The sequence below is a fragment of the Urocampus carinirostris genome, chromosome 3 (genome assembly GCF_059441175.1).
Source record: "Urocampus carinirostris isolate Australia breed hairy pipefish chromosome 3, RoL_Ucar_1.0, whole genome shotgun sequence".
Taxonomy (NCBI): Eukaryota; Metazoa; Chordata; class Actinopteri; order Syngnathiformes; family Syngnathidae; genus Urocampus; species Urocampus carinirostris.
Window position 1 is genome coordinate 55882964 of NC_142351.1, and position 72089 is coordinate 55955052.

The 72089-nt window shown below is 38.6% G+C and overlaps 1 protein-coding gene across 1 annotated transcript; it reads right to left on the reverse strand.

Moving 5' to 3' along the window:
• Positions 1-9772: 9772 nt before the first annotated feature.
• prox1a (prospero homeobox 1a) lies at positions 9773-59981 on the reverse strand. The gene is made up of 7 exons (XM_088332592.1): positions 59606-59981; positions 57770-58159; positions 57013-57576; positions 55708-56934; positions 45421-45528; positions 31188-31382; positions 9773-10928 (listed from the first exon to the last, which is right to left on the reverse strand). The coding sequence occupies exons 2-7, from the start codon at positions 58103-58105 to the stop codon at positions 10743-10745; spliced, it is 2616 nt and encodes an 871-aa protein (XP_088188718.1). The 5' UTR covers positions 58106-58159; positions 59606-59981; the 3' UTR covers positions 9773-10742.
• Positions 59982-72089: the final 12108 nt, after the last annotated feature.

The window sequence follows — 72089 nt, forward strand, 5'->3', positions numbered from 1 at the left end:
AAATCCAGCCATCAGCTTCCCTTGTGCAGGGATTGCATGTTTTTCCCCATGCCCATCTCCCACATTCCAAAGTCATGCACACAGGTTGATGAGTGACTCCAAATTGTCCACAGGTATGGATGAGCGGGTGAATTGTTGTATGTTTCCGTTTTGCCCTGTACTGGCTGGAAAACCAGTTCAGGGTGTCCCATGCCCACTGCCAAAAAATGGCTGTGACGGGCTCCAGCTCCCCTGTGACCCTGAGGATTAGCCATGCAGAAAATGGTTGGATTTCGGAATATGACGAATATCTGGAAAACATTTGTATAAAACACAATAAAATGTATGTGAGAACATCTGGCCTGTACCCTGTCTTGATTGGATTAAAAAAAAAAATCAGGACTTAACCATGTTAAATGTCTTGGCAAGTCATGAAACGATTTGAGCATTTGTGTGTTTGCGTATAATGATGAGGAAGGGCCATTGACGGACAATTACGCCGCTCTTGTTCGCCTGAGAAACGATTGTGAGTGTAAGTGTGTGCGCGTGTTTGCAAGTGTACACGTGCGCAGGGAGCTTTTACTTCCCACCATTAGCTTCAAATCCTGTTTTTGAGCAGGCAGCTGATTCTTCCCTCGATTACTATTCAGGCATCATCTCGTTTATGGAGTGCCATTGTTTTATTACTTTGTTTATGCCTTATGCTTTCTCATTTCCCCCTTTGCTGAAGTAGTATACATTCTTTGACTACAGTTGGTACGAGTTTTTGGGTCCAGCGAGAGTTGGGTTAACTCCTTCTTTTACTAATTTTAGTTTACCTCAAAAGGTGTTTTCTTTTCAAACTACACCACTCAACCCCCGTCTGCGAGGACGTGGCCCTCATCTGCAACGTGGGCCTGGCTGCGGGCGGTAGAAGATTCAACGGGGTTGTTAAAAGTGTTGTTAAGAGAGTGGCTGGCATCTGTTCCCGACAGGTTGGGGATGGAAGGGCAGATGGTGTTTGATTAGCGAGCAGACTGCTGATTGAATGAGAGGAGAAAGAGAGAATGGTTGTGGAGAGGGAGGATACTACGAGGAGGAGGTAAATGGAGAAAAATGCAGGGGGCGATCGGGGAAGAAGAAGGGAAGTTGAACGAAAAAGCAAGTCGGATGTGAAGAGGATGGAGGTGATTGGTTGAGATTCAGGGCCCAAGCTAGAAGAATAAATTGCTTGTATTCCGGTAAATTCCAGACTAAAGAGCACACCTGATTAAAGCCACAAGCTCAAATTGAAGAACAAAACTAAATGTTATCTTTGTACAAGCTGCACCTGATTTTAGATTTAAACGGCCATAAAAAAGAACTAATGCATATCTATTTCTTACCTTTTGAGCCGGGTGTGTCGACGCCTTTGGCTGCAGAAGGCCAACAACGCCATGCCCACACACAAACCTCATGTCAATTTCAGATCATGTGACCATTATGGTGCCAAAAGAAGAGTGCCATGTCGCTTAAAATGTGAGCCTTATATTTTTAGACAGCGCCAATGCAACCATATTGTGGAGAAGAGTGCCGGATTGCAATCAGACTTGTCTTTCTGTGTTGTTGTCATCGGTGGTTGCTGCTGTGATGAACCAAATTGCCTTTCCTTGTTATCCTTCCTTGAAGATAAAAAGAAACATCGGCACCTGACATTGACACATTGTATAAATTGAGGACTAAATTTAAGTAGCTGACAAATACTGACTAAAGTACTGTAAAAAATATTTTGCTCCTGTTATGTAAAATATCAATAATGTTCGCAAAAACATGGGCACATTTATCTCGAAGGGAGTCATAAATGTTTCTGGACGTCACAGAGGAGTTGTATTTAGAGCTTGCTGTTATTGTTGGTTCTGCCATTTAAGTTTTTAACTTTATATATATATATATATATATATATATATATATATATATATATATATATCCATCCATTATTTGCACCTCAGTTATCCTCAGTAGGGTCGCGGGGGAGCCCATCCCAGCTATCTTCGGGCAGTGGGCACGGGACACCCTGAACTGGGTGCCAGCCAGTCGCAGGGCACACAAAGACAGACAATTCGCTCGCTCATACACACCTAGTGACAATTTGGACAGGACAATTACCCTAACATGCATGTTTTTAGAATGTGGGAGGAAAACGGAGTGCCCGGAGGAAACCCACGCAAGCATTGGGAGAACATGCAAACTCCACACAGGAGGTTCGATCTCATGACCTCAGAACTGTGCCGCACACGCGCTAACCACTATATATATATATATATATATATATATATATATATATATATATATATATATATACATATATTTTGTATATTCCAATTATTTTTTTAGATAATGCCATTTTAGGACGGCCTGTCTCGGCTTTGAAATCCGTGACAAAATCCGAGTATCACTGGCACCCTCGTAAGCCAGTCACTATATTGGTTTACGTGCTAATTAGTCAAATGGGTTACGAGTGTTTTAAAACAAGTCAGGGTAGCTTTTGAAGAGAATGCTTAGGTGTCTTAGTTGGGTGCAGCAATGGTACAACAGATGGCGCGCAGCTAAAATAGGGCAATCTGGCAAAAATAACACACAGAGAGCTAAAGGGGGCTTACCCAGCAAGGACACGGCAGGCTAACCAACTCCAGAAGAGGCCTAACCAGGACCAGGTCATGAAAAAATTGGAGGCTGGCCGACCAAAAACATGCAGTGAGCAGCCATGGTACCTGAAAAGCGGATCCAGGAACAAAGATGAACCCAAGCCGGGAGAAAAACAATAAATATGGCAGGCTAGCCAACTAGCCGACTGCTAACAGGGGCTAACCTGGACCAAACAAAACTAGTAGGCTTTGGCAGCCCTGACGCTAACTTGTGCTATCCGGACAATATTATACCAATTGCAAGACACGAGGCAAAAAACACAAGGAATATACACAATTGCCTTCCTAAATAGTAGCAAACGCAAAAAGGAACATACACTGTAGCGGCAGCAGGTGAACTTACCTCACACAGTTTTGGAGATCGAAGCATGCAAAACAGTTACAAGTCTCTCAAAGACACGTAAGCAAAGTTCAAATACCTCCAAGCAGAAATGAGCTGTATGCAATTCCTGTTCATTACAACTGCCCTCAGTTTTGTATGTGTGTCATGTGCTGTTTCAACAAGACGCGTGATTGTTCAGAGTCATGTCCTTGTCCAGTGACATCACAGCTGTAGAGGAAATAACCCAAATCTGTTAATTTTGAGACAAAATTTCTTGAGTCCCCCAGCGCGTGAAACATTTTGAAACATAGCTGCATGATTGTGGAGAGGATCATTACACATTCTATGCCCTATTGAAAGAAAAAGGGTTTTATAATCCATTTAAAGCCAGTTTGTACTTGGGATCTTGTATTGGCATTTGTTGGTGGCTTTGCCCGCTAGCCACTAAAGTTATCTACTTACACCAGCTCTGAGGAACTAGTCTTTCGCCCGTTTCATTATCTCCGGGTGTATCCATTTCACTCTGTGTTTTGTGGTGGCTCGTGGGATTAACACCAGTTTTCATGTCCTGTGACTGGCTGAAATTCATCTTTGCTCACACAAGAAAAATATGAAAAAGGCTTCCGAATTTTGCGAAGTTGCACACACTTCAGCTCCTTTCTGAGACTGAATTACCTGTAGTGTTGAATTCTTACATACTGTCAATTTAAAATTAGCAAAATTACACAAAATTTAGGTGTCATATTTGATCTATCCTTTGAAATGCATGAAAAGAAAATTACTAGAACCGCTTTCTTCCATCTTCATAACATTGCTAAAATCCGTTCAATACTGTCTCAGTCGGATGCGGAAATTATAATTCATGCATTTGTTACCTCCCGTCTCGATTACTGTAATGCACTACTCTCTGGTCTCCCGAAGTCTAGAATCAAGTCTCTTCAGCTGGTACAAAATGCCGCAGCGAGGCTTTTAACTAGGACAAAAAAGTACGATCACATAACACCGATTTTGGCTAACCTGCATTGGTTCCCAGTTAGCCTTAGATGTGATTTCAAGGTTCTCTTAGTATTATACAAAATCATACATGGACTTGCTCCCTCTTATCTTTCAGATCTGATTCGCCCCTATGTCCCGGTCCGAAGCCTACGATCTGAGAGTGCCGGTCTTCTGGTGATCCCAAGAGCAAAGAAGTGTTCTGCTGGTTCGAGAGCGTTCTCCATCCGGGCACCGGTGCTGTGGAATGCTCTTCCCCCTGAGATCCGATCTGCAACCTCAGTGGAAATGTTTAAATCTAAACTTAAAACTCACTTCTACTCCATAGCATATGAATAACCTACTCTTCTCGTTGGCTGAAAAATAGTCTGTGTAATAATCTGTGAAGCCCTTTGAGACTCTTCGTGATTTAGGGCTATACAAATAAAAATGACTTGACTTGACTTGACTGTTGAGCGCCCAGGTGGCCAGAGCTGAAACGACCCCAGTGCCAATGACATTTTGAGAACTGCACCTGCTCATGAATTTAAAAGAAAAACTACGAAACAGATAAACTTCACCTTGCATTAAACTTGCAGCGTCCAATTTGTCTAAAGGGACACTGCTTAACATTTTACCACTAAAAGTCGTTTTATTGTGTAGTGCAGTGATTCTCAATTATTCTCCCCCCACTCCCTTGGAAAAAGAAATACTCTTGCACCCCCCCCAAAAGAAGATCAAAATCAAGTGCTAAAAGACACAAACTATGAAGACTCAAACCTACCAAAAACACTTCACTTAGTTCTTTGCTCAGCCTTTCACAAAGTGTTTAGATTTTGGGAGTAGCTGTAGAAGATGGCATCATTTCAGCTCACTTTTCGACTTATGAGTATTTAAAACAACACATGTCTGTAAGATTTTGAATCTATTTTTCTTCCTCATATTCAAATCAATATCGTTTCATTTATCATTTATTTTACTAACAGGAGGCGATACATAATACACAGTGTCCCTTTCAAGAAGAAATTCGCCATGATTGTTGATAATTGGTATTGTGGGCATTAGTGTATTGAATCATAGTGAATTATAATAAAATGCAGAAAATAATTAGTATATTTTAAAGGGAGGATGAGAGCTTTGCAATAGGTTAAGTCAGGATAGGACAAAATTAGTTAAAATATTCAGATTATAGTGAAAACAAGTGAAGAGGGGATAAAAACAAATGAAAATGATACAAGATAGGATCGAAGAAAGATGCATTAGTTATGTAATGAGAAGTTAAGGAAGCCAGAAGCAGGATTGCTTGAGGTAGTAATAAATAGCAAAGGGTGCGGTAGGGGGTGCTGCTGTGTGTTTTGGGATAGAAAACATCTGTTACAGAGCAACCACTGATGCATTTGGGTGTCATCTTCCAGGATTGAAGCGAATAAACCTGCGGAGCTGGCTGATTGCAGTCTGCTCCACAAGCCGGCGGTCCAGTTTGCGTCACCCCGCTGTTGGACTTGCACATTCTTTAATTCAGATTTTTATTTACGGTACTTATTTTGTCATGATGGTCGTTGGCAACCACTTTCAAATCACAACACTCTGGCCTTTAAAACACAATAACTATTTGCTCTCCCTTATTAAGAGAGGTTCAGACTCTCACACACAGATTAACCTAACAGATCGCTTTTTTACGTTTTGTATGTGTGTGCTACACGGCAGCACAGTGTTTGCATGTGACTATGAGATCAGATCTAGACATAAATAATAATCAGGCCAACGAAAACAGCTGTTTTTTGTAGTTGTGAGAGAGACATGAGAAATATGTGAGCAAGAGGGAAATTTGGAGAGTTAGAGAAATGTAAATTAATGTGAGGAAGGGTTGAAAAGGTGACGAGAGCAAGGAAGGGGGAAATATATAAGATATTGTGCAATCTTGAGAGCCTATCAGTGGACACTTGGCTGATACACTCCATATCCATTTTGTCTTTTGTCTTCAAAACACCCAAAGCTCTGCTCCAAAGCTGGGTACTATTCAAGAAGTTGTATTCTTTTCTCAGACGTCGTCCATTGCTAGAATCATTTAACAAATAAAAAGACAAAATTCAGCACACTTGTACTCTAAATTTCGTGCTCAAACTGGCCAATTAACCTGAAATGCATTTATTTTAAATGTGGGAGGAAACCGGAGTGCCCGGAGGAAACCCACGCAAGCAAGCGGAGAACATGCAAACTCCACACAGGAAGGTTTGATCCCATGACCTCAGAACTGTGCGGACACGCTAACCATTGTATTGTTGTTCCTGTGTAAGCCACGCACCCCTCTCCACGTGCTGCCTGCCATTAGCTACTGGTGACACACAACATAATATAAATATTAGCTGACCTGATTCAGCTTAGATGCGAGTACATACGGTAGGAAAATATCTGCGTGAGAAGAAATTCAGCATCCTCGTACTCTGCGCTTTGCATGAAAATATAACCATGCTCACCCTTCACTTAATGTTGCTGGGAGATTGAGGGTTTAAAAAACCTGATCAACAAACAAACAGAATATCAATTGGACAACCATGAGCACAGAATTTAAGGTTTAAATGTGCTGAATTTGTGTCTTTTTATTCGTAAAATTAATGTTGCAATACAGCATGCCTGGAGAAGAAATTAAAAGGTCTTGGAGAGTACCAAGAAATGGAGAAGGATATTTTTGAGTGGGGACAATATGGATATGGAGTGTCTTCTTCTAAGTGCCTGTTAGCAAACTTTCAAGATTGCAAAAGCCCCCCAAAAGTGCAGAGGGTTCACTGCTTCCATACTTTAATGCACAAGCTTTCTTTTCGATTTATCTTATTATGTGGTGATTTTTAAAACGTTTTAGAGGGTCTGCTTCTATGCCAGTGCATACAATAATTTATACCTAAATAGTTACTTTCGTAGTAAATTGCTACTTTTCAGTGACGCTTATCCGGGGTAACTGAATTACTTTTTAAAGGATGTAATCGTTAACTCATCACTGTTTTTCAGTAATGCTCCCAACACTACATGTGAGTTCTAAAGGTTGTGAGATTTGAGGTTTTTGATATGCAATTGTTTGAGATTGTGTGATAAGAGTGTGTGAGTTAAGAGTGTAGGGCAGTGTTACACTTATTAGAGAAAAATGATAACGTTGGAAATATATGAAAATTAAAAGATATAGTTATGAATTGGGCAACACTGCAGCACAATGGTTAGCGTGTCCGCACAGTTCTGAGGTCATGGGATCAAACCTTCCTGTGTGGAGTTTGCATGTTCTCCGCTTGCTTGCATGGGTTTCCTCCGGGCACTCCGGTTTCCTCCCACATTCAAAATAAATGCATTTCAGGTTAATTGGCCGGTTTAAATTGTCCCGAGGCGTGAATGAGCGAGTGAGTCATCTGTCTCTGTGGGCCCTGCGACTGGCTGGCAACCAGTTCAGGGTGTCCCCTGCTCACTGCTGAGATGGGCTCCAGCACCCCGGCGACCCTACTGAGGATAAGTGGTGCAGATAATGGATGGATGGATGGATGGATGGATGGATGGTTATACATTTCTAGGGACTGTGAGTTGTGAACGTGTGAAAGTTAAGCTATAAGACTTTGTGACAGTAAGAGAAGGGGTGAGATGAGAGTGTATGAGAGTTTGTAAAAAATAAACTACACCCCCTGTATGTCCAAACAAAGCACTGCTTCTCATTTCCCCTCCAAAATACCATTTGACTTGTTACCTTTACTAGATCTTAGGTATGAATAGGGAGCAGGTGTGTTCAATTTGTAGGACACTCTGTCATACTGGTCACTGAAACTCCCAACATGAAACACCATGGCAAGGAACTCTATGGGGACCTTAGAAAAAAAAAATTGTGGCACTACATAAGGCTAAAAGATGATTGCCAACACCCTGAGGCCAAACTGCAGTACAGCCGAGATCATACAGCATTCCAAAAACATTTGAATGCATTTCGGAGCAATTTCAGTGAATTGTTTGCATACCCAGAGACAAAAAGACCCGTGGTGTTTGGAGGATTTAGATTTCAAGGGCAAGGGCCACATCCTTATGCAAATATACATTATTTACCTATGTATTTTTTAGCATTAAATTATGTACAATTTTGTTCATGTTACTCTTAAAAAAAATAACCAAGTATCTACTTGTTTGCTCCAAAAGTTTTTTTTTTTTTGTTGCTGCAGCCCGTCTGTTTACAAATCCTACTTGTATGTGGCTTACCAAAAACATGGTCTTACTCTATGTATGGATGGATACAACAGCTGCATTTTCGCTTTGGGGGCAATAAATGAAATAGCACTGTCACTGAGAAATCAACCAATACACATGCGGATGTTTGAGGAGTAAGTTTGTTTGTACCATTCGTCTCTACTACAAGTCAGCAATTTTTTGAAGCACCAAAGTATATTTTATAAGAGAAACTGGGTTTGCACAAAAACAATCAAATGTCTATACTTGCAGTAGTAATTGAAAAATGAGAGGAGGAACCTAATCATTTTTATATGGATGTTCACAGTTTTTGTATGGAAGTACAGTATCATAATACTCCATCTTCCTTTCACCTCTGCTAGTTTCCTGACTACTTCAGTCAGCTAGGAGTCAAACATCAGCAAAAATAGAAAGTTTTTGAAGACTTATACTGAAAAACACAATTAAACAGTCAGATATAAAGAGCTCCTTAAAAAAAAGGAATATTCGCTGTTGGACTAACACCTTGATTAGATTTCTTTGTACGTTTACATGGCTTTACATATTTGGAATACTGGTAATAGACTGAATCCTAGCGATGAATTTTCTTTTTCCCTCTGGCTTTATGTGTCACATTCATGTCACTCTGCATGTTCCCTCTCCCACTCCCATTTCTCTCTTCTCTTTTGTACTTCTCTTGACTTTAATTGGTCACTTACTTCCGGGTTCAATTTCCCCCCTCACCGCTGTGGTCCCTTATCTTTATTTCCCTCCTAGTACCGCTCCCTGGTCAATATTTCAACACTTGTCTTCTTGGTTCTTTGCTGGTTTGTTGTATTTTATGAAACCTTCTAATAACTCCTGTCTAAGCCTTTTTCTATTTTTTCTTTTTTTTAATTGTTGTTCCAATGTATGAAATTCCTTCCTTCCCTTCTGGATCACAAGTACCGCCTGACAAACTTTTGGACTGTTGCCTTCACTGTTTGGGTTTGCTGGAAGACTGACCCCTCACATGTATCTTGGACCTCACTACCAGACTTCCCATCAGCCGAACCCTGTGCTGTTGAAAACCCACAGTTTTCTGTACTAATATGTCTTTATGAAACTGCGCAGCATCCCGAGTGGGTTATTGACAATGTCAGGTCTAAAAACTGTGTTATGTTTTTCATTCTGGTTTTGTATTTTTACTCGGTGCGGCATAGCAGCAGTTTTTGCTTACCTCCTGCTGGCACTCTGTTGCAATGTTCAAGCTCAGTATGATCATGACCTGTTGGTTTACTGTCGAGTTGGCTCTCAGTGACAGTGGAGGAGATGAAAACGCTTTAATGAAGGAGGTTCGGACACCCCAAAATCGTGAGGCAGTGAAGGATGGTCGGTATCAAGGGCAGATGGGCCGTGTGTATACTGGTGTGTGCGTCTTTGTACTGGCTAATCTAGGCGTCAGCAGCTTTTTGAGGCTTTTGTGCTGACAATAATCACACAGTGCTCCTCGTTTCAATTCATCAGCAACAACAAGGAAGGGATCACATGTCCTGATGGAGAATACAACCGGAGAGGACCTCGCACCTCAAGTGGCCATCGCGTTGCCAGGTGACCGCTTGGTTTTGTAGGCGAATGCCATGAAATACAACAAAGTCCATTTTTTTTCGAGTCAATAATTTATTTCCGACGACTGAACAAGGTGTCCAATAAGAACCGAGCTTCAATTCGAACAATTAGGCCCTAGAAGAATATTAACAACATTTATCCTTATAAATAAAACAGAATCGTCATAACGTCTGAAATTACAGTAGTGTCTTTTTTTTCCTGCTTTTAAGCATTAATGGCCAAAAATAGATTGCAATTGCACATTGTTTTACCATCAGATGGAGTAATGAATTTTTAAATCTGTGCAGATTGTTATTATTACTTTAGGCAGTCCCATCAGGGGGAATAATTGTGAAAAAACAGCAGAATAGGAATGATTGTTGTAGTGAACAATCATCTTAGAGTTTAGTTAACATGTTAATACAGCAAACAAACTTTTCACCTTAAGAAAAAACACATGCCATTCCGGTCTTTTGATTGATCCATTGTTAAATAGAAAATATAAATCCAACATATTTCATCTTCATGTTGCAAAAACATGGCTCTTAACATACTCACAAATTCCACAGGATTTCCACTTGAATCTTACAAGAGATGTTACAGTTTGGGAACAAATGTCGTCACAATGAACGAGAAAAAACAAAATATAAACGTGAAAAGTAAAAAAAAAAAGGGTGGGAATGCTAAAGAGTTTTACTTTTGAGGAAGTGAGTTGTTGGGGGGAGGCATGCGAGTTCATACAAAGGATTAACGTAAAAATACACAAAAATCACTTATTTTTTTCCTCTGGTGAATTTCCGTGACACTTAAAAACATCCACGATAAAAACATCTTTATTCATATATTTATATAACTATACAACTTATCATCCTTCAACCGTATTGGTTCCTCTAAAGAGGGAAGGATGACGATCATACATGGGTGTCCATAAAGAATTTCTTGAAGAGCAACTTTCATAGAAAAACGTTGCCATTGTCTTCTTTGAGTCACCTCACTGAAGACCTTTAAACATCCTTGCCTCCGCCCTGTTAGTCGTGCAGAAGTTCCTGGAGGCAGTTGGGGGACTTAAAAGTATCTGGGACTTCGCTGTCAAGCTTACAGATCACTTTGTAGATGGCCTTTTTCCACGAAGGGTCGGCATCTTTACCAGCCACGATGGCATTGAAGAACTCGCGAAGGGTCACCTGGGCCACTTCCAGGAATCGATCGGGCACCTGCAATAGAACAGAATAAAACAGAATTGGCTTTTTTGTCATTAGGGGAGTCTCAGAGTCTGTTTCTCCTTGTTTTATGGCAGGGTTTCCCAACCTTTTTTCAATGAAAAATCTCAAAGCACACCATCCATCTCGAATGTTAGAACTCCGGGCACCAGTTTTATGTGGATGAAACGATTATGATGCCTAAATTGACAGTACGCTTTACTAATCACTTCTGGCTCAGGAGGTAATAAGTTTTTCTTACTTGGATTTTACTATATTTTGAACCTGTTTCTGTTCCCCCCTAACAAAATCAGCAAATTCCCTGCAGCACACCAGACAAGGTACACTTGTTGAAAAACACGTTTTGAGGGACCTGTAGTGTCCGCCAAAGCAAGTCAAAGGTGGTGGCTGGGGGAAGAGGAGTTCTTTATAGTGTCTGTAAACAGTCTCCTTAGATATTGAATAGCGCTGGGTCGGTGGCTTTTCTTCCTAAAATTAAATAATGACTTTTTCGATTTCATAGTGTTCAGTATGAATTGATTTTTTCCAACACCATGTTGTCAGTGACCAACGCTGTTGGGACCAGCACATTACAAAGGAACTCGTTCCTGGAACGCAATTACGTTTCCTGCTTATGTTTGTGACACGTTATTCATAAAACTTTTTAGCTCAACTGTCATTACCACATGGTGTGCAACTGTGTTATTCTGCTACTTATGCAGATAATATATAGCGATATTTTCTGGTATGCTAATCATATCTTGTCACAATTCTCGATTCCGCAGCAGCATTCTTTGAAGGGTGGGTACGTTTGTATTCACCTAAGAAGTAAAACTGAAGGCAACACTGCAGCGCAGTGGTTAGCACATCCGCGGCACGGTTCTGATGGAGTTTTACATAAAATGAGCGGGTTAAAATCCACTACCCGTCTTCCTATGCAGAGTTTGCATGTTCTCCCCGTGCTTGCGTGGGTTTCCTCCGGTCACTCCAGTTTCCTTCCACATTCCAAAAACATCCATGTCAGGTTAATTAGCCGTTGCTAAGTGTGAATGAGTGAGTTGTCTGTCTCTGCGTGCACTGCGACTAGCTGGCAACCAGTTCAGGGTGTCCCCACCCACTGGCCGAAGATAGCTGGGATGGGCTCCAGCACCCCTGCGATCCTACTAAGGATAAGCGGTGCAGCTGATGGTTTGAAGTACAGCTAAATAGTTATGCTAGAGCACAAAACAAGAGAACGCGAAATATCTCCTCATGGAGATATTCTCCCTATTCTCCCTATACTCGCATCCAACCCAAATTTAAATCTATAAAATTAATTATTTCTGCATATCTTTTGTGTCACCAGTAGGAAATAGTGGGCAGTATGTAGGGAATGGGACGTGGCTTATACAGGAAATCTAACCAACGGGAAATTAATGGGGCAAATGTAAGGACAGAATTTAAGGTAAAAGTGTGCTGAATTCTGGTCTTTTTATTTGTAAAATTATTTACCTGGAGCAAAAAAAAAAAAAAAATCAAATAGCCTGGACAGTACCCCGAAATAGATAGTGATTTCTGCGTGATTTGAATCCCAGAGACAAACTGGATATGGAATGTCTCAGCTATGTGTTTGGTTGCAAGCTCTCAAGATGTAGGAACAGGTTGGTAAACAGGATTTATTCTATTTCTATGCCAGTTGTTACTGTAATTTGTAAATAGATACTTTCAAAGTAAAACCTTATTTTTGAGTGTGAGTGATCTACTTCTTACTTTTTCGTTGATGTATCGGTAACTAATTACTTTTTTTAGTAACGAACCCAACACTGGGGGAAAAAAAGCCCCTCCCCCCACACACAGATGATCAGGCGGAAGTTTTTTTTCCTAAGATTCTCAATTGTCCTTTCCACATGTTTCTCATCTGTGTGTACCTTTCTTAAGAGGAAGAACAATACACACTCTGACACATGAATGTGTTTTTTTGTGCCTTTCCCAGGGGCACTAACGTCCCAAGACACGAATCAATTTGACAAGCTTACGCTCCCTTTTCTGTCTCATTTTTGAACGCTGATACACACTCATGCACATGCTGACTCCTTCAGACAAGGCACATGAACCCGGGCAGGACGCGGCAAGGTTAGATGCCACCAGAACGGATGGATTGCCCCCACCGCACTGACTAAATGATTCTCTGGACTCTTGTTCACTACATCCCACCCTCTCTCTCCTTTTAGCCGGCCCCATGAGATGGCACTTGTTTCAATGGGCGTTCAGTCACTGTCCTGGCACACAAAATAACTCATTAGCAGTGTTGGGTGCGTTACTGAAAAAAAAAAAAGGAATTAGTCATTGTTACTAGTTACTTGAATATTTCCCCCTCCATTGATGCCCGCTGTCCAAGATGTTTTCTTTTCTTTCAGGCATCCAGATTTTTTTTTACAAGTAACAGCCCAAAATTCAGCACTTTGCTGTAAATATCGGTTCATATTTTTCCCTTTGATGTCATTACTTCATACAAGACACACTTCCTACCCACGTGCTGCAACCCTTCGCTATGGGTGACATACAACCAAATATTTACATATAAATTGACCCCCTAATTTCAGTATTATATTTCCTAGTTGTTAATACGGCTTGGGTGTGAGTATATACAGTAGGTAGAATATCAGTTGGAAGAAATGCTTCCACTCAGTGCTTAAGATGGTGACACTGTAAGTGTATTTATTTATACTTTGTAGGGCCATATAAACACGTCCACTCTACTTCGTCGACGTGTTTAGCTGTGTGTTGCGGGCTGATTGAGGGTTAGATGATATATCCCAAGCAAATGAAGAACCGGCACTGATTAGATGATGTTGAAATTCATAATCTATTTTGCTAAGTAGCGGATTAATGCGCCATGCTGTAACGATGTTTTGAATAACATTTGAATGGTGAATGGTATGTTTTGTTTTAACACATTACAGTACTCATTACCAAGAAATGTAAGTGTTACTTTGTGACATGTTACTCCCCAACACCGCTCACTTTTTTATCGTTTTATTATAACCGCCCAAATGCCAAAAATTAGTACACTTCCATCTATTTTTAAATATAAAACTTTCTTTGTTTCAAAAAAAAAACAAACACATATTAACTTAGCTTGAAAAGGAGACACAAAAACATTGTATTTTATTTGTTGAAAATAATTTTACTTATTTTTGTTCTTGTAAGGCACGGGTCTCAATCTCAATTAACTTCTGGATGAAGTTGGGCCAAATTGGGTTTTCCATAAGACAACCTAAAATCATTCCACAGTTCAATAATATGTATTTGTTTTATAATTGTGACACAAAATAAGATCTTAAAAAAAAACAAAAAAAAACATTAAATAAAATCTGAAAATTAAAAAAAATCATAATATGTGAATACATAATTGGCATGAGTTGCACAGAAATTTAAGGAACAGTGTGTATTATTTTACCACTAGATTGCGCTATATTGTGTCGTGCAACTGAAAACGTGTTCTAAAAAACACACAGAATAAACCAAACCACAGAGACTCAAAGTGACCAAACTGCACAATTTTTCTTTGAATTTTTTTGGCCATCCTTTTGAGAGTTTTTACATTACAGCAAGATGGCAGACAATGATGTCAGCTCTGTCTAGGTGAGGCGGGTGTTATGTAAAATAAATGCAAGGTTATCCGCCTACTAGTATTCTAACACATGAACATCCATATCATAGTTCATGTATTTTTACTTATTTATTTTTAATCTGTATTGTTTTTGTAATTATTTTTTTAAAGACCTAAGAGAGATTTATTAATCAAGACTATCCCTTTAAACATTCATATTAAGGCGGGGTCCTCGAACTATTATACCGCTGGCCACCAAGGCCCTAAGTTTGAAACCCCTGCTGTAAGACAACATGCTTGATTGGCCCAATCCTGTCCTCTAGAGGACAAAACAAACTTCACTTGTTGTGAATGGCTCTCTGTACATGTTACTTTTATTTTAAATCTGATTTCCAAAAAATAATTGCTTATCTGCCACAAGCAAATTATGGCTTTCGATGTATTACTATTTTTATTCTCAAATGGATAAAAAATGTATTAAGTTAAGAATGTTCATGAGAATCAATTACGAATTTAGGATCTTATAATGTACAACAAGAATTTGGGTTCAGGTTAAAAAGAACTAAAAGAAATATAATGAAAGGTACTTTTTGTGATTGTGTTAATAGTGGACATGTATTATAGCAGATATTTTTCAAGCTGATACCAATACAATGACCTTAATCTTGATACCTTGAGTTCACGAAATTCCCCCCTTTTCAGCAAAAATGGACTGATATTTTTAAATAAATACCATGAATTCAAAATATAATATTTCTCCTTGATATTGCATGGATTTAATGACACTTCACCATTACTCGAATCCCTGTTTGTTAAGTAGCCACTAGAAGGCCTGTTATAGATACCCACACATTCCTCGTTAATATGGCTGATAACGGGTACTTCACACACGGAAAATTCTCAACCTTTTTCTCATTCTTTTTACGGCGAGTACATGCAGAGCTATGGGACCTCCAATTCACTGTCGAACGACAGCTGAGATCCACTTTGCTATTCGTCATCATCATTTTATCACTGTCTGTGTGTGTGTGGGTCAAAATTCCTGCCAAGAGACAAGCATCTGCTTCCTTTTTCCTCTTTTTCTCCATCTTTGCTATTTGGCCTATTATGGCTTACAGCCTACAAGTATACTTTATAATGATATAGTTATATCTTGAGATGGGATATTTGAGTTTCCACCATAATCAGCAAGATTAAAACACTACACGACTTGCAATATTTCTGCTTGATTTGTAATGCATCCAGAATTTACGATATTTTTGCAATTAATTGCACCACAGAAAAAAACCAAAAACAAAACTATAAGATAGTTAACCTTGTTCGAAAATGGCACGACTGAATTTTCCTTAGATCTTTTGATTTCTGCATGGGAGGCAGTATCAACAAAATGTTATGCGATAGTAGAATTATTACATGTTGGCAAGGCCATTAACACATGAGAAATCTGTAAACAGTAAGGCCACATTCAAACAGTAAACTCTTTTAATGTATTATTCTCTCTATTCACAGTCATAACAATATTCGAATTTTCTGAGAGAGTCCTGTTTCCCCCCAAATTTAAGGTACATTTTACCTAAAGGCCCATGTACATACAGTATATATTTATTTATTTTTCTTCATATTTGGTTGATATATATATATATATATATATATATATATATATATATATATATCATCTCATCTCATTAGCCATGCCGCTTATCCTCATTAGGGTCGCGGGGGTGCTGGAGCCCATCCCAGCCATCTCCAGGTAGTGGGCAGGGGACACCCTGAACTGGTTGCCAGCCAATCGCAGGGCACACAGGGACAGACAAGTCATTTGCTCATTCACACCTAGGGACAATTTGGACCGGCCATTTAACCTGAAATGTATGTTTTTTGGAACGTGGGAGGAAACCGGAGTGCCCGGAGGAAACCCACGCAAGCACGGGGAGAACATACAAACTCCGCAAAGGAAGTCTGGAGCTGGATTTGAACCCACAACAGGTTCCCACGACATGAACTGTGCCGCACAAGCGCTAACCACTGCGCCGCCGTGCTGCCCCCTATATATATATATATATATATATATACATAATTTCTTTTAGTCAAAAATACACAGGAATGGCAGGAGTTCTATGAAAATTAATACTTTGCTTTTTTTTTTTTTTAAAAAAAGAGCAATGACGCTATGGCAAAAGGTCTCATATCAGATAAACTGAGCCCTTGGGCAAACTTTTTGACTCAAGGGCCACAAAGAGTTCTAAAATTTGACAGAGGGGCCTAGGCCATATATTTTTTCTCCCAGGGTCTAGGGAAAAATATTTACATTTCATTTTATTTAAAAGAAAAAGACTAAACTTATTGTACTTTAGGATAAATTTAAATACCTGTAAATCGACAATAAATAAATAAATGAATATCATAATTTAAAAAACATATGGGGTCAAGATTAATTTTAACAGTGTGCAAGACAAACGGAGGACTTGGCCTCTGTGTATAATTCATTTGGAATTAAAAAAAAAAGAAAATAAGTGAATTTAAAATGATGACATAAATGGATAAACAAATGCATGAAGTAAATACTATTACAATTACTAAATAGATCTTTGGAAAATAAATAAATATGTGAAAAATAAATGACAAAAAAACAAAAAATAAATGAGTGAAGATAAATATAAAGAGTGTTTCTTTCATTAGGAAGCAATGTTTGATTTTCTCACTTTATATTTTTAGTGTTGGTTAAAGAAGCTAGACGGATTTTTTTTTTTTACTCGTGGCTGCCATCTCCTGGCTTGCGTCATTTTCGTGCTACACTAACAAATAGAAACAAACTTAAACACCCTGCGGGTACAAGAGAGGCATCGCTGCAGGATCCCCTTCTTTTTCCAGTTCTTCCTACTTAACGTGTTCCACTTTGAAGAGCTTTGCCAATAGTAAGGTAAAAGCAAAGAGGCACTGAGGAAAATAAAGAATAACTTTAAAAAAAAAAAAAAACTAGATAGGCATTGTTAACACATACTTCAGTAGCCTAGATGGTAAGGCGCCCGCTTTGAGACTGGGAGGTTCGGGTTCGCGCCCCGGCCGAGTCATTCCTAAGACTTAAAAAGTGGTCGGCGGCGCCCTCTCTTGGCTGCGGCTGCATCGGGTCAGATGCAATCGACATTTCGTTCTGTGTACATTGTTACACAGAATGACAATACAAGGAAATTATTATTATTATTATTATTATTAATTTAATTTTATCATGGAAGCCTTAAACATCAGATTGCTACTGTTTCATGAAATAATAATAATAATATAATAGTACATATATAAAGGGTGCATAGAGTTTTTGGATCAGCATCACTACAAGGACAGTGATTAAGTTGCTCTTTGTTCTTAGAGGAAGGGTCTGCATTCTGAGATTGCTTATGTGTGTGTCACCAAGGAGTACAATAGACCGGGTCATCTGACCGAGAGGCTGCAGACCACTCGTATCACATGACAACGGCTCAAGGCCACTTCTTTGTTAGCCGGCCCATTGTCAAAGCTGAGGAGACAGCTGCGGAGGGGAATCTCTGTGTATATACACAACAATCACACAAACACACACTTCAACACACAAACCGTCCCCTCGTGACTCCTCATGGCTTAGCGACAAAGACGATGCCTTCTTCTTCTTCTTGGTCCCAACTGGAAGGCACTCGCACATGCGCGCACCCACATACTCCAAAAGCACCGCTATATTTATAGTGACAGAAACTGTCAGGTGGCTTTGTCTGCCGCACCGTCGCCCCTGCAAAATTTCTCCCCTAATCTTCATTAAATCTTAGTCTATTAGCAGCTAATCAATATAGCTTACCGCAATGAAGTGAGTCGAAAGAAAAGTGCAAATTAAATGGTTGCTAACAGTGTGGGTATTACGAGCAATAACGAACAAGAATGGCCTGCTGTGATTGGTGGGAGGGCCTTCCGCCACGTATAGAATGGGAAACAAGGCAATTGAATGGATGAATGAGACGGAAGGGAAGATGAAAGAGAAATGTAACATAGGAAGGTATGACAAGGAGATCGTTTCAAGGGGCATAGTGCTTATGAAATCATATAGTCTTGAAGTCTTGAAATGTGACCAATTGAACCCCCCCTTCCTAACTCCCACCTCCAAAACTAAGGTGTGTATGAGTGTCATAAAGCCAAAGGGCAGAATTTGAGAGGAATTTAGTTTTTTGACCAATCAAAATAAACAGGTTCTGTATGTCACTCACCACAATCACTAAACTAGTACATATATACACACACACAAATGTATATGCGGCACAGTGGTTAGCGCGTGTGCAGCACAGTTCTGAGGTCATGAGATCGAACCACCCGGGGTGGAGTTTGCATGTTCTCCCCATGGGCACTCCGGTTTCCTCCCATATTCCAAAAACATGCATGTCAGGTTAATTGACCGGTCCAAGTTGTCCCTAGGTGTGACTGGCTGGCAACCGGTTCAGGGTGTCCCCTGCCCACTGCCCGAAGATGGCTGGGATGGGCTCCAGCACCCCCGCGACCATACTGAAGATAAGCGGTGCAGATAATGGATGTAGATCAATTACATATTATATATCTTATATATATATATATATATATATATATATATAAATATAAAAACACATACACACACATACACACACACATATATATATATATATATATATATATATATATATATATATACACACATACCGTATTTTCCGCACTATAAGGCGCACCGGGTTATAGGGCGCACCCCGAAAAAATAGTTTTTGGTCCTATTTTTGACATACATAAAATGCACCGGATTATAAGGCGGTACAATGGGAACGTGGACAAAAAAGTCAGATAGTTCAGTCCAACTTATTACCCCCTTAACATTCCGAAAGCTTGCAAAGACGCAAATACGTGTCGAGAACACGTGCGGATGCGGTGTCCGTAAGATGTCACTCAAATGCATCGTTCCATCATTCGGAAGGTTAAAGTCTTGGGATTCAAGAAATGTTAACCATTCCTTAGTATCTATTTTCTTTTTCGCTCGCAACTTTGCTGTGCATATGACAATAAACACTTGGAATTGAGTTTAATTTAAAAATAGACACTCCATTCCATCCATTATCTGCACCGCTTATCACAGAAACATCGAGTTCAGTCTGAAACAAGATACAGGGACAATATAAAACCCGGAGTAGCTCACCGAAGTCGTTGTGTTCATAATAATAATAATAATAATAATAATTTCCTTGTATTGTCATTCTGTGTAACAATGTACACAGAACGAATGTGCAGCCAATGTCCATTTATATCCGTGAGGGTAGTAAATCCAAGAGAATACAATATTTACAAATACAGAATAGAAAACAATGCTTTCTCTATGCCGTCAGCCACATGCTATACGCATTCATCTTTTTCGGCCAATTGCAGGCTTTGTTTGCCGTTCAAGCCAATGCCAGCCTGTAAATGATAAAAAGGATCCGCCCCTTGACCTCCGGATAACTTTAGCCAATAGTGATCGATTCAACTGATGATTGACACATCTTTTTCGGCCAATTGCAGGCTTTGTTTGCCGTTCAAGCCAATGCCAGCCTGTAAATGATAAAAAGGATCCGCCCCTTGATCTCCGAATAACTTTAGCCAATAGTGATCGATTCAACTGATGATTGACACATCTTTTTTGGCCAATTGCAGGCTTTGTTTGCCGTTTAAGCCAATGCCAGCCTGTAAATGATAAAAAGAATCCGCCCCTTGACCTCCGAATAACTTTAGCCAATAGTGATCGATTCAAATGATGATTGACACATTGGTTAGCCAATGAAACGGCGGTAAATAAATCCCAGCATACACCGCGTACTACTTGGCGTTCGGGGGAAAATCTAGTCGGCGGCTGCAAGTTAGTTGGAAAACTTTTCAATTTTAAAATTGATCCAGAAAAAGGCGCACTGTATTATAAGGCGCATGGTCAGCTTTTGAAAAAAATAAAGGCTTTTAGGTGCGCCTAAAATACGATATATATATATATATATATATATATATATATATATATATATATATATATATATATATATATATATATACCGTAGATTCCGGACTATAAGCCACTACTTTTTTCCCAAACTTTCAACCCTGCGGCTTATTCAGTGATGCGGCCAATTTATGTAATTTTTCTAATGGCCGAGAGCGGCGCTCGAGTACAAAAGGTAAGATTTAGACCGGTGGAATATATGCGCCGAGGAAGAATGCAACTTCTTGGCTTGTGCATAAATTAAATTAGCGTAAACATACCCTAATCATGCAAAATGCAAAAAGAAAGGCACATGACGCAGCTTTCAAGCTAAAAGCAATCGAGCAGTCCGATAAAGAAGGAAACAGAGCACAGAATCAGGAGTGGATGAGAGTTCCAGCAACAGTGACGTGGGACGACGTCTATATTTCTTTCCGACACTGAGGAAGACGACTTTGATGGTTTCAGTTCTAAGGAGGAAGATGAGGATAGTTTACCGTGATTTTTACAAGTGCGGGATGTTTTATTACCAGATCCGTTTACTGTGTTGCGAGCGTGTTGCTACCATTAACTGCCCTGTCACAAGCACCGTTTGGGATGAAAGTTATATTATTATTAAAGCTTGGAAAACTCTCTCGGTGTACCGTCTTTCTTTGTAAATATGTGTATGATATGTATTTGCAACTGTATATTTTTGTAATGTATTTATTTGTATTTATTTTAGACACTTAATCTGCTATGCTTTGCACGGGAGAATGAAAAAGGAGGGGCGGAACAAACGCGTGGTGGCGGGAAGTGGGGACCGATAAAGACCTGTTGGTGGACGCGGCGGACAATAATGGATGTATATTTTCCCCACCTTTACCTTTGGAAATATACACTTTTTTTCTTGGATTACTTTCAACGGGACCCGGACTCTGCAGTTCTGCATCAAACCTTAAGTACCGGTATCATTTTCCGTTCATTTTGCCGGCTGTGATTTTTGGACGGTGTACTTTAATGAAGGACATTTAGTTTCAATCGCGGGACTTAAAGTTGGGTTTGGGTTAATTTTGTGTTTATGTGGGCGCATGCGGCTTATATACAGGTGCGGCTTGTGTAAGTACAAAATCGGATTTCCTCTTAAAATGTGGCGGGTGCGGCTTAGAATCAGGTGCGCTCTATAGTCAGGAATTTACGGTGTATATATATATATATATATATATATATATATATATATATATATATATATATATATATATATATATATATATATATAATATGTTATGCAACTGCAATGTTTGTGACTAAGTTTACATTAAGGAGACTGTACATAAAATTTGATTACGTTAAGTTACATTTAATAAGTTAAATCAGGACTTGTGACGGCAGCTTTTACGCTGATGTGGCCCTCTATGAAAATGAGTTTGACACCCCTGCCCTAAAGTTTTGTGTATTACGTTGCCTTTACAGTAGTTAAATTTCATCCGAGAATTTTACAACTTTGAAACTCACATAAGCTTCGCGCAAGTTAAGAATGTCATGCCCAATGATGCTGGCAGAATTTACGAAGACTCGTCAATCTGTTCCCAAAAGAAAGTTACAAAGAAAAAAGCAAATCTCTTCCTATTGGCAGTGGCTCCAAGCTGACACCTTCCCCCGAGTGTCCTGGCAAAGAAAATGCCTCTGTTTCTTTTTGTTTTTTTGAAGATGAGACTATTTTTCCATTACCTTTCGCTTTCTCCTGCCACCCCCTCCTCCTGCCTCCCTCATTAGCCGGCGGCCGAGCTGTAATTAGGACAAAATACTTCCAGGGAAGGGGCGGTGGGCAACGCTTGGGGGTGGGGGACGTTTGAGAAGGTTGGACGACGGAGGGAGGTTGTGTATGTATGAAGAGAGGTACAGTAGATGTAAAAGGAAAAAGAGTGCGGCTGGAGAAAATACAAGGCAATTAATGGCAAGTTGCAATAATTGTGCCAACAAATACCAACGGTTGGTAATTATGTTGAATGCAGACTCTGCGCAGATGATGTTAAAAGTTATACAGTATTCCCTCTATCTTTGTGGTTAAATCATTTAATACCCACCCACATTAAGTGAGTTTCTGAAAAGTAAGAATCATTCACACACAGTATATTTACTAGATAATTATACATTGTCTAAGTGTTTTAAGTACTCGGGTCTTCAAACAATGGACAGAGTTAAAGGGAACATTATTACATCCAGTCTGAAAAGGAATAGAGTTCACATTGGTTTTACACTGTCACTCTTTTCATACTTATTTTGGAATTAATGCAACAGTTGTAGGAGTAAAATACCAATACATTCCAAAAAAGAATTGTCTCCAGGGAGCAATTCTCACTTTCTTTCTGGTTCCCTTGTAAGTGAGAGCAATTACGACTGCCAGTGTCCTAGACTTTGCACCAAAAGTTTTAGGCAGTGATGGTCTGTTAACTCTGCTGGCTTTGTATTAGGGTTGCCACCAACCCATTTTGAATTTTAAATGCATACATAAACCACATACATGTGTTCATTGCATCAAGGCTTCTTGACTTTTTTAGGATTGTCTGATTCAACAAAATAAAGTAGGAAAAGGTTTTTCACTATGATATAAAACACTCTAAATACAATTCTTACATTTGTAGTGTTACAGTCGGTTTCAACCCAGATATAGAATCAAAATTATAAAACACTAACTACTACCAAAACTGAAATCATAAGTAGACTGCCAGTCAACACAATGACAGCCAGCCCCTCTCACACTCTTGTGAGCAATAAGGAATTCCCATTTTGTAATATTGCCAGTATATCTTAACAAAAAAAAAACCAAAGACTTGTCAAGACATGTAAGGTAAATTTAGTAAAGAGATTGTAAATTGCTGGGTATTTTCTGGGTAACAATTTAACTTCAGACCTTTCAGTTAATCAAATCTGAAGACTCTGAAAGTCTTCAGATTTGACAAAGTAGAAAACAGAGCCAGGTCTGACAAGCTTGCCCCATCAGGTATGTTTGGGATAGATGGGTGGGGGTCCCTCTACTGATGTTCAACCCAGGGCAAGAAGTGACAGTTGATTAACATCTCATTCCTTTCCATGACAATTGCCCCTTCCGCCAATACATTCAAAGTAAGCCAGGGGAGTCTAGCATTACAACTTGACATCATGTAAGGCCAAAACCATTTATATCTAGAATTTAAAGATTTAAATAAGAAAAGCTGCAAGTGGCATGACTGAGGAAAAAACGTTTACATCACCCTACTGGACTGCAGGGCCACAATATCTCTTGTGAGAATTTTACCAGCTAATAATTTGAATAAGAAGGAGGAAACTTACCGTATTGCTAACAGTGAAGAAAAATGAACGCGACTAAACTGCTGAGATGTTGCAGATTAGGGGCAGTCCAAAAATGATCATCGACTATAACATAAACAAAGGGCAACCTGGACAAGCTGACTGCCACCTATACTTGTCAGTAAATGACCAATGGTTGTGTTTTACAACACACTTGATGTTTGCTTATGATACATTTGTTTTGTGGACCCACATACACTAAATGTGGACCTCAACTGAAAAAAAAACAAGCAGAGGAGCAAAGAAATTCCCTTGTCAAGCCACACATTGAGCGAAGGGAACGGGAGCTCAAAGATTCTGATGCTGCAGTCTTGATCAGACAGCCTCATAGCCCACCTAGAACTCTGCCAATGCCATCAGCAACACAATGAGTTTGAACATCAGCATCCTCCGCAGCTAACATTTCCTCAACCACAACCCCGCACAAGTGATGTCAGGTCTGCCCGAGCAATAAGGACAGAATGATTAACATATTGTGGTTCAGCTGCAAGAAATATCTGACCAAAGACCACACTCAAAGTGTCGCTTTTCTGCCACACATGCATCCAAACATACTTGCATACACATGCAAATTCTTGCACACAGAGACTTTTACTGTGGTTTTGTCATTTGTTTCAGAACAGGTCATTGATCGTGATCTTTCTTGGGTGATGTTTTGATATTTTTGTGTTTTACTTGATTAATTTAGTCTTTTTCTTGAAGGAAATATGTATGGGTCAAAACCAACCCTGCTACCATTTACATCGTTGCAGTTCTTAATATTAAAATGTAAAAAAAGAAAAAGAAATTATATTTAGCAGATTTGTCATAATGACCCTCTGTAACAGTCAGGTAACAGAAAATGACAAAATAACTTTTATTTATGTATATATTTCTTCTCAGGTTCATTAAAAAAAAATCAAAATTAAGAGAATGCTTCTGCAAAAAAGGCCCAGAGACCCACAACAAAAGTAGACAAAACAATATTTTCAAAGACAAGGTAACAAGATATGAGAAACAAATTGAATGATGTATAATGTTTTAGTGTATTTTTCAGCTGATTTAAGACATGGGTTGTCACCAACCCGCTGACACTTGTGAGGATTCGTGAGGATTGCTTCCTCCCAGGTTGCGCTGTGCCCAAATGTGTGCTTTCGTATTAAATATTTAATATTTGACCACTAGACGGCACTGTATACGGACAAAAAACAGTGCCAAATGAATACAGTGTAGCATCAAGATGGAAGAGAAACATGGTGACTACTAGGTATGTATTCTGCTATGTTTTTTTTACCTTGGGGAGAGGGTTTGGCTTTGACAGGAACAACAAACCAATATGAATTAGGCAAACATGATCCTAGAATACAGTATATGCTAAAATTGTGCTGAATTGTTGTCTCTTTATTCTTAAAAGTAATTTTGCAATACACTATGCGCCTAGATGAAAAAAGTAAGTCACTACTTTTTGGTGTCAGTTATTCAGGGATATATGAATTACTTTTTAAAGAACTAGTAAGTGTAACTTTTCAGTAACATGCTCAACAATGCCTGTAAGGTGGTGAGATTTGAAATTTTGAAATATGAGTGTTTGAGAGTATGTAATAAGAGAGTGTGTGATACGAGAGTGTCTGAGATGAGAGTGCGGGAAAGTCAGTGTCAGACTTATAGAGAAAAATGAGACATTTGGAAATATATAAAGATATGCTGTATAAAAAGGCAGATATGAGTTTTGGGGGCAATATTCCCCCAAAGCTGGGCGCACCCGCCCAGACCATCACAGTGCACAAGAAAAGCTATCCTCCGCATAAAAATCAGGGCTTGAAATTTTAAAATAATTCACAGGCAGATTCGGCCAGAATTACAGCAAATGCATGGAAAAACATTGCCGTTTTTTTTTTCTGCTGTGTTTAAGGGGCCGGTCACACAGACATTTGAGGCTGAATCACGGCCAGAAATTTCTGCCTGTGAGGCGAACGCTATTGGACGCTTTGAGATCGCCATACAGACGAGATACAGCGGTGCTTAGCACGCAGTCGGAAATTCGCGCGCGGGTGGCAGCGCGAAAAAGATTTGCTCAATTCTTCAGAGCGCGGGTACACAGCCTTTCACGAGCGTATCGAGGCTGAACCACGGCCAGAAATTTCTGGCCGTGAAGCAGACACTGTTGGGCGCTGTTGGACGTTTTGAGACCGCCATATAGACGAGATACAGCAGTGCTTTACTCGCGGTTGGATATTCACACGCGGTTGGCCGCGCGAAAAAGTTTTGAGCTGCTCAAAAGTTTGAGCACGTGTTAAACCGCGTGCCGCACACGTAGTCAACACGAGGTAATGACGCGGAAATGACGCGGAACGACGTGCTCTGGCCGCGGCCAGGGCGTGGTTACACATGGGTAGGACTAGAAATTTCAGCGGGTAATCGTGGGTGGAGCATGGTAATATCATGTTCTGCGCCTGTATCGCGGTGTTATTACGTGAAATTAGCGTGTTACGCGTGTGACAGTCAAATGCCTTTCTCCGCGTATAAACAGCGCGAATGCTGAGCACACGTCAGTTGTGCTCGAGACGTCAAGGGGGTAAACATGGATCCCCGTCAGCGTAGTGACCTCGTCTTAATCCATTTTTATTTCTTGACATTTCTTTTCAAGATAATAAAATAAAAATGATGCCATAGGTTGAAATCTTGATCTTCACGGGACTGTGTCTTGAGTGGTTATGATTTCTACAGCCCGGTGTTATCCGAGAAATGCATCCCTGCCGAGATTTGCATCCCCTCGCTACTACAACCACTTTTACCTCGTTTTATCTCACTTTTAGGGAATGTAATGGCGAACATATAACCAAAACCACTTCGTCTTGCATTTGTTGGGAATGTAATACAACTTAAACCATTCCGTCTTTGTTTTTGTTGTGAACGTAATCGAACGGTAAATCCTCCCCCCCTCGCGTGAACGCGCATTCTGCTGCGCTTCCAACAAAAGCGATCGTATTCTATATAAAACGCTTATTAAAACAATAAAGCGAGCTAATTATAACAATTGGGAGATCCTAGTCTATATAACGCGTTTATTTAAACAATAAAGTGCGATCGTATTCTACAAAATGCGTTTGTTAACGCGGATGAAAAAGTCAAAAGCGATCGCAGCAGAATGCGCGTTCACGCGAGGGGGTGGGGGGTGGGGGTGTTGCGTAGAAGTCGGATTTGGGCACAACACCGGCTCGGGAGCTTTTATACCCGTGGTCCACACGAGAAAATGACGCAGAAATGACGCGATGAGGAACAGTCGCCGGCGTCTGTTTTGCGGGCATACCACCGATGAACAGCGGGTTGGCCAATTTTGCGCATTTTCCATCGCGGGCAACCACGGGCAAAAAAAAAACGCAAATTTTTAGCCGTGATTCAGCCGCAAACGGCTGTGTGACCGGCCCCTTAGGCGCGGTCTTTTGAAGTAAATGTCAGTACGACATTGAGAAAAATAAAGCAAATGTCGATTTAAGATGGAGTAAGTGCGAGAAAGAAGCACTGAGACATTATAAAGAGAAATAGCCAAATCGTTTAAATGTGAAACAATAATATAGCAATGCTGGAAACTCAGCAAAATGTAAGTTGATCTTGTACATGTTTAATCATGATTTGGTTGCCACACGTCGGATTAATGTTGCTCACCCTTGATCCAAACGACGCTCACAGACTTTGAGTGATTCCTCAGACCCGTGGAAGCTTACGGGGAACATTGTTTGAGGGCCTGTGAGTTGTGAGCATGTGAGAATTAAACTATGATAGTTTGCAACAATCAGAAAAGGTTTAAGATGAGAATGTGTGACAGTCAGTCACACATGTAAGAGAGAGATGAGAAAAGTGAGAGGTATGAGAGAGATGTTATGAGAGACTGTAAGATGACCGAGACAGTGAGGTTGAGCGTGTGTGTGAGAAATACGAGATTCAATCATTTTCGGTCCAAGAAAAGCGCGACAATTGGGCAAAAGTGAGCAATGAATCTTTAGAAAAAGCTTTTTAAATTTTGTTTATTTTATTTGTAAAATGTGTAAAACTCTGCAAAATACGTATTTAGCCATGCAACCTATAATTACGAAACCACAAATTAGAGGGGGAAAACTGTACTGGAAGTCTGACGCTAACTCAAAATAGTCTGTGGACAGGTAAGCCAGCTAAAGATGAACAGCATTGATAACCGGTGAAGAGGACAGAGACTGAAGGACGAGGAGGGAAGGGGTTGGGGGGGCTGACGAGGGACAAATGAAGGTGGAACGCAATGCTAAATTTGGCTAAAAGGAGAAGACGGAGACTTGCTGAATCGGCCGTGGTTCCGGTTTCACGCCTCCAAGCTTGACAAAGAGAAAGAGTCCCCGGTCGCTAATGTTCCCTCGGGGCGGACAAAAGAAAGAGGCAGGTGAAGGTGGATACAGGCGGAGAATTTTAGAACACAGCCTCATCAGCGTCTTCTTCGGGCTTTATGTAGGATTTCACAAACCGCCGTGTCGATTGCTCGCTTATTTTGAATAAACTCGACAGAATAAACCTAAGCTTTACTTTACTTGTATAACCCTTAATCACAAAATGCCTCAAAGGACTGCAAGATCAAGATCAGCAGGAAAAAAAAACCTGGCATAAATGCTTACTGCGTGTGGCCTTGGTCATACAAAGTACTAACAGTGCAGTGTTGTCTCTAAAGCTCCCACTCACTAAGATTAAAAAAAAACCCCTGTTTACGTGTCCGTGCAAGACGATAATGGACGTCTAAATGCTGCTGATGTTGTGTCAGAGTTTAAAGGCCCTCAGGTCCCCTTGGACTTATATTGGGAAAGGAGAAGCCAGGGAGGAATGTGACTTGTGCAAATTGTTTTGACAAGGACACCCGCGCCTTGAGCGGCGTCCTTTTTCCACACACACAAAAACACCAAACGCACAATCGCACGTGTGCCGCAAAGTCCGCACCTCAGCAAAAAATCGGGAGGTGACTGTTAACAGCTGACTTGGAGGGCGATTGCGGTTCAAAATGGTGGCCTAAACGGTTTTCAGCATTTTGCACAGGATTTATGATATATGATTTTCCACTTACAAAATATTTAGATTGTATTTCATTGTTTTTGGGGGGAAGTCGAGTTATAGTAGTTTTTCTTGTGTAATTTTTGGTTTAAAATCCGTACAAAATTGTATTCTACTTATTCTCAGGTCAAACAAAGAATTGTTAGTGACAATCGTTGTTTAGTATGTGTGGTCATAATTAAAATAATTTGTTGACAACATGAATTATGCACACTATCCCAACATAAAATGTGTAATATACATGTATTCAATGTTGTTCAAAGTCTGATTCATCTTCAAATAGATCTAAAAATGTTTTTTCTTGTACTGTGACTAAAAATTGGCTGATAATGAGATAAAATCCAAAGAATTTTTATGTGTCATCTATATCACCGGTGCTCCAGTGTTAAGAATTCGTCGGTCTCATCACCGTGATCCGACTTCGATACCAATTCCTTCCATTGTTTTACGATTGTGGTCTGCAATATTTTTCGACCAATCGATCATTGCACAAATATGGTAATATACTACTGTAAATCTTTGTGTATTGTGCCCATCCAAACATTTGAGTTCTTTTTTTAGGTAAAAAAGAATGCGCGTTATACACAAATAAATACAGAATATTTTATTTCACCGTTTTGGGGGGAAGTGGAGTTCGATATTTCCTGTGTCCTGGGCATGGGATGTAATTTGAGGTAGTAAATGAAACTAAAGTGATTGTTTGTTCCTATCAACAAGATGATTTTTTTTATTTTAAGTATATTTGTATCTCTTTTTTCATTTTAAAAATAAACACCAACATTATTTAAGTAAGCAAAATTGTCGTATCCAGAAGATGGTAGACCGTTATGTGTATCTTCAAGGTAGAGTGTATTATCTAACTCATCCCAGTGGTCAAATATAACAGCAAAGGGCATTATCTGGCATTTCACTTTTCTTTTTTTTTTAAAGAAAAAATAAATACAAAAACAATACATTACCGGAAAAAGCTAGTTAAAATACAATAGGGTTATACTTTCATGGAGCAAAATTATGTGTTGGAATTATTTTCCTTATTTTACCAGAAAAAAAACTATTAAAATCCAAAAGGAGTTAATTATTTGCCAGTGGAAAAATAAATGTATATATTATTTATTTTTGCATTTATTTAGCTCATTAATGCCTTCACATATTTAAAGGGACATTTTGCGCCTCCTCATGGTAAAAAAAACCTTATCTCACAAAAAATATTGATTTGACTAAAAAGCTAAATACTGGAATTAAAAAAAGAAAATTAAAAATTAAAAAAACGGGAAGAAAATGATGCTTTTCCGATCAATTTGAGTTACCGGAGTTGGTATTCTTTTCTTTGACTTTTTAGCACATGCCTTTGGTTGCACTATAGAATAAAACACCATCTAGTGGTCAAATACCAAACAGTGTCCCTTTAAGATAACCAAAATTGTCCTATCTATTAGATCATAGATAATTTTGCCATTGTTAAGAGCTGTTTACTTTCTAGATTAGAAAAATTAAAGATGTATGGAAACAATTAACCAACTGCTAGATAATAGGTTTTAGCAATGATGCATTTAGAGATTATCTCGGAGCAGATCCATGAGCTACCAGGAAAAGAGCAAAAAAACAGAAATTATTTTTATTTAAAATATACAGTACACTTACTTATTTTACAAAGAAAATGTTTAAAAAGATCTTAAAACTATAAAATTCCCATTGAATATAAGCAACATTATCTAGCAATAGGGTAACATGTCATTTTGAGCCATGCTCCTGCCATTGTATTAAAAAGAAGTAAATTAAAATGTTTTGTTTTACTCGCAGTTAATGTCACCGCCTTTGCCGACAAGTTTGCCCGTTTAAGAAAACATGTTTTTATTATTTACAAGACAATCCACACGTAGTAAATGGAATGCTCATTTCTCATGTAAAATATTTGTTTTACCAGTAAAAGAATATATGGATAATTTTTCACATGAGTGAAAATATCTTGCTTAAAACTTGTTTTTTTTTCTAAATTTTTTTTTTTTTTAAAAAAGGGTAGTTAGATAGTGCAATTAATTGGTAATCTTGAGTATTATTTGTCTTATTTTAGGAAAAATACACTTTAAATTAATCATAAAATAAAAAGAAAAATGATCTGCTTCTAGAACTGTTACGTTTATTGTTATATTAATACTTTTACTACCCTTTCTATAATTTTACTTTTTTCAGTACGAAATACATATAAATGGGTGTATGGTGCTACCTCTCCAATACCTTAAATGTGAAACTAAGCAGCAAGCCGCTTTTTGCCCCCAACCTTAAAAGAATAGCATAAAATTGTAAAATATGTACACGTTTCTTGGCCTACCTCAAAGTCATTGGCTTTGTTGTAGTGCATGTTGAGCGCCCGAAAGAGTTCAGCATCACGGCCCACCACCAGCTCCTCGATGGCAGTCACGCCCTCGTTGATGGCCTGCCGGGCGTACTTTTCCATCTGGATGTAGTAGAACTCTCTGAAGTTGCTAAACCACTTGATCAGCTGCGAGGTGATGCAGCGGTTGAACTGAAAATGTAAAGAACAAGTTTGGGAGGATTACTTTAAGAATGTCATCCGATACAGTTTCTAAATACCTGTTGAAAGATTTAATCAGGAACATAATCCGAGTACTATAATATTGTAGTAATGTAACTGGGTTACTTTCGATTACAGTAGGATTAAACTAATACTAAATATGCTATAAATAAAATAACAAAATTTTGTTTAACACAAATGAACAATGCAACCTTGAAAAAATGGAGGAAAAAAGGTTTGGTACTGTAGTTGCTATCAGTCCTTAAAAATGCTCAATTTTAACCCAATTGTATAGTTTGTTGAGCAAAAATAAAACATCCTCTTTGACTTAGCAGACACCATGTGCAATGTTTTAGTTTACAATAGAAGGACATTAAGAACCCACTCTTGTTTTATATATGCTGTAAGTGTTTACTTTCTGAATTTCCAACAAACTCCCGGATGTCCTGTGTCCACGATCAAGTTTTACTTTTGAAGTGAGTGGATGCCAAACCTCTTAAAGATATTCATATTTACTAGGCTAAGTGAAACATTCTCACAATAAAACAATACAGTGATCAAATAGTGGAATTTGAACAACAATAAACAGCAATATGGAAAAAAAAAATCATGAATAGAATTCACTAAATGTCTCTGAATCAGCACTGCCCATTGCTGGATACGCACAAACTGCAGGCTTAAGCCAATTCAACAAAATGAATGCTACTACGAAGGAGAAATTAAAAAAAAAGTGATTTTACCTGCGACACAGCCTGCAAACATAAAGCGGTGGTTAAGTTGTTTGTTTGTACAATCCACGCAACTGTTACACGTCACGCAAGTCTTGTGAAAGCCTCATCTTTGTGTCTCTGATGTCAGTAATTTATATGATGATAGACAGAATCCGTCTATTGGTGCAATACGTATATGAAATCCATCCATTTTCTGTGCCGCTTTTCTCATTATGGTCACGGGGATAAAATATAATTATAAATCAAATCATAATCCTGCAAAGTAATCCTTATTTTAACTAAATGTGCTCGTTTTTTTTTTTTATCAGGATTACATAACGCCATTCTCCTACGCCCCAAAGCTGGTGTAGACCAAGTAAGAGTGAAATTTATAAAAAAGGATTTGAGGCATAAAGGAAGCATGCCAAAACGGTACCGTGATCCATTTTCAGAAGGTGTATTTCGTGTGTATAAATCTGACGGTTGTCCCAGTATTGAGGCATCTGTTCTTGTATGTTTTGTCTCATAAAAAATGCAATAGCTGAGTAAGATACATTACCTCTAAAGTACTATTTTACTATGTACTCTGCCACTGCGATACAGAGGTAACATGTATGCAAGTTTTAAGTGGAATGTAATTTGTCACCCGGTTTATAACTCATGAAACATGTCTTTCAAACCACAAAGCCAAGATAACATTCAAATCTGAGTTAAGGCTTAAAAGGTTTTTATAACCCTTCAGTTAAAGCTGCCTTGACTAAATCTAGAATGGGTAAAAATGTTTGACTGAGTAAAAGCATAAATGCTGCTTTAACACCGGCAAGACAAAACTTATTTAGTTGAGGCAGATTAAGAAGTTTGGTTGAGAGTTAAATCTTTAAAGCTGGCCTAAAACTTGAGTTACAGTTAACACTTATACTAAAGCTTGTTCGGTTCAGAAAGGTTAAGAGATTTGACTGGGAGTTAAACCTTTAAAGCTGATCTTACGACTTGGTTAAGCCTTTCAGTTTGCTCTATCTCTTAAGTTAAAGTTGCTTTAACTCTTAAGACTGGTTAAAGGTTTGATTATGACTTCAAGCTATAAAGCTGCTCTTACTCGAGTAAAGCTTAACTCTGCCTTTACTCTCAAATTAGGGCAGCTTGAAATAATTGACTGAGAGTTAAAGCTTTTTAAGCTGCTCTCATAATTAGGTTAAGTCTTTAAAGTAGCTCTATCTCTCGTATTACAGCTGCTTTAACTCTTAAGTTAGGGAAGGTTAAAATAATTAACTGGGAGTTAAAGCTTTGAAGCTGCTATAAAACTTCAGTTAGGTCTTTAAAAGTGCTTTAACTTTACAGTTTAGGCTGCTTTAACACTTTAACGCTGGTTAAAGGGTTTGACTGAGAGTTAAAGCTATAAAGCTGTTCTAACTCCAGATAAACTGTTTTAACGCTTGAATTAGGGCAAGTTTAAATAATTGGCTGGAAGTTAAAGGTTTTACGCTGCTTTAATAATTCAGTTAAGTCTTTAAAATTCCTCTAACTCTCGAATTACAGCTGCTTTAACTCTTAAATTGAGGTTGGTTTAAGGGTTTGACTAAGTTAAAGCTATAAAGCTGCTCTAAAACGTAAGTTAAAGCTTAAAAGCTGTTTTAACACTTACGTTAAAGGGATTTAACACTTAAGTTAAGGCAGCTTGACAGATTTGAGGGACAGTTAAAATTTTAAAGCTGCTCCAACGAAATAGTTAGTTCTTTAAAGCTGCTCTAACACTTGAGTTGAATTGTTGAAGCTGCTTTAATTCTTTAGTTAAGACAGGTTAAACAATTTAACTGAGATTCAAAGCTTTTACTTTTGACAGTATGACATTTTTCTAACATTTTGACCCATTATTGCGAGTTAAAGGTGTTTTCTTTTCTGTTTTGTTTTTACCCCCAGTGTAGGATATTTGTAAAAAAAGTAAAATCCTTGTTTGAATAGTTTGACTTTATTTGTACTTATATAATTAGATTTGTCAGGCAAACCAAAACCCTCTTCTCTCCGAAAATTGAGTGTTTTTATATCTTTATATTACATGTGTGCTTGAGTTCATTGTGTTACTTCGAATGTGTAAAACATTAATATAGGGAATTTAACAAAAAAACATGAAACCTGAAGCCTGGAGCGAAGTCGTTTTACTAGTTAGGGCACATGAAAACAAATCAACTATTTTCGTGAAATGCAGCCGCATACATCACTAAACAGCAAAGCGTCCCCCTCCCCAACTCAAATTCCGATAGCTGCTCTGCATAAGAGAGAAGAGATGACAGATTGCTGAGCGAGAAGCATGCCACTTTGTGTTTACAACCAAAAGAAGCCAAAAGAGCAGCAGCAGAAGAAAAATGCTTGCACCCTCAATTGACCATCCACTTGGTGTGCCCTTCCTCACAACTACGGCAGAAGACCAAACGTAAAGAACAGCAATTTGACTGTGCATAAATATAGATAGTGTCCTTGGATGGGTTTTTGTGTTTCACAACAGTATTGAACAATGACAAACCCATGTTCAAGTCTCAAACAATAAAAGCTGAGCAAAATATTAATAATGTATATATGCTTCCATGTGCCTATTTGGTGCATCTAAAACATTTTTTTTAATATTCCTGGCAGATCAAATTGATGAATACTAAAATAAAGTTGTTCACTCTCATACCGGGCTTATGGCCTCTTATCCATATTTAGTCATGCACAATACAGATTGAATAATATAATTTAATTTTTAAATGTCCTTCATAAATAATTTCTGCCAAGATTTTATTTAAGACAATTCGGGATTGGTTACCATTAAAAGGGGATGTTTTGATCCACTGTTATGATTTATTCCAATAGCATTTGAAAAAAAGAGTGATATTGTTGAAATAAAAAAATTAAAATGTGTTATTTTCAAAGCTGTAATCTTTGCTTGTGTTCTTGGAGACACAATCTTGTGCGATGTCTCGACACTTGAATCACCCATATGCATTGCAATTGATTGACATTTTTTTCTCATTGTTATCCAGATACAAAATCTCAATTGATTCAAATTGGCATGACAATACGATGTAGACAATTATATAAGTCAGGATTTGTGAGTGTGTGTGTGTATGTGTGTGTGGCTGTGTGTGTGTTCGGATGTGGCTTATGAGCTCTGAAATTGAACTGATTTTCGTGAACCTTTACACAGTAGTACTTTAGGCCACTGGGAGTGTCTTTAGCTAGGTTTCATGTCAGGGCACCCCCAAGATATGGGGGCAGAGAGTTTCAAATTCCTGACATCACTTTTAATTTGACCATTTCTGCAAAACACAATAGCATATCCACAACTAACAACAGAACACTCTTATCAAAAAACATTTCATCCTTTGGGCAATAAAATAATCTTATACTATATTTCTTGTGTAACATAAATTATATGAAAGGAAAATAGACTGGGACTTCAGATTGGAAAAGATCTAAAAGCCTGAGCCTGGTCGGGCCTATTATGACAATCATTGAGTTCATGTTGGGTTGATTTTTTTTTTTTTTTTAAATTATCCACCTGTCATTTTTTTAGTTTCTACTCTTTGTGCAGAGTCCTTGTAATAGATTCACTACCACCGTCACGCGCAGCCTGTATCGGCCAAAGACCCCCCTCTTATTCTCGAGTCTTCACAGATAAAATATGGAAATTGGGGTTTTTACTTTGGCCTTAGTCCCTTAAATTAAGCTGATTGGTCAAGCTCAGGGTTGGTTTGGGTTATAATACCTGCGTGCCCGGTCCAGGCCGGGCTGGATTTTTAGGCCCAATCTTACCTCTAACTACCGATGAAATTATGTTAACTCTTAAGGAATGGCTTGCACACTCACTTGCACTCACACTTTCACTCGCCAAATAGTCGGGTACGAGATGTGGAGCGAGTGTCTGATTAATCCCCATCCCCTCTAGCCCTAACAAGGCCTTAATTGCTCTCGTCTAGTCTCTCAAGACGGGACGGGGACAACCTTGAAGTCTTCACACTTGCATGCGAGTGTCTCCTCAGAACGAGAGGCCTATTAGCATCGTGTTTTAGCACAGTGTTTGCGGTTGTGTGTCCGTGCGGTTCGTGTGCGTGTACAGTATCCGAGACTAAAACTCTGCAACCCACTTCCCACAGCCGCCATTGCACACAAGAGGCTCATCTTTAAGAACTGCTTTCCCAGAGACAAGTCCATTCAAGTCCAATTAGCGTGAGCCATTCAGGGTCCTAATTCCCTTACAGTGAATCTGCCTGATCCTTCGCACACATGCTACTTATTGTTCCCGCCGAGGGAGGAGGGAGAACGGCGACGAAAGCGCGAGTGAGACACTGACCCGGATTTCCAAAGTATGATCATAATGAGGGCCATGAAATGCGAGCAGACAATGAAACCACACATAATAAAGTAAAAGGACAGCCCGGCTCGTCGCAAACAGGATTAGTTGAGGTCCATTTTATATTAAGCGCAATCATATTCTCCCATAGATACATTTGGCAGATTAATGTGGATTATATGTCAATTAAAAGCAATTTCAATAATAAATCGTCATTTGCATAAATGCTAATGGGGGTGAGGACATTTTTGTTGAAGGACGAGGCCATGTATATTTTTGTGGGTTTGTTCTCAATCATTTCGATGATTCAAGTGACTTGGAAAGACATCTTTATACAGTATATATTTTTGGACTAATGCATAGTCTAATTACCTTTTTTTCATGTGTTACTCATATTGTTTTACCTAAAAATAATTTAAAATTTGGGTGCGCATTATGAGGTTTTAAAGTAGTATATTAGTATATTATATTTGTGTAATGATTCGTCATAAAAAAATGTATCACTGACAACAATCACAAAACACTGGATTCAATGGGTGTAGCGGTGAGAGCGCCAATTCCTAACCATAAGATGACTTGTGATTGGATGGATGGATGGATGGATGGATAACAAAAAAAAAAAATCAAATTATCTGACCAGAGCAAAATTTTGGCTATCTATTAAGAAACTCTTGAAACTTCCTGATAAGACATTTTGAAGGGTATGTGTTTTCCTGTTTGTGGAGTTTTGATAATTACGAATTTATGGAAAATACAAATTATTTCAAATAATTTAAATATACACTTATTTGACATAAAAGTACCCTCATCATAATTGTTGGTCATATTGCTGCTACTGGTACCCTAAAGGAAAAAAAAGTATCACAATGCTTGGCAAAAAATAAGACACTTTGTCTCCATAGTTTGTATTCTTCCTTGTGCTTTGTAGCACTTGTTTTTGGTTGCACTACACAAAAAGCAACATCGTGTGGTGAAATCATAAACACGGTTCCCCTAATGCTCTATTTTCTGACTTTTAATGAAAACCAAAATGCTTCCCTCAATAGTTTTGTTTTGAATATAAAAAAATCCATATCTTATATATTGTTTGCATCTGCGTTTGACCATGCTCTACTCGTGTAAACAAACTGTTCCAGTCCTTTTCTGTAAGGTAATTTTATCAACCTGCAGTTAGTTTTTTCTTAGCATTATTTTGCTGACTCAAGACCCACTGAAAACAGGTTCGCGACCCAGTTTTGGGTTACGACCCACAAGTTGAAAAAGACTGCACTAGTCCACTAGTGATATAGATAGCATACACAAAGAATTACGAATTTATTTCAAAAACACACTGTTTTGATTCACGGTACCAGAGACTAATGTTAGAGAATGGAGCCAACTGAAAATCATCCCGAGAGATATAAGTAAATGCAAAAAAGCACGACGAAGGGAACAACTTTTTGGTGTGTCTGATGATATATCAGATTTTGAATGGCATAAAACAAATACATTCTAAATATTATGTTGGAATTGCGTTCAGAGTTTATGTCGTCAATTAATATGGCTTCACATATTCAACAACATATGTCACTTACAATGCTAAGTTTGAGCCGAGAAGCAGTGCAACTAAATTTTGGATTGTTTTTTTAATAAAAAAAATCAGGGTTGGAAGTTTAAATGAGTGCGGGTTGTGCACAAATAAATACAGTAGGCATTTTCAGACACATTGGCAGAACAGGTTTGTTAATCTTAAGATATCTTGTCTTTTTCCTTAAAAAGGCTCAGATAATCCATCCTTAATCTATGCTACATTATTTTAAAAAGCCTGTGCTTTATATCTTTTGTCATCATTTTTCTCATTTTTTTCTTACCAATAATTGAAAAAAAAAGACTCAAAATGACCGTCTACCATCTTCTTGAGGGAACTATTTTAACTATCCTGAGTAAAAATGTCATATTTACTAGAACAGTAAATTAAAATATCTAATAATGCTTTAAACGTCCCTCAAGGAAGAGCTTAAAAATAAATTATTTCCTCAATGGCAGAAAACCTAGCCCAATTTAAGTTTTTTTCCTACTAGAGGAGACCATTTTGCTTATTTTAAGTATAAAATGTCATAATTCACTAGAAAAAATCAGTTAAAACACCTGAAAATTAAAATAATCCACAAAGAAAAACTGAAAAATAAATTCTTACCTCATAAGCAGAAAAGGTTGCCCGATTGATTGATTGATTGATTGATAAGGTATTCTATCTTTTTTTGTCTCTAAAACTATGAAATTTATATTTCAATAATTTAACAAAATGTACACACACAACCATCAAGCAGATGAGTGTGTTCAATCTCTTTTCTTATGATAACACTGGAAAAAAATTGTAAAATTAGAAAACAAGACAATTTAAATGTAGTTTCTTACTTAAAAACAATAGTTTGAGTTGAAAATCAAGTTGTAATTGGAAACGTAGAAAATATACGCTCAAAGTAAGCAACATCGTATGTTTAAGAATAACATTTTTGTCTTGTACAGATGAATGAGATCCGGTACAAGAACCCATTTCACACTGTAACATTTTCTTTTAAAATACAAACTTCACACATTATACAAAGTTTTACATTGTCTAATTAATAGTTTTCGCACGTCGTACTTTGTGGCCTCAGTGAATTGCGAGTTGTGATCCATTATCCTGAATCACATATTTCTGCGAGCGGAGGCCTGCATAGCACATTTCTGTCAGGCTTTGCAGGTCTTTTATGCCGTTCTGTCCACCAAAAAAGTGAACTGCACTTGAGCGTCCACGATCCATTATCCCCGATTGAATATTGTTTCGGCAAAGCATAGTCTGGTAAGGCCTTGCAGCTCTTTTTTGCTGTGACTGTCTTTCGGCCTAAAATGAACTGTACTCGCGCAGCCGTGATCAGCTACCCTCAATCTCAAATTGCTGCAAGCGGAAGCCACTTTTGTTGGGAGACGTGCCGTTTAGGGCCGCATAAAACCTAATGCATGGTTTCACGCAATCTATTATACACAGTCGATTATTGGTAATAACAGGAGCAGAGAGAGAAAGCTTGTCTCATGCATTTTTTATTTTTTTTCCTCCTGAAATGAACTGATCTATGCAGCCACGATCCATCGAACAGGGCCATTTATTGGGGCCGCTAGAGTGCATCTTTGTCGGTTTGGCTTTTTTTTTTTTTTTTTGCCGTTCTGTCCACCAAAAAGTGTACTGCATTCATGTGGCCCTGTTCCATTATCCCCCATTATAATTTGGTGCAAACAAGGTCCAACAGATCACAATTTTGTCTATCCTGTTTTTTTTTTAACCACAATTATATTTCTGCTAAAATGAAGTGCTTGTGCGGCCGATCCCATATTTGATTGGAAACCACTTTTGTTGAGATACTGTACATGCCATTTCAGCTCACCTAGAATTAAATGCACGGTTGTGGCCACAATCCATTATTCCATGTTGACTACTGCAGGGAGTAGGGGCTGACTGAGCACAATTTTTTTTCAGTTCAGGCTGTTGAAGCTTGCCATTGGGGCTAATTTGGTTAAGGTCAACTTTTCCCATTCGATTTTTTAAAAAAAAAAAGGACCAAGAGAGTAAATTTGTGTCATGCGTGGCCATTCTTTTTCTTTCCGCCTGAAATAAATAGAACCTATGAGACTGAGATCCATTGCCCTCATTCTGTCCCACCTAAAGCACAGGCCAGTATGGGTTTTTTATTTTTTTATTTTTATTTTTTTTTTTAGTTCAGGCCGATGGAGTGTGCCATTGTGGCCTGCCTAAATTGAACTGCACTGGTATGGCCACAATCTATCATTTTGAGTTGACTAATCTTGGGAGCACTGCACTGTTACACATTATCCTCAATTGGCTATTGCTGAGAGCGGGGGCCAGAGGGTGCACGATTTTGAAATGCATGGCAGCTCTTTTTATCCATTGTTTCCACCTAAAAAGAAAACAGAACTCGGGCGGCCGCAATTCATTATCCCAGGTCGTCTATTGCTAAAAACAAGTGCCGAGAAATTTGCGTCTTGCGGGGGGTTCTAGTTCCCATTAACCACTATAATTGAGGGATTCTTTCATTAATGTTTTCCGTGTGTATGTGTGGCGCGTGTGTGTGTGTGTATGTGTGGTGTGCATGTGTGTGAATGTGTGTTAGGGTTGGCGAGTAATAGGATACAAATTATTTTTAATTGTTTCCGTTAGTATCAGAAAAATTGCAGGTACATTTCGCTAAAACAAAGATTACTTTGCAGGGTTACTGTTGTATTTAAAACTATATTTACATATTTATAATGCACAGATAGACGAGTTCTGTCCATCAAAATTTCAATTATTGACACGCGAGAGATAGAAAGAGATAAAGGTTAAACACAACCTGCGCCGGGATCATTTTAATGTCAGTATATGTCGCAGGGAATGTACAGAAGGCATGTTTGTCATACTGTGTTGCAGGTAAAAGCAATTTTCTTTTTGTGTGTATTTTATTTCTCCTTCTATGGGGCCAATTGCAATTAGCAAATATGATTGATTGTCTTCTCTTTGTAATTTGCAGTTAATTGGTGTTCAAAATCACTGTATGATCACTGTTTTGCTATATTGTAAGAATGCTTTACTAAATCTAAATATTGTCAAGAGGTTTGGCATCCCCAATTCAAACAAGTAAAACTTGAACGTGGACACAAGACATCCCAGTTTGTTGGAAATGTAGAAAGTGAACACTTGGTGTGTTTAAAACAACAATTGGTTATAAATGTGCTCTTAAAATGTGCTCTAAAACAGAGCATATCTTGATTGTCATGTAGAAAGAGATTATCTTTGCTTTATAAACTGTACTACGTAATTAATAAGAACGACTTTTTTGAAATACAAGCGTCATATGAGCATGATTGGATTTTAAAGTCTTTCAGTGAGAGCTTATTTTGTTTGGCTACATGCTGTCCGCTGCCAACATTTTCAACACCGGTCTTTCCTCTAAGATTGCAGTGAAGTGCTTCGGGAGGAGAGTTTTGTTTGTGCCTTATCCTGCTAACTTTGCCCGTGTCCGCATCCTTGTAAAATATTTCCATTGAGTCACCTAAGGGCCTGTTACACTTCGTGTCTACACTTTATACCCAATGTTTATACCCTGTCCTTAAAGCACTGCGTAGAGGATAAATGTTAACCAAAGGCTCTGCCACTGGGAGTTAAAATTGCACTTTATTTTGGAGAAGTTAAACAAAAAAGCTCCTCAAAGCCAAAGATGACTGAGGCTTGCTCTCCCCAAGGGGGCCCCACCCCAATATTTAAGAACCACTACATTATTATGGTATTGGGATTGTGTTGCTGATTAGATTTTTAGCAGGTAATTAGAAGGTGAAAATAATTACATTATCAAAGTAATCCTCCCAACCCTGATGTGTGTGTATAGTAAATGAACCATCAGTTTCAATCGCACACACAGCCGAGCAGAAGGTGAGCCTAGCAACCCGGTGTTTGCCTAGCAACCTCATGTCCCGGCGACCCTTGTTACCATGGTAGCCAACGAGGATGTGGCAATGGCTTGAGGAAGTGGCCACGCCAGATACGAGCCGCGGGGCAGATGCTGTGTGTGCCTTTGAGTGTGTTTGTGTGCGAGCGCAATTTGAATGCCATGTCCCGGATCCACCTCGGAGCCGTATGTTCTTTTGCAACAAAACACATCGCAGCCTGTAAACACAAAACAATCAGCGGCTTTGTTTTAAAGCTGCCGTTGTTTTCATTTGTTTATGCCCCCCTTCACAGTGCGCTCCCACTCTCATTTATTTACAATCACACACCCCCATCACACCACACCCACACTTTCCATCTGTGAGTCTGTCAGTTGAACTCACGTTTAGTTAATAATTAATATACATTTAGGATTTGATGTTTCATTTCTGACTTCAACATAAGAGGCTTATTTTAATTTTAAAAAGTAAAAGTTTGATGGGAAGATAAGATAAAGGATGAGGTCAAGGTGGAGGAGTCAGAAGTGGGTATTACACCAACACACACATTTCATGCGCACACAATTGCCCGATGCCGTCCCAATTGTGATTTGACAGACTGCAGCAGCCGTCTATATCGTGCATGCATCCAAGGAAAAATTAAACGTATTAAAAAAAAAAAAACAACAACAAAAAAAAACCCGAAAAACTAACTTGCAACAAAATTCCTCATTGATAATTTAGCATCATGAATCCGCATTCCTAATCTTCTCTGCAACCAAGCCTGCAGCTTTGTTAAATGTATTAATCTAAAAAGGGGCATGCCATAATGACCCTTTATTATTTTTGCTTATACATTCCCAGATTTCTTTGGCAAATTAGCCAAAATGTTTTCAGTATATTTTTCAAATTTTTCATATCTGTAGCTTATTCATCTAGTAAATGGCAAAAAAAAACTATACTTAAAATGAGCAAAATTCTTTGAATTTTTTTAATGATCTGGAAAATCATAGCTGATTGTGAATAGTTTTTTTTATATATGATCACTGCTATTTCAAAATGACTTATCTCATTTGTTTGTTGCTTTAATTATACATCTTCACTTATCTATTTTTTAGCACATCAGCAAAACATTGTTCTTGTTTTGTAGTACATCTTTTTCATTCTCACATATTTTTGACTTATTTATCGAGTAAACATTTAAAAAAGAATCCTTAAAATGAGCAAAAGATTTGTTTTTAATTATTTGGCAAAATCATAGCTCTAGATTATTCTTTAAATGTCATCACTGCTATTTCAAAACAACATGTCTTAATCTTTTGACATTTTTCCTTTTTTTCGTTAGGGTTATTCATCTTCATTAAAAAACATGAGCAAAAAAGTTTTGTCTTTGTGTAGTATGTTTGTTTGATTTTTCGATATTTGTTACTTTTTCTCAAGTAAACGGAAAAAAATATTCCTTAAAATTAGAACTATCATTTGATTATTTTGTAATAATCTGAATATTGCAGCAGATATATAGTAGATTAATTTTTGATATTGTTGCTGCTATTTCAAAAGCATTTCAAATTTTGCTTTGATTTTATATATCTTTTTCTCATTCTTCTATATTACTCATTTTATTTTAAAGTAAATGGACAAAAACAACTCTTACTTTTTTTAAATAGAATAGCGTATCCCAATTTTTTGGCCATTTATGTTTTTGCTTTGATTATTCATCTTCATTAAAAGAAAAATTAAACACATTATTATTATTATTTTTTTTTTTTATTAAACGTCTTCACCTAACACAACACATTTTTAGCACATAAGCAAACAATTTTCTCAAGTTTAGCCTATTTTTTTAGTGATCCCATAAATTATGACAGACTATTTTTGAATATTGTCGCTGTTATATGAAAAAGACGCATTTCATTTTTTCATCTTATTTGGGGGCATTTTCGGACTTTTTTCGTACTAAACATCTCATTCATGCAAATAATTAAAACATGGCAAGAGAAAACGGAGGAAGGTTTTTTGGAATAATTTTAGATTTTATTAGAATTGTACTTAATTTATTTCTAAATGCTTTCATACTTTTGAAAAAGATAACATATACTAACATAGGACATACCTATATTATAAAAATATGAAATATGCTAACATAAGAAATAAAATAAACAAGTTTATTGTCATGTTTTTCTGTTTTTTTTTTTGTCTCATTGCACTAATTATTACTTTTGTCAAAAATAATCTGCTTATTTTCTGGTTCTGAACATGCACAAAAACTTACTAAATTCTCAATACCGTTCCTAGCACAAGTGAACCTGTGCCCCATTTTAAGGTCTCTTGCAGACTCCAATAGTTTTTTTTTATGCCAGAGTAGCCCTGTATTTGGCTGCATCCATCCTACCATCAACTCTTAACGATCTTCCCAGTTCTTGCTACAGAAAATCTACCCCAGAGCATGATGCTGCCAACACTATGTGTGACAGTAGGGATTTTATTTTCGGGGTGATGTGCAGTGTTACGCTTACACCAAACGTAATACTTTGCATTCAGCCCAAAATTTCAAATTTGGTCTCACCCGACCAGAGCACCTTGTTTCACATATCATTTGTGTCTACCATATGGCTTCTTGCAAATGCCAAATGGGCCTTTTTATGGTCTCCTTTCGGAAAGTGACTTTCTTGTTTCCTCTCTTCCATAAAGGGCAGATTTATGCAGGGTATGACTCAAATTTGTCTTATGCATAGATCGTCCTACCTCAGCTGTCTATCGCTGACGGTCATCTAATGTGATCATGAATTTTTGGTTGCTTCTCTGATGAGTTTTATCATTGTTTGAGACGAAACATTAGAGGAACGGCCAGGTCTTGGTAGATTTGCAGTGGTTTATGCTCTCTGCATTTTGATGTTATTGCTTGCACCGTCCTCCAGGAGATGTGTAAATGTATTGAATTTTTTTTCTAACCCAATCCTGTTTTAAAGAGTTCCACAATTTTGGTGTGTTATTTGGTCTGCTTAATGCTGTTTGTCTCCTTCCACAGACCACTGAGCCCATTAGAGTGCATTTAAACTGAGATTTAATCACTCTGTATGTCATTAGACATTCAGGTCAACATTGGATCATTCAGAAGTCATCAGGAACGTTCTGAAGTCAGTTGACTGAGAGTACAGGGGTCCAATATTTTAGCAATTTTTTGAAGCATGAAATGTGGCAATATGACAACTGTTCTTGGGTCGGCCAATACTTTTGCGAGGGACTGTTTACGAAGACCATTTAGCTGCTTGCAGTAAAACAAACTACAATCTTGGCATGTTTGATTTAGAGCTGTAAAAAAAAGATTCTCACTTACACAAAGAAAGTCCATTAGGGCCCCTGTCTAAATGATGCAGTAAGTGAGCTTTATGTTTCACTGTCCAAATTTGACATTATTTTTGACTATTCACTGGAGTAGATGTTGAATCCCCTTGTTCTAGTTCCTTCTTGTTTTTGACTGATTCCAAAAAGAAGAACACTTAGGTAAACAAAACACTTCAACAAGTAATTCAAGTTGGAGGAGATGAGTTCTTACCTTGACATCAGAGAAGAAGATTTTGAGCATGTTGGAGGACGGGTAGCGAGTGTAGAAGAACATGAGCTTGGCCTTTTTTAGATGGTTAGGAGACAATCCCTCTTGGATCTAGAGTCAAGTGTTAAGGGTGTCAAACAACAGGTATTGTATCGCAAGAACTTATTTTGACGAAAAGATAGACACCGACAGACAAAAGAACATTAATGACATCAATACCTCACTTTCTGTTAAAATGCAACAAACATTTTTTTTGTTGCTCCATTGTGCCATAAATAACATCTCATTATGATTATGATAACTAAACAATGTCTTACCGAAGAGCTTTCTAAATAAGTGGAAATCAGCTTTCATGCGACGTTTTGATACCATTTAGTTTGTATCATATGTATAAAATAACCAGAAGATAGATATTTTCCAATCTATTGAATATAAAATAATGTACAAACATAGGAAAACATTCCAAGGGTTGCATAATGCTGATAAAATGATTAACATTGCACCCCATTCGATGCATAAGCAGGTCACTTTCCTCATGTGGTTAGTCTGTGCGTGTGTTTTAGTTTGTGCGCGTGCTTGTATGTGTGTGTGTGTGTTACATTTTGGATGGATGGTTGGAAATGGGGAGTATTTTTTCCCTTGTTTTACATTGTATGGTTTTGTAAAGTTATGAATTGCATTTCATTGTTTGAAAAGAGTGACAAAAAGCAAATTTGATTCTATTTGATCGTTTAATTTGAAATGACTTGACGATAAATTAACAATAGAACAATCAAAAAACTGTTTTGCTCTTTCATACTGACATTCCTTTTTATTTCGGTTTTCTCTCTGTAGTCTTTACATGTATTTATTTTGGAGTGTCGTGTCTAATCCCATCGTAAACAATGTTCAGGATGTTGAAATAAATGACAATAAAGACAATTCTGAGAATAACTTGAGTCTTGCATTGATCGACCCATTACTTATTTTAGTTTACTAGTTGAAGTTATTTTGACCAATATGTCTGTTAGGAAAGATGATTCGTATTTTAACAAATACAAATCAGAAAAACGACTTGTTTCAAAGAATTCTTCACAATTAGGGCTGTATCGTAATTAAATCAAATAAAAACAATATTGGTCGTGATATACAAAACAGTCTTCCAATACTGAATATTTTTATTCAGGATAGATTGATCATTTTAATCAAAACTTCCAGTGTGAAGTTTGCATGTTGCTTGCGTGGGATTCCTCCGGGCACCCTTGTATCTTCCCACATTCCAAAAACATGCGTGTCAGGTTGATTGGCCGGTCCAAATTGTCCATAAGTGTGAATGAGCGAGTAAATTGTCTGTTTCTGTGTGCCCTGCGACTGACTGGCAACCAGTTCAGGGTGTCCCCTGCCCATTGCCAGAAGATAACTGGGATGGGCTCCAGCACACCTGTGACCCTACTGAGGATAAGCGGTGCAGATAATGGATGTATAATGGATGGATGATGACTTTAAACCACAGACCTTACCTGAGAAATTGTTGTATTGCACTTATACCTTAAGGCTACTGATGGTACTGTAGTAAAACTTCTTTCATTTCATTTTCATGTTGGGGATTCTTATATATAGAAAATTTGTCTTTTTGCCTGTTGGAAAATGAATATTATTGACAGAACCATACGAAAATATTGGAAGTATATGTAAACTCTTTGATTCTGATTGCTACTTTATTTTGTTACTGATCAGCACAAAAGGCTACCAGTCTGAAATGCATGTCTAAAATGGCAACCTATGTTATTACTAAGTTGTTACAAAGTTATTATAATATGATTATCAGGTCGTAATTATTAGAAGAAGGGTTAAAAAAAGGGACAGTATACCACTAAAACATTGCTTTTAAAGACACTGATCATGTCAATGATCTCTCTTTCCAATTCCAGTTAAAGATTTCTTGGAAAATTACAAAGACCCATCATTGGTGAGCTCTTTTCAGAACCAGTCCGGGGCTACCTACGTGCTCTTAGGGGGCTACTTGGTGCCCATGGGAACTGTGTTGGAGATCGCTGTCCAAGATTTTTGGTAGGCTCAATGTGGTTTTTGAAACTATAAGCTCTATTTCAATAAACAATTGATCACTTGCCTTGAAGTCTAATGTTTTATTTCCCCCTCTGTCCATTTGACTTTGACATCTCTGGTCTAAGAAAATCTCAAAATATGATGCCGTTTTGCAAAAGAAAACGCACAAAGTTGTATTAAATTGATACAAATACTGCATTTTTATCCCATTTGGGGTTATTTCTGACCCGAATATTTTTCCGAGTGGGTGATTTACTAACCAACACTCCTGTTTAATGCGTTAGACAATTGCATTTCTCCCCTTTAAAATGCTTACTGATACATATACCACTTTTTCAAGTTCAAACAACAACAAAATTCTAGACTCAAGACTAGTTTTCTAGTCTACAGCTGCTTTATCTTGAAGCAAGACTAAGTCTTTGTGCAATAATAAATCACATGGGAATTCTGTTTTGGTAAAAGTTTGCCACTTCCTGTTTTAAACAAGCACATGTTGTTGTTGTTTTCAATATTCTGGAAACTGATTGCGTTTCACGTGTAATAATAGAGTGTGCGATAACTTTTACCACTTTTTAATGTCAAAACTTCGGTATATATGTGGTAATAAGAGGTTGAAGGAAAGATTTAGACAGTCACAGTTTTTTACGCGACCCTCCTCTATGCATCACATTCCGCCTATCTCAATGCGTCCGAACTAGAAAAATAAAAATGATGCCTTTTGTGCATACACATAATACATGGAACGACAGCTGTGCCCTACCACTCTGCCATTTTTTCCACCACATTAACAGGCCTATAATCTATCAGTGAAGATGAGGCAATCAATGCAACCCCCTGCAAGGTCAATTAGTGTGCACACACACGTGCATACATCAACACATACACAGAAAAAACCCCAGGGGTCCGATATGACTGCAAATAAGATGGAGAAGAAAGTTAAATGTGACCGAACAAGGGAAACCAGATATTTGTCTTTAGAGCAGGGGTATTTTGGTGCCATCTTTTCCTTCAATGTCCCTTTTGTTTTCAACTACAAAAATACACTTACAGAAATACAACAAAAATATGACAAAATATTGTAATACTATGTATTAAATTTAGTGTTCAAACCAAAGACCTATTACATTATTTTGTCAAAAAAGTGGGGTGCGTAGTTTGATGTGTCCTTAAAACGTCCAAAGGACATTTTTTCCTGGATCAGTATATGTTAAGAATGCCCAACTGAGTTCAAAAAGCTTTTATATCATTTCCACCACACTGATCTGTGTTCCAGTCACTACAGAAATACTACATACATACTACTTGGGAAATTGAACACAATACAACAATATACTAATATACTACAAAAATACTACCACAGAAAGACTACAAAATGACTGTACTACAGAAACACTAAAACAGAAAGACTACAAAAATACTACAAAGATACTACAAAAATACTACAGAATGACTACAAAAATTCTAGAGAAACAATACAAAAATAAATAACATACTACAGAAATGATACCAAAAACAAATACAGTAATACTCCAGATATACTACTACAGAAATGCTACAGAAAAACTACAGAAATATAACAAAATACTACAGAAATAGAACCTAGAGTAACACTACAAAATTAGTCCTACAGAAATGCCACAAAAATCCTACAGAATCACTATAACAACAAAATCCTCCCCCCCAAAATTGGGATTGTTCTTGGTGGCATGTTTGTCTCTTTGAGTGTCAACTAAAAAATACTATGTCAGAAATGCTAGAAAACTACTAGAAAATATTACAAAACTAAAAATCAATTTTAGTGCCTCATAACGGCAGCTTACTGCATTATATTTTACTCTTAATTTTGAAAAGAAAAATTACTACAGAAATGCTACGAAAATACCTCTAAAGTGATACAATAATACAAACTACTACAGAAGACTATAAAAATACTACTATGGAAAGAAGACAGAACACTACAGAAATACTACAAACACACTGCAGGACTTAAAAAAATAACTACAAGTATACTACGGAACACTTTTTACAAAATGCCACAAGATACTACAACAGAAATGAGACAGAATAATACAAAATACTACAAAACACTACTACAGAAAACTACAAAAAAATACTACTGCAGATAGATTACTAAAATACTGCAGAAGTACTATAAAACTATGAAAGACATTCTGTAAGACCTAAAAAATACGAAAGAAATACTACTACAGAAATTCCACAAAAGTACTACAGAACTACTGGAACAACACTATAGAAAGAAAAAAAAAATACAACAGAAATATTACCAATAACATCTTACAGAAATACAACAGAAATACTGAAAAAGTGTAAAAAAAAAAAAATCAGATAAAACGACTACAGAAATGTTACAAAAAATATTACAAAACCAATTATCAAGTGCTTAAAATACAATTACAGTAATACTACAGAAATACCACCAATACAGAAATACTCTATACATACTACAAAAATGCTAAAAAAAAAATACTGCAAATTATTAGGAAAATATTCCAAAAATATTTCATTAATGCTAAAAAAATACTACAAAACTAAACGTTAAGTGCTTAAATCAGGAACTTCATATATGGTTTTGCTTGAATTGCGAGTACTTCAAAATTAATTAGATGAAGCTAATCTATTTAAAAACAAATATAAAAAGAAATATTACATGTACATGTATGCATGAATATTTCTTCATAAATGCAAATGAAAACAATTGCATAGCTCTTGTTTCAACCCAATGCAGCCAACGACTCCCAAACGTTTGCCCATCCCTGCTTTAGAGGGTTGCGCTCCTTCTTATTTCTATTAGTTTCTTTAGGTCATCTTAAAAATTGCAATAGCTCCTTTCCATCACCCTTTTTTCAATGGTTCGGTTCAAATCAAGTGACACCATTACCTGTTTATCATTAATGCCAAGCTGTCACTGTGATTTGGCGACTACAGAGGACGATAAATCTGTTCTTCCTGTTTTCGCGTTACACGTTTGACAAACAACGGAACCAAGTGTTTTGCTATCGGCGAGCCGGTGAATAAACAAAGTGGCTAGCGATGCTCCTTCCTGATTGCTGTCGTCTCTTTATCGTGTGTTATGTGTGTGTTTGGTTGAGGACTCACTGCATCAGCTGTAACCTGACCTTGCAGCCAGGTGTGTGCGGGCTTTATTTTTGTGTGCGTGGGGGACAGCTCAGAATGAAAAAGGGTAGGTAGGGGTTGGGGGGAAATTTATAAATAAATTGAGTACGTCTGCTCAGCTCTACACGGAGGATGATTGTATGTTTTTAGACCGGACATTAGATCCAAATGATAGCTAGAAGTAAAATCTTAGGCCCGAGTAATGCCAATCATTACGTTCAGGTTCAGGACAGGCCAAGCTTCTCTCTGGCTGTCTTCTTTTTTATTTTCCACCCGTCTATGTTCTATGTTTGTTTTACTTTGTGAAGGTTACGCGCAGGGCAGCATGCACACTCGACGGCACGTTCGCTCGGAGGCACTGTAGGACACAGACAAGCGAGCGTCCAGCGGGAAGGGCAAAGTCGGCTAAAATCACCCTTCCTTTCCTCTTACGACCTGACAAATGCAATTTGTAAATTTGGGTTTGCTTTGGGCTCAGGCCCAAATATCAAATTAATTGGTCGGGCTTGGGTTGGTTCGGGCTTTTACATCCTCATACCGGGTCGGGTCGGGCTGGAGTTTTTTTTAGGCTTGATCTTACCTCTACTGAGAGCTAATCCACCTTGTCAAAGTGAGTCCTTTAGGAGAAATACATTTAATATAGCTCTTTTTGAACCTTCATAATGAATACCAATTTATTTTGTTTTTTTCTTTATATTTTTCATTCTTGCCATTGGTCTCATTCTCCGATAGTTTTTTCAATTGAATAAATGCCAAGTAAATCCTAAAAAAATATTTTAATATCCGATTTAGGGCTGCAAGAAAGTATTTATTTTTAAATGTATCTGGTGATTATTTTGTTGAAAGAACTTAGTTTCATCCCTGTCCCCTTCAAACAGAGTATATCTTCGCAGCCATGTAAAAAAAAAACTATGACATTTGTGTTCATTTATATAATCTCTCAATGGTTTACTAAAATTTATTCTATCAATACTATATGTATTGATGCTTTTATGTTAAAATACAAAAACAAAAGTCTCCAAAATACATTTTAGGGGCAGTGTTTTTTCATCCCCCTGAAAAAAAATTAAAAATACAGTATAAAGGTAGTTTTTTTCACACCAATGCTCAATGTTACAAATTATGAACTAAATAAAAAATATTGATCTTCCCCCAGGAAATAATAGACGTTTACATCAAATAATCCTGTAAAAAATATATATTATGTTGTTGTTTTTTTAAACAATGTTTGTTCGAATAACCATGTATAAATTAGGAACTATAATGATGTTTCTGATTCGGCCCCATAGAAACAATAATAATCAACGTCTACATTCACAAAAATTCTGGAGATGATTTTTTTCATTATAGTGACGATTTGATCAACATTGTATGAATAAGGAATTATAATAAACTTACGGATTTAGCCTTATAAAAAAATGCAAATTTACGTTAAACGAATGTTAAGGTTTTTTTTTCCAAACATGAATTTGATATTTTTACTCTTATAACTATAACAAAAAATACCGAATGTAACATTTCAAATAGTATATAATATTGTAAAGCCAGAACTAGTGTTTCATTTTTTTGTAAGTTGTTATCTCTGAAGTTTTGTTGTACCTAATATTAGCAAAACGTTTTATTTTCATTTGATCAGTCTTTTATCATAGAGAGATTATTTACTCCTCAGAGGCAAAATAATAATAATAATAATAATAATAATAATAATAATAATAAAACTCTAAACGGTTAATTGTTTATCGAATTGATTGATAATTATTGGTTCCACTTCTAACTAATTCTTCTCTGACAGAAAGTATAAAACATTTAGAAAGTAAACAAACTGGCATGCTCAAGAATTGTAACAAAACACATTTTTTTCAAGATGTAAATTAGGGGTCTCCAACTTAGTGCTTGCGGGCACCAGGTGTATTACCCCGTAAGACCGCCTGGATACCTAACGTACTGTCATCGTGCCATTGTGTATTTTTTTTTAGAAAATATGATTTCGAACTCCCTTGATGTTTAGTGGTTTACTGATCTTATTTAACATCTAATAATTAAAACCTGGTAATGACATAATAATAACAGTACCACCCTAGTAACAACATGTGATTTAAGAGATGCTTAACAAACTGGTAGTCATAAGCGCCAAACAGTGACAATAAGTAGCTCTTAGATTAAAAATTGTTGGTGACCCCTGATCTAAATAATCTTTGAATCGGCATTGAAATCAAATCACAATGACTGCCAGGAATTTCCTGTTTGTACGGTTCGAAGTCTGGTATACTGCGTCCAAAGAACCTTCTTAATATAAATGTTAACAAGGAAAAGATAAACAGCTACCTGCGAACACCTGCCCACTAGCTCACTCCCAAAAAGGGGCAGAAATGCATGTGCATGTACACGCCAGAAAAATGAGTCAATGCACACGCACCTGCCAAGCAACTCGGCGAGAAGGCCGACAAACCAAAGCAAAGGGAGGAGGGACTTAAGGAGGAAGACGGCCCTCCAAACGTAGACCCCTTTTGAAAACCCGCATCAATGAGGACAAGCGTCTTATCCTCTCTTTGAAACGTGAATCGCTTTGAGGCGTTGCATTCAAGGTGTCGACCCGAAGTTCCCCACCCACTCGCTTTGACGTTTATGTACAAAGTCTGCGTGATGAAAGCCAGCAAACGGCACAAGTGAGAGTGCGCCACACGGACTTAAAAGAAGTTGAGAAGGCCGCGCGCGACCTGTTTAATCTTCCCCGCTCTTGCGAAACCCGGCGCACCTCGTTTCATCTCCCCTCCCGGTAAGGAAACAAGAGGGAACCAATTAGCGGGGACTAATTGATATAAAGGGCTCTGTGCCAGTGGTTGCGGCAGCTGTAAGAGTAGGACACAAACGCACACGTTCACACACTGGCTGCAACAATTAGTTGATGTCGTCAAAAATTGCCAAAAGGAATTCCATTGCCGACTCTTGTTGCCCGACATGTTTCTCCAATAGAATAAGCCATTATACGTGACTATAATGGGGAGCAGTGGTCAGCGTGTGTGCGGCACAATTCTGAAGTCATGAGATCGTACGTTACTGTGTGGAGTTTGCATGTTCTCCTGGTGCATGCGTGGTTTTCCGGTTTCCTCCCACATTCCCAAAAACATGCGTGTCAGGCCCAAAAAGTTGTCCCTAGGAGTGAATGAGCGTGTGAGTTGTCTGTCTCTGTGTGCCCTGTGACTGGCTGGCAACCAGTTCAGGATGTCTCCTGCCCACTGCCCGAAGATAGCCGGAATGGGCTCCAGCACCCCCGCGGCCCTACTGAGAATAAGCGGTGCAGATAATGGAAGGATGGACGTGACTATAATCTCCACCGAGACTAGCTCATGCACAATAGTGTCTCTGTCTTGAGCGTTAAAATATAAAAATGACAGCGTAAACATTACATACGCGTACCAAGACTTCTAAGTTTGGGAGCAAATAGACTACTTGCAAAGTTTGCAAAGCAGACTTAGCATGGCAGTATCTCGGCAATGCAGGAACATGTAAATAGAAAGCACGTCGGTAAATTTCAAGTAACGTTCAAGCTAATACGGTTTGGATGTCTTGCACAGTACATTTTATACTATATTTTACAATAACTGAGGCTGAGCATTATGCCGTACAGTGCCAGACAAGGTTTTTTAAGTGCTTGCACTGTAAAAAAGAGACTCCCATTTAACTGTTTGGTATAAAAACTGTTGAGAATTTTTAAGTTCTTTTTTTACAAACTTTGCAGTTGACCACTGAATGGACTTTATAAAGTTCACTTAATTGTTTTATTTATTGTTCTTGTTTTCTAGCAAGGGTATCAAACCCGCTGCCCTGGGGCCAATTGCAGCCCGAGATGATAATTTGAGGCCCTCGCCTCAATATTGAAGTTTAAATGGACAAGTGTGTTTTTTCATACGCCTGCTGGTGATAAAAAAAAACATTTTTTAAGAAAAAATACATGAACTATGTTATTGATTGCATGTTTTAAAAACACGTAGGTCGAGAGATTTGCATTCATTTTACAAAACATTTGCCTCAACTTGAAGGAGCTGACGTGATTTTCTGCCATTTTGCTGCTACGGGCACCCAAAAAAACAAGGCCCTCGTGAAAGGCTTGCCACAAAAAGGAGAAGAACATGGAGCAGTTTGGTCAGTTTAAGTTTCCGTAGTTTACCTTTTTCACCAACCTCTTTGATGCTGGGAACTATTTTTGTCTTATTATTGCTTAGGGGCTACCAATTTGATATGCATTTCTAAGAGAACAGTTAATTAACTATTTTGTTACTTTGCTATAACTACGTAATTACCAGGTTAATTATAATTATTAAATGTTGAAATAGGCTCAACAAACACATACACATCATGCCAGTTAGAAATAAGATTTCCTAGAAAATTAAAATGACCCATTTTATATATTTTCAGAACCAGTTAGCAGGCAACTCATGTGGTCTTAGGAAGATATTTGGACATCACTTTGGGGACCCCTGCATTCCACGATACAGAGACATCTACTCGTCAAATAATACACACAGTGGCCCTACAAGTTATTGACTCATTTATTACTGATTAATATACTTTATTATTGTTGGAGTTTTTTTTATATTCCACTATGTGCAGCATTTTAAAAGAAAGGTAGTCTTTTTATATGAGGCTTTTATGTGAAAAACCGGACTCGGCCCAACCTCACCCAGAAGCAATTTCCAGCACCCTCCAAGAAAATGAGTTTTAGACCCCTGGTTTACTGGGAGAGAAAATTTTTCTTTGATTGAGAAATGTATTTACTTGAGCGTAAAAATGTACAGCGGTCCGTTTTCGGACGGATGTATCCTGACTGAGCACAGTGCCAAATTGGTTTTAAATAGGGCACTGAATTTTTGTATGAATCTGCAGTATGTTCAATACAAGATATATTTTTTGGTTTAAACCCTATTTCTTGTGTTTATTATAATTTGCTACATAATTAAATCCAATTCATCTAATTAAAAAAAAAAACATTAATGATTAACATTAATTATTCGACGAGTTATTTAAATAGTCGTTTGACTAGTTAACTATTAAAATAGTAGTTCGTTTCAGACCTAGTTCACATTCGCCGTCTTGACATGAGAAGGATACAGTGCCGCTTGAGTATGGTGAAATGTCGGCCATGTCTGCCAGGTCACCGCATTCAGACTTGATGAGTGAGAGGGACAAACTTTCAGAGCAATGTTGATTTGGGGAGCTCTGCCTGTTGTGGTGGTGGCCGAGATGCCCGCCACCTAGCGCGGCCATTTTCGTCCTCAGGCTTACAGTTTCTCGGGTCATGTCCATGGAGTCTGGAGAGGAATGCATGTGGTGGTGGTCTTTGGGCACAGGGTTATAGCCTGGTCCTCCACCGTGTGACCCCAAGGGGCTGTGAAACGGGTAACCCGTAAGTGGGAGAGGGAAAGGGTGGCGGAAAGACGGAGGGCTGAACCCAAGAGTGGCAGAGAGAGGCGACGGGTGGAGGGAGGGCTGGTGAGGAAGGAGTGGGGGAGGAGGGGGAGGTAGCGATTGGTTCCCGTTGTCTTCTCCACTGCTTCCGCCGCTTTTGCGCACCACCAGCGGCAGCGCCTCTGTTTGATCAATAGGTGTGGGCACCCCGTTCAGACGACCGTTCAGACCGCTAAACGAGTCCAGTGGGCTCTGCATTATCATGTCGCCGAAGCAGTGGAGTCGTGGATTAGAGGAGTGGTAGTTAGAAGTGGGGCTACCGTCACCGTTAAAATTGAGGCCAAAGGTGCCACTGCCGAAACGGGGGTCTGGGGTGAGGGAGGGGAGCTGGGCAAAGGGGAGGGGGACAGATGAAGATGAGGTGGAAGAAGAGGATGGGGCAGCTGGTGTGCTGTGGCATCCGTTAAGGTGGCCGAGAGCCCGCTTGGGCGATGAGAAACCTTTGACAACTGTGTCGACAACCTGCGAGACAGCACAGTTGAGCTCCTGCTTCAGGGTCTCTGCCAACTGCTGGCTACCTTGCCTCTTCATCATCCTCTCCCTGTTCTTCTCCTCTTCATCCTCCTGGGTCCTCCCTACGTCATCCTCCTCCATCTCTCGGCCCATTAGGACTTGTTGCCTGAGGAGAGCGCGGGCCCGGTCCAGGAACAGGCCAGGGTCAAGTTCCGACATGTTGTCGTGGCGCCGCCTCCCTATATCCCTGTGCCTTTCCTCCAAGCCATCAGAGCGGATGCTGTCCTCAGACAGGTTGCCATCCTCGTCCTTCTCGCCACTTCGGTCCACCTCGCCTTCTTCTCTGTGTTCCTCCTCCTCCTCCGTCTCAGAGTCGTAGATCTGGTAGAACTTTTCCTGGAGTTGACGCAGTTGCTTCTGCACAGGGACGACCGTTCAACAAGTTGAATGTGTAGTTCTTTATTTCAAAACTTGAGCAAACTGTTGGCTACCCACCTGCAAGTCTTCCAGCTGCAGTTTGAGTTGCTGCCTCTCTTCTTGCCGCTGCTCCTGCCTGGAACACACCATCTGGGTAAAGCTGTGCTGCTGCTGAGGCAACCGCTGCTTTCTCTTGTTCTCCCGGTACACCTCGCCGGCACTGACCCCTCCTGCCCGTGAAACCGGAGAGCCAAGAAGGGTAGAAGTACAGTCGCTTCGTCTGCAACCCTCTTCTCTCTGCCCGCCATCGTTGTCACGTTTGCTTTCCTGGCCGTGATCGTCTGTGCCGGGTCGTACCAGCGGTGAGTGACTCATCCCACGGATGATGTTTTCCACCCGAGCCCGCTTTGCCCGAAGATGCTCATCGGACAGCCTGTCTAAGTCAAATGTGGAGAAGGACAGCGGTTGAGGGTGGGAGCTATGCGTGGAAGGAGGTAGTGCTCGTCCGAATAATGGTGGGGCCGAAGAGAGAGGTCCCGGTGAGAGGCAGTTAGACGGGCTGTCCCGGTCCTGTGAGGAGGAATTGCTGCACGCGTCCTCACCTTGGATCTCTGAGCCGCCGCTAGACAGAGCTCCACTGCCCTGTAAAAGGCAACAATCATTCACAGTTACTAATTGAATGATGTTATTGTAGAAAACCAGCAAATCACCAAAAGTTTCAAACTTTTGGTAATGGAAAATTAGTTGCCCCCACTAAATAAATATTCCTATTTTACCCACTATGTATTATTTTTTTCACTCCGCATTATTTAAAGGAACCCCCTTGAAATAATACCTGAAAGCCAGAGTCACTCCCACCATTCTTCCCCATATTGTTTTTTAGAAGCTGTGAGATGATAGTTGCCCCGGTAAAGGGCATCATGGCATCTTCGTAAGAGTTGGCCCTCTTCAACAATTTTCTCAGAACGTTGGATTTCTCCCCGTCACCGTTAGCACCGCCGTGACCTCTGCCCACGAGCGAGCAATCTCCGTCCCGATCGGGGCTGTGCGCTTGGTTCATGTTGTCGAACAGGATCCCCGTGACGCTGCCCACGGTCCGTTTGACACCAATGTCCACTCGTCGGCGCTTGGTCTGTCTGGTTAGTAGCGCGGCACTGTCATGATCAGGCATCACGCAGGGCAGCCAGTCTGAGCATTACCAGGGGTCCTTTCAAAGGCAGTAAAACTGTAGAGGGGACACAAGCACAATTGACTGTTTTTTTCTCCCGATTGTCCTCACTCGGGGTCACGAGTGACAGTCGCTGAATTGGGGTGAAACATGAGATACACCTTTTATATTCCAAATGACATCGACAATTGAGAGTGTTTTTTTTGTAGTACAAAAAAGATGAATAAGACTTGATTCAAGCACAGGCTGGATTATTCCAAATACTTAAAGAGTAGCACTCTGCTCTACAGTAATTATTAAGCATCAGACTTGGGAGTGTTGTCACCCTCAGAGCAAATTTTGTTACATTGCTTAAAATAGGAGGAAGCTGCACGGCTGGGATAGGACACACTTAGCAGAAATTCCCGGTCAACTTCAGTATGTATGACCACAAATGACAAATAAATGAACGGAAGACCGAGCACGACTCCTGACTTTTGGTTTACCGGCCCAATTTGCGGTTACTATTGTATTAAAAATACCACTCATGAAATAAAAATGAGAAATTCTCTGACTTAGAAATGTTTTCTTATGCTTTCTTATTGTTTGACTTAAGTAAATAGTCACAACATTCACGAAAAAAAAATAAATGAAACAAATTAAGAAAACATGTTTACATTACATATCCAGCACTAATGCATGTCTGAAAACTCGTTGACAAGAAAGACACCTCTCGATGAATCTCAACTTGCTCAAGCGCTCCTTTGCCAAACATAAAGTGCTTATCTTTAGTGATTAATTTAGAAAGTGCTTATTAATGGGGACCTTGCCCTTCAAACATGCAAACTTGGGAGGTGTATTCTTTTTTTTTTTGCTCTATTCACTTTTTCTCATTTCAAACACATTTTCACACACACATAGAAACATACATGACAGATATGTTCTTGTGCGTGCTATTTCATTGTTGCTCTTTTTGCTTTCATGTATAGACAACACAAAAAGGTTTGCACCTGCATTGTTGCTTTTGAAGCACAAATCGTCTATGTGAGCTCATTTTGTGTGCAATAGTTAACATTTTTTTAAGAGGAAATTTTAGCCAATATTCATGAAAAATATTAAGAATTACAAAATATACACTTTAATTGATGAAGAATGGATATGGGGGTTTCACACTTCATTTTGTGGTCATCTCTATAAAACAACGCCATTTAATTTTGGAGCACTTAAAAAAAGGTGTCGAAAAAAGAAATCGGTAAGTCAAGTTACAATTATTTGCGCAGCCCTTAATCACAGAGAAATAACTACACAGGCCATGATTCCAAAATCCCCAAATTGCAAACATTACCGTCTCTACTCATTTTATTAACAAAATAACTTTCTGTCCGGTTCCTCTACTTAGCGCGTAGTCCAAATAGTTAGGGAGATATTTTCCAAATATATTTCCTCAATATGTACCTGCAGAAAATCCGACCGTTCAAACATAAACACGAGCTCTTTAATTTGAATGAACGAGTTTGTACTTACGTCGGTCGTCCTCGTAGCAGCCTCAGCCCAAAAGGGAACCACAGAGCACGGGACGGGACGGGTACGCGCGGTCGCCGGTGATTGACTGCAGCAAACAAGAGTTTGCGCACTCAGAGTGGAGCAAGAAAAGCGGGCAGAGAGTCAAGAACTGAGTGAAATAAGAGGGGAAAGAGAATAAGGGAAAAGAAAAAGAGAATGGAGGTAAGAGAAAAGCAGAAGTGAAACAGAAAAAGAGGAAAAAAATAGAGGAAAAAGAAAACCTCCGAAAGATGACCGAGTTTGGAGCTGTCAGCGTGCACGCACTTTGCGCACACGATTCGTTTGACTGACAAGAGCACACTACAAGACTCCACGCCTGAAGCGCGCACAGACCAGCGAAGAAAGGATGCCAAGAGTTCACGTCACGCGAGGTAACGCCCCCACCTGACCAATAAGGAAGAAGAACCGGAATCGCCTGCTTTTATTAAAGACCAGCCGGCGAGAGTGCACGGGCGCGGAGGAGGACGACCAAGCAGGTTAAAACACTAAATAGACTGAAAATCATTTGTAATGCAAACTTAAGTTAATATGAATTGCGTTTTCATTCCTTTGCAATCGTTTTTTTACTGTTTAAAGCCGGTTGAAAAACTTTGCATCGGAGCCGGTGTTATGCCGAGAAATGCATCCCTGCCGAGATTTGCATCCCCTAGCTACTATAACCACTTTTACCTCGTTTTATCTCACTTTTTTATCAATTTTTGGAAATGTAATGGCGAACATATAACCAAAACCACTTCGTCTAGTGGGACCTCGCTACTTCGCGGTTCCACACTCGAGGGTTCAGAGCTTTGCGGGTCTAAAAATAATAATAATAAAATAAAATAATTTAAAAAATAAATAAAATAATAATATTTATATATATATATATATATATATATATATATATATATATATTATTTTTTTTTTTTCAAGCATTTTTAAAGGGGTGTCGCTACTTTGTGTTTCTATGTTAGCGGGTTCAGAGCTTCGCAGGTTTAAGAAATAACAATGATAAAATTAAATAATTAAAATAATAATAATAATATAAATATATATATAATATATATATATATATATATATATATATATATATATATATATATATATATATATATATATATATATATATATATATATATTTAAGCTTTTTTGAAGGGGCATCGCTACTTTGTGGTTCCACGTTCGCAGGTTCAGAGCTTCGCAGGTCTAAAAAATAACAATGATCAAATAAAAAAAAAAAAAAAAAATCAAGCATTTTTGGAGGGGCGTTGCTACTTCGCGGATTTTCACTTTTCGCGGGTGGTTTTGGTCCCCATTAACCGTGATAACCGAGGGATTACTGTACAACTTAAACCATTCCGTATTTGTATTTGTTGTGAATGTAATCGAACGGTAATGCACACCGTATACAAATCACTTTTGAGCAGGTAACATGTTTATTTTGCCTTTTTCTATTCAAATCGCTCGTATTGAAACTGTTATGCACTCTACCTAAAGCTTATTTCAGCATAACAAGCTTTATGGTAGAGTGCATAACAGTTCTAAAAAGTGATTTATATACGGTGTGCATTAACGTTCTATTACATTCACAACAAATACAAAGACGGAATGGTTTAAATTGTATTACAGTGGTTTTTGTTATATGTTCGCCATTACATTCCCGAAAAGTAAGATAAAAGTGAGATAAAAGTGAGATAAAATGAGGTAAAAGTGGTTATAGTAGCGAGGGGATGCAAATCCCGGCAGGGATGCATTTCCCGGCATAACACCGGGCTGGAGGGAAAAGAAAATGGCTGATTGACGTATCCATTTTTGAATATGCTGATGGGAGAATCTTAAATTTGAACTTTGGTAATACAAGAAAATATACCATATGATACGCCAATACATTTTTTATTGTCTGGATTTATGTCTGCTAAGTTCATGTTCCCTTTGTTTGTAAAAGGACCATTTGATCAAAACTCAAATTGTTCGGATTGATCTGCATTTACAGATAAAAATTTGAGTTAAAACTGGAATGTTTCTGTAGTGCAGCGGTCAGTACATTTACCCAACACTTGAAGAATCTCAGGTTCAAGATCGGTTGGAGGTTCAGCCAAATGGTGTTTTCCACTAAACTGCGCTGGTGTAAAGATACTACTGATGATAAAGGTAAAATATTTCATATTAGACTAGATGTCGATTTATTGTGTGGTGCAACCAAAATTGAGTCTGAAGACGACTGTACACTACTGAAAGAGACTGAAATTGGGCAGAGAACACCTCTTTATATATTATATATTATATTAAAAAGGAATGCAAAATAGGGAAGACGAAATAAAAAGAGGCAGAGAAGGAAAATAGGAATAAAAAGAAAAGCAGGGAAAAAGAAAATATAAGTGGGGAAAAAAATGAAAAGAAAAGAATTAAGGTCAAAAAGGAAAAATAAATGCAATTTTTCTGTTGTTTTTCTTTTCCTTTTATATTCTTTTATTTCTAGAGCTTTACTTTTTGTGTTGTTTCATTCTTTTTCATTATATCTTTTTTCCTTTTTTTTTTCTTATCTTCCTTTTAAAGTAATAGGGTGCGCTTTGTCACTTTGAGTCTCCATAGTTTGTCATCTTTTCTTTTTAGGTGGCACGACAAAATACAGCGATATCTAGTAGTCAAATAACGTACACTGTCCTTTTAACTTTTATTTTACGGCAGGGGCCTCAAGCTATCTTCCTGGGGGCTGCAATCGGCCCCGGGCTGCAAGTTGTCGGCGCGGATTTGCTCAGGGGAGTATGGCACAAACGTAGAATGAAAAACATCCAGGCTAACTGTTTGAGCGCAGCTTGACTTGGTCTGGCAGGCACTTGATCGGTTGCACGTTTGCGAATTCTAATGCTAATCGGACCTATATTTCCTTTGTCAGAAATTTCCCTGAAAATAAGTGTAATTAGACAGCTCAATATTTTATTGGGTTGTACAGTGTACGGAAACAAACCTTCTCCATACCTTTTTAACGTTTTTAACCGCCAACCTATTCTCACGCCTGTTCAAAGTATTAATAGAGTAACATAAAAATTTGCCTAAAATCCCAACCCAAGACCTATCCAAAGTGACTTGAATGATGTTCTTAAACATTCTGAAGAATATAGATGGCTTTGGTCCCTTTTGAAAGGTAACACTCTTAAGTTTTGTCTCAAACTGAAATTATCGGTGTTACTAACATTGAGTAATCTGAGTTAAAACAAACAGCAATCTACCCTGGTCATATTCCTCAAGAAGGGTGACAAACACATACACAAAAACAAAGAAAAAAAGGAAAAAGTAGCAAAAAACACAAATATTTGACCACGGCCAATCTAAATGCCCAAACACCGAAACAAGTTAAGCATCTCGGCACCCAAGTTGGTCATACCTTCTTTGTCCCTTCAATCAAATGCGTGCAAAAGAGTGTAGCATCAGAATCTTAGCTGTAAAACAGGTGAGACAATAGCGTGAAACCCTACCTAGAACTTTGTCAAATATGATCACAATTTAAATAAGTTAACATTATATTTTACACATTTTTCTAAGGGTAGGCCTCGGCATTTCCAAAAGTCGCCTTTGTGAGACGACCCTTTAAAATTTTGCATTTGTGTATTTTACGTTGGCCAATTATTAGACATTGTAAAAGAGTTGTAAATGTTTGACTTCTCTTTTAGAAGTGAATCCATGATTGTGCACATTGGAGCTTAATCATAGTGCATAAAAATGAATCACGATTGGCTTTGCGCACATTTACTTTCGACTCTGATTTGAATACACACTGTACATTTGTACATATTTACATTGGAAGTTTCATTGGCTAACCAATGTGTCAATCCATACTTGAATCAGTCACTATTGGCTAAAGAATTTTTAAGCAGAAACGGCCTTGACTTTTTCCAAACTAAGCTGTCATAGGTGGTCCCAGGCTCAGGATTGTAAAAAAATAAATGCCATGGAATTGGCCCAAAGTGGTGTCAATCAAAAGGTCAGAGGCTAAAAAAATAATTGAAAATAATCTGATGAGTCTGTTAAATTTTTTTAAAGGAGAGTTTTTGAGGGAAACAAACAAATTACAAGAAGAAATGTTGGACGAAGCAGACATTTTTTAGACAGATTTCTATTATCTGTTAACATTATCGTGTGTTTTGGAGTAAATATTTTACACAGTTGGATTCAATGGATTTTCGTGAATGTAACCATGCCAAATTTGCAGGGATAAGTATTAATTTAAAGTCTCATCAAAAAGTTGAATGTAGACTATTTTCTTATTAATTCTGTTTTATCAATACCTGAGTTTAAAGAGCCTTCTTATTTTTTTTACCACCGCACCAATTTGATATTATTTTATGTTTATCAGAGCTGTTCGGGACACACAAAACATGAATCAAGAAAAAGGGGGGCCGAGTGTAGTGTAACAATTGTTTTAAATAGAGTCCAAACTTCAATCCAAAACACCATAACTATGAAAAAAAAAAGTTTATTCGAGCATGTCTAAGAAATGCACTTACTCGCATACACCACACAAGGATCTTGACAGAGGCTTTAATGCGAGTAGAACATTTTCAAATTCTGGACAGCACCTTCAGCACTAGATTTGATCATTTGCCTTGAATTACTCAATTACTGCAATAGAACTTCAGTAAAAAAGCAAGTAAAGAAAATGTAGCCAGCCATTTTGTTATGAGGGCAATGAAAAGGGACACGGGGTAAGAAATGCAGGTGAGTGAAATCTCATTGCATTAAACTGCAACTTCTATTTTATACAAAATAACATCGAGATGGGTGTTTCTTTAAATGTTCTCTGGTTGATGAATGGTAGTCACCATGTACAGCTACAGGGGTTCATTTCGAGTGGTGTGTGGCCTTGACGACATCCAGTGGATGACTTCAGGTTATTGTTTGTCAAGAAAGCGGCTCATCTGTGTGTTTTTTTTTATTCTTCTCTCAGAAGCAACTCGCTTGATTTAGCCCGCAAGTCGAAGTTTGCCAACCCCTGATTTAAAGCTCTCTTGTGAATAACTTCATTTTATTCTGCGTCTTCTTTTTATCAAGACCGGAAAGTGTTTTAAAATATGTCTAAGTTCTATGTTACCAGATTAAAAAAAGCCTGAATGTAAACTCATCGTTTACAGTGTTTACTAAATGTTAAAAAAAAAGATCAAACTGATTTTACTCGTAAAATTTCCGAAGAAATGTCAACTTTGTGTGTGCATGTGTGTTAAGGGTATTAGATCATTTACATGATTGCATTTGTTTTTAAAAAGTGCACCAATAGAATAGAATAAAATAGAGCAAAATCTATTGTCATTGATATCGATGTTGTGAAACATTGTAGCAAGTAGATTAGACATGGCACTCCTGGGTAACCATGGAATAGACTTTAAAGAGAATATAAGATAGAAGAATGTTAGAATAAAGATGCTAACCTATTTACAATATAGTATTTAAAGACTGGCCCAAGTCATAATAATAGTGCAATGTAAGTATAATGCATTGTAACAATTGTGCACATGTGTCAAAATCATGGCCTGCAGGCAAAATGTGGCCTGCCACACAACATTTGATGTGGCCAGCAAGAAAATGCAGAGAGAAGCACTAGTGAAACAATGACCTGCAGTGTTAAATACCATATTTTCACACCTATAAGACGCACAGAGCTAAAAGGCGCACTCTCCCTAGCTGGTTCTATTTCTGTATTTGTCAACACATACCGGACACTGGCCCATGGGGTGCGGGTTTGGTTGTGGTTTATCTAAGTATTGATTACAAAGTAAAAAAGGCTTGAAACTCTGACCTCCTAGTCTCAGTCTCCACCTCTGCCGCTCTGCACAACAGACAGGGGGCACTGCCCGAAAGGGCGCAGCCTACACTTGGAACGAAATCTGAGACTATTATGTGCGCCTTATTGGCGTGAAAATACGGTATGTCCGCTGGATGCCGCCAAGGCCAGGCACCCCCCTCGAAAGACGCAGTGGAGCTGTATATGCTGACTAGTATTATACAACCAGAGAACATTGAGGAAACCTTGAAGAAGTTTAAAGAAGCTCTCTCTCCTTTTCATAATGAATATGAATTCAACAGCCACCTTCCTGTCACGGTTGCCATGGTGCCCAATTGGCCCCGCCCGTGTTGTGCCAGCTGCGGGTCGTTTAGAGATTGACTTTTTGTGTATGTAAAGCTCAGCGCTCACTTGCTTCGGTTGTCAGCCTGTCAAACGAACTTCTGCCCTACAAGACGAGGGTTCTTACTCAGTCCTGTTTTCCTGTTGAGATCTTCAGTCTTGTATTGTTCCCATTTATTTTTGTCCTGTTAAATTTCGGGTTCCATTTTTGTTTCCGTCTAGTCTTGTCCTGTTTATTTTCGTTTTCCTGATTCGTTATCGATCTCGTCGGTCTCTGGCGTCCTGTCCTTCCACGCCAGACCTTCTTCCTAACGTCCGTGACTCCCCATTTCCCATAAAATAAAAAGCTTGTCTGAGAATGTCACGTGATTGGGTCCTGTATCTGTTCTGGTTCTGACCGTACCTATACTCAGGTTAACGTAATTAAAAAAAAAAAAAAAAGACTATCTAATCATTTATTCAATCATTTAAATTAGTGTCTTTATGTTATTTTTGTTCATTTCTTTCTTTCTGTCTGTTTGTTGTTCTTTCTGTCATTCTTTTTGTCTGTCTTTGTATTGTTCGTTTGTTCGTTCATTTGACCTTTTTTTATTTTTGTCTTTCCTTTTTTTCCATTCGTCCTTTTTTGGTCATAAGAATTTAAAAATGTTGCATTTTCGCCAGTTTGAGTTTCCATAGTTTGTCTTTTTTCTTGTTTTTTTGTAGCACCTTTTTGGTTGCGCTGCACAGTAGAGTGCCATCTACTGGTCAAATAATAAACACTGTCCCTTTAAAACCTGCACTGAATATTGCCTTGAATTGAGGACAATTTAAGACATTTGTCTTTGAAAGCATAATGTTCTTATTGAAAGTCATCAATTCTGCGAAACTTCTCTAGAAGTCCCGCGTTACCTGTCTTGCAAGCTACTCCCTGTCTTGTAGTTCACTCTGGTGGGAGTGTAATCTCTTTGAGCATTTTGCCACACATTGGGATTGGTCTTTTTGCGCAGGCAAATAATACCTTTCGTTGTTAAGGGAGACAAAAAGGGAATAATGACAATGGAAAAGCAGAAAATAATGACAGACCTGCAGCTGATGGAGGTCTAGAGATAGCTACAGATAGATGCGGAGGTTCTCATTCTCCCGCAGCTTTTAGTTGTTCCCCTTTTTCTCTGGCCCTTGTCTTTCTCTTTTCCCTGTATGCTCTCTCCATCAAGGTGCCATTATTCAGGATGTTAGCAGGGAAGAGCTAAAAGCTCTCAGTGTGGAGGAGGGTCCCAGGGTCCCGTGTGTGCGCTGCGGAGGACTCGCACCGGCAGGTGTTAAAAAGGTCTTATTGGAGACATTACCTTAGTCTTGCCTCATCATCTCGTCTGTGGTGGATACACGTGGACCAGGGGTGTCCAACCATTTTCAAGCTGAGAGCTTCTTTTTGTTACTAATTAGCGCAAAGGGCACCAAGCCTGATTTTTAAAAAAAATGAAAACACATGTTTTTACTATGATGTAACTATGTCATTACCAGGTTGATTATTGGAAGTAGGTTTTAATACACCATTAAAAAATTACTTTACTAAAAAGTGACTTTGACCCGACACTGGTGAGCTAATTTCAGAACAGGTCGGTTGTCTTTAGGGTGGACCCTTTTGCCCGCAGGCCCCACGTTGGAGAACCCTGAATAAAACTTTTGATACAAAAAAAGAGTTGAGGTAATAGTGCATTTAAGTTTTGCAATTGGTGTGAAGTTTGAAATACTGATGATTGAATATAGCATGAAGGAAATCATTTCATAATATTTTGTTTAAGGGGCATTGTATATAATTTGACCACTATCTGTCACTGTATTGTGTAGTGCTCCTGAAAATGAGTGCAACCGAGCCCAGGAAAGAATAAAAACTACAGTGACTCAAAGTGGCATAATATATATATACATATATATATATATATATATATATATATATATATATATATATATATATTGGTTTAAGTATTTTTGCTTACTTCTGGATAGTTTTAGGAATAATGCCATCATAAATAACGACGTTACTTAATGGCTGTGTTTTTTTCTGTACGGGGTAATCTAACTCATTATTTTTTCCACTGTCAAAACACCATTATCGTTACTGATGGTCAAAAGCGGTGTGTTACTTTGAAAAGAGCGAGTTTCTGCTCTCTTCAGAGTCTGTTTACGTTCAAGTCTATTCGGATCTTGTCACATGTTGAATGTGATGTTGCCATCCACACAAATGTAATGAGAAGTTGGTTGGTTGGTTGGATCCCTAACGACCAGGGTCACAGGGGCTCCATATTATGTGCTGTGTCTTGGGCAAGTACATTCTGGTGGCGCCCATCCCTCTCCAGGCCAACATATGTATAGTACACAGTAGTATTTTCTGGGGGCGGGTTTCTATCGTTCAAAGACAATAAAGGTGAAACCTCTCTGGATAACAGTTGGTTCCAGCATGAGCTGATTATCAGATGTTACGTGGCAGGGCAGATTTGTCATACAAATGAAACAAGTGTCCCTCAGAACAAACGCACTCGACATGAATCCGTCAAAAGAGGGAGACACGCCACTGCAAAAAGACCAACGTCCAAATTGTGAATACAGTATATCCTAATGCGCCGAAAGAAATGGCAAATGAGGGCTGAATCACGAAAAAATTTGAGCACCGGGACTCGTATCGTTCGTAAACCAAACGTCACAAGGAGCCAACTCTTAAAAGTGGCTACCAATGAATCGAGAGCCGGTTCCCTTAGAGACGCTCTTTTTCTCTTATCATTGCTTACAATACATTTTATAGGGATTCGGTGTTGTTGACTTTCAATTTGTTGGGTATGATATATGTTAAAATTGTTCTGTATTTTATTTTTCCTTTATCATTAGTTTATCATATTTCAGTGGCCTTGGGGGTAGGGCTCCCGCTCCGAGACTGGGAGGTTGCTGGTTCAAGCCTCTGCTGAGTCATACCTAAGACTTACAACATTGGAACTCATTGCCTCCCTGCCTGGCGCTCAGCATTAGGGGTTGGAATTGGGGGGTTTGGTCAGCTAATGACTCCCAACACATCAGTTGGGTTGAGCTCCCACTAGGGGTATATGGCTCCGGTATATATATATATATATATATATATATATATATATATATATATATATAAGAATAGAATATAATTTACTTTTATTGTCATTCTTTATAACCACGCACACAGAACGAAATGTCGATACACCTGACCCGTACAGTTAAACTGTAGTGAGCCGATCCAGCCGCAGCCAAACAGGGCAACGCCATTTTAGACCCAACTGCTGTGTTGGGAGTCATTAGGTGACCAAACCCCCCAATTCCAACCCTTAATGCCGAGCGCCAAACAGGGAGGCAATGAGTACCAATGTTGTAAGTCTTAGGTATGACTCAGCCGAGGCTTGAACCAGCGACCTCCCAGTCTCGGAGTGGGCCCATACCATCTAGGCTACCTGAATATATATATATATATATATATATATATATATATATATATATATATATATATATATATATATATATATATATAATATATAGGCAGTACGGCGGCGCAGTGGTTAGCGCATGTGCGGCACAGTTCATATCATGGGAACCTCCTGCGTGGGTTCCAATCCAGCTCCAGACTTCCTGTGCGGAGTTTGTATGTTCTCCCCGTGCTTGCGTGGGTTACCTCCGGGCACTCCCGTTTCCTCCCACATTCCAAAAACATGCATTTCAGGTGAATTGGCCGGTCCAAATTGTCCCTAGGTGTGACTGAGCGAGTGAGTTGACTGTCTCCGTGTGCCCTGCGATTGGCTGGCAACCAGTTCAGGGTGTCCCCTGCTCACTGCCCAAAGATTGCTGGGATGGGCTCCAGCACGCCCGCGACCCTACTGAGGATAAGCGGTGCAGCTAATGAGATGAGATGAGATATATATATATATATATATATATATATAGTGGTGAGCGGCTCATTGGAAAGGGGGCTCCGTTCCAACACCCTGAAAGTTGGGCTCCGTTCCAACACCCAGGCTAATCGTACTTTCTCGTTATCGTAATCTTCCGTACGAAAGATTACGCTAACATGAACGTGTAAAAATTAAAAAAAAAAGGATAAAGAAAATAATTATGAATAGGATTTCTTACCTTTGTGGTGGTCAGCAGAAGGCGCAGGTGGACAGTGGGGTATTCCCTAGCAAGATCAGACACTCGCACACCTCCTTCCAATTTTGCTATTATTTCTTTCTTAAATGCAATAGTTGTACGCACTACTTTTCTTTTTTCACCTGTAGCAACTTTGCTGCTTGCACTGACTTTCTTCGGAGGCATAATTAGGGGCTAAAACACGCGATAACTGTTGGTCACGAAAAGAGTGATCTACACCCGTACGCCGCTCTGCATCGCACGCTAGCGTACGCACTCACACATTACCGCCGTTCGAACTCCGTTTTTTTGACCAAACAGCGAAGCAAGAATTTCTCGATTTTTGGTCGGACTCCGATTTGTTCGAACTGAGAGGCGTTCGAAAACCGAGGTTCCACTGTGTATATATATACATATATATATATATATATATATATATATATATATATATATATATATATATAATTATCATTATTTTAATTTGAGGTTGCCCGTGTTTTTCAGTGTTAAACTGTTAAATTTGCTCAATTTTCCCCAATTTTAAGTCATAATAAATCATAGTATAAGGATTAAACAACCAAAACAACCTGAAGAGACATTTAAGAGCCAATAGAGATTCTATTTAGTGAGTCAAGCCTTTAAAGCCAATTCTCTAAAACGAGTCGGAATTCCCATCTCTCGTCAAGTTAGATTTAATTTATTATCTTGCTAAATACTATTTATTTCTGATGGTTATTTCATGATATTGTTTTATTTTTGTTGCACTTCAAGTAAAGGATACATCTGTTACTGGTGAGGTACTTCTTTTTAACGTAACAGAAATAGTTACTTTCCATGGTAATTATTTAATTTTACTATAGAGTTACCATCTGGGTTACCTTTTGAAAGTAGTAGTCACAAAATCATTTTTGAAAATAACCTGCCCAACACTTTTAATAACACGTCAGAGTACTTGTTACCTAGAAAAGTTCTTTATTCACCCGTTGGTCCCAACGCTGTAAGTAACTGACATAACATCTCCAGACGATGGTTCTAAAAACTTGCCTGCCTTTCATTGACAAAATTGGCACTCGAACTTTCCCTAATTGTCCCTTCCTATGGTCAGGGACTTTCTCCTCCCGTCCTAATGATTTTTCTGCAAAACCATTTCAACTATTCATCCGCTCTCTATTTTTAAAGGTCCTCTTCTTGCTTTCTTCTCTGCAATTCGTGTATTTTTCTTCTTTTATCAGTCATACGGAGCTCTCTAGTGCTCATGTATTTATTCATGCGTGTTGCTCTGGTGGGTGCATGAGTGGTTCTGAATAGGAGCCGGTGTATGCGTAGAGCTGCTAATGTGTGCGTGCTTCTGAGAAAAAGTCTTAATCTAACCACCGCCATTGCTTCTGCTGAGACCTCCGGCCCCTTTTGCCCTGATGCCATGCCCAACCGCAGATGCTCTACAAAGTCCAGCTCGGGGTCTTTGGGTGTATGGCTTGGCCCTGTTCCCCCTTTTCCTCCTCTTCCTGCAAACATGGCTCTGTCCTGGCACGAGTGGTCCTCTTTTCTGGACGAGGGCCCGGGAGCGGGGGATGGGGTGAAGTGTAGCAATGAGGCTAACAATGCTATCAGAGAGCTGGCGTTCGTCTCATCAATGCTTGTCTTTATCGCGGCTCTTCACTCATAAAAGACAGCAACGTGTGAAGAGAGAGGAACAGAAAAGAGCATGCAAAAAAAAAAAAAAAGCGTAAGAATGTCCAGCCGTGTTGGAGGTAACGCGTTACAAAATAATAATGCCTTTCTGGAACGTAATTACTATGTTGTCCTTACATTGAAATAATACCACTTCCGGGTAATCGCACAGCCAGGTTTTCAACATCTGCTTTTTGATGTAGTTGTCATCAGTAGTTGCACTTGTCCTGTCAGCCTATGTGTATGTTCTAATTTGTTTTCATCCATATTAAAGGATTACCAAGCAAGTTTCTAAAAGTGTTTAAATGATGTATAAAAACTACATTTTCCTAATAGTTTTGACGTATGTTAAGGATATGTACTTGATTGTTTTGAATTTATTCGCACATGGGCTCAATGCATTCTAATTGGGTTGGGTGGATCCCTTAACAACTACGGTTGTAGGGACACCATTTCCTGTGGTGTGTCTTGGGCTAGTACAGCCTGGTGTTGACCATTCTCTCCAAGCTACAGTTACACGTACAGTTCTTTGATTGTTTAGCTCATTGCCATCTATCG

What these genes read in the sequence shown, in the direction of transcription:
- prox1a (XM_088332592.1), bottom strand. Translation starts at nt 58,105, where the DNA reads ATGCCTGATCATGACAGTGCCGCGCTACTAACCAGACAGACCAAGCGC. An exon ending in GGAGTGACTCTGGCTTTCAG is followed by an intron (nt 57,577 to 57,769) that starts GTATTATTTCAA and finishes TGCCTTTTACAG; the next exon opens with GGCAGTGGAGCTCTGTCTAG. An exon ending in TGCAGCTGGAAGACTTGCAG is followed by an intron (nt 56,935 to 57,012) that starts GTGGGTAGCCAA and finishes GTCCCTGTGCAG; the next exon opens with AAGCAACTGCGTCAACTCCA.